This window comes from Cherax quadricarinatus, chromosome 86, assembly GCF_038502225.1.
Source record: "Cherax quadricarinatus isolate ZL_2023a chromosome 86, ASM3850222v1, whole genome shotgun sequence".
NCBI lineage: Eukaryota > Metazoa > Arthropoda > Malacostraca > Decapoda > Parastacidae > Cherax > Cherax quadricarinatus.
This window is the reverse complement of record NC_091377.1, coordinates 12914804-12986892: the sequence shown is the minus strand read 5'-3', so window position 1 is coordinate 12986892 and position 72089 is coordinate 12914804. Positions and strand designations below refer to the sequence as shown.

At 47.7% G+C, this 72089-nt stretch overlaps 2 protein-coding genes across 3 annotated transcripts in view; one reads left to right on the top strand and one right to left on the bottom strand.

The window, feature by feature from the left end:
- The window catches only part of LOC128702953 (KICSTOR complex protein kaptin), a 112450-nt gene extending 104544 nt beyond the window's left edge, over nucleotides 1–7906 (bottom strand). The window contains exon 1 of one of the 2 annotated variants that reach the window (XM_053797433.2): nucleotides 7789–7906. In XM_053797433.2, coding sequence (XP_053653408.1) covers nucleotides 7789–7848 — 60 coding nt within the window. In that variant the 5' untranslated portion in view covers nucleotides 7849–7906. The remainder of the gene's footprint in view (nucleotides 1–7788) is intronic. The other variant, XM_053797434.2, reaches the window with a different exon arrangement.
- A 4803-nt stretch (nucleotides 7907–12709) lies between these two features.
- LOC128702951 (astakine) lies at nucleotides 12710–39442 on the top strand. The gene is made up of 4 exons (XM_053797431.2): nucleotides 12710–12801; nucleotides 26320–26435; nucleotides 26990–27105; nucleotides 38879–39442. The coding sequence occupies exons 2-4, from the start codon at nucleotides 26321–26323 to the stop codon at nucleotides 38966–38968; spliced, it is 321 nt and encodes a 106-aa protein (XP_053653406.1). The 5' UTR covers nucleotides 12710–12801; nucleotide 26320; the 3' UTR covers nucleotides 38969–39442.
- The last annotated feature ends 32647 nt before the right edge of the window (nucleotides 39443–72089 follow it).

Genomic DNA, 72089 nt, shown 5'->3' with positions numbered 1-72089 from the left:
GGTCCCTGGGTTACAGTCACTGTGAGGCCCCTGGGTTACAGGCACTGTGAGGCCCCTGGGTTACAGGCACTGTGAGGCCCCTGGGTTACAGGCACTGTGAGGCCCCTGGGTTACAGGCACTGTGAGGCCCCTGGGTTACAGGCACTGTGAGGCCCCTGGGTTACAGGTACTGTGAGGCCCCTGGGCTACAGGTACTGTGAGGTCCCTGGGCTACAGGTGCTGTGAGGTCCCTGGGCTACAGGTACTGTGAGGCCCCTGGGCTACAGGTGCTGTGAGGTCCCTGGACTACAGGTGCTGTGAGGCCCCTGGGCTACAGGTACTGTGAGGCCCCTGGGCTACAGGTGCTGTGAGATCCCTGGGCTACAGGTACTGTGAGGCCCCTGGGTTACAGGTGCTGTGAGGCCCCTGGGCTACAGGTACTGTGAGGCCCCTGGGCTACAGGTGCTGTGAGATCCCTGGGCTGCAGGTACTGTGAGGCCCCTGGGTTACAGGTGCTGTGAGGTCCCTGGGCTACAGGCACTGTGAGGCCCCTGGGTTACAGGTGCTGTGAGGTTCCTGGGCTACAGGTACTGTGAGGCTCCTTGGCTACAGGTGCTATGAGGTCCCTGGGCTACAGGTACTGTGAGGTCCCTGGGCTACAGGTGCTGTGAGGTCCCTGGGCTACAGGTACTGTGAGGCCCCTGGGCTACAGGTACTGTGAGGCTCCTTGGCTACAGGTGCTGTGAGGTCCCTGGGCTACAGGTACTGTGAGGCCCCTGGGCTACAGGTGCTGTGAGGTCCCTGGGCTACAGGTACTGTGATCCCCCTGGGTTACAGGTGCTGTGAGGTCCCTGGGCTACAGGTACTTTGAGGTCCCTGGGCTACAGGTACTGTGAGGTCCCTGGGCTACAGGTGCTGTGAGGTCCCTGGGCTACAAGTACTGTGAGGCCCCTGGGTTACAGGTGCTGTGAGGTCCCTGGGCTACAGGCACTGTGAGGTTCCTGGGTTACAGGTGCTGTGAGGTCCCTGGGCTACAGGTACTGTGAGGCCCCTGGGCTACAGGTACTGTGAGGCCCCTGGGTTACAGGTGCTATGAGGTCCCTGGGCTACAGGCACTGTGAGGCCCCTGGGTTACAGGTGCTGTGATGCCCATGGGTTACAGGTGCTGTGAGGTCCCTGGGCTACAGACACTGTGAGGCCCCTGGGTTACAGGTGCTGTGAGGTCCCTGGGCTACAGGTACTGTGAGGCCCCTGGGTTACTGGTGCTGTGAGGTCCCTGGGCTACAGGCACTGTGAGGCCCCTGGGTTACAGGTACTGTGAGGTCCCTGGGCTACAGGCACTGTGAGGCCCCTTGGCTACAGGTACTGTGAGGTCCCTGGGCTACAGGCACTGAGGCTCCAGGGTTACAGGTACTGTGAGGCCCCTGGACTACAGGTACTGTGAGGTCCCTGGGCTACAGGCACTGAGGCCCCTGGGCTACAGGTACTGTGAGGCCCCTGGGCTACAGGTACTGTGAGGTCCCTGGGCTACATGCACTGTGAGGCCCCTGGGTTACAGGCACTGTGAGGCCTTTGGGCTACAGGCACTGTGAGGCCCCTGGGCTACAGGCACTGTGAGGCCCCTGGGCTACAGGCACTGTGAGGCCCCTGGGCTACAGGCACTGTGAGGTCCCTGGGCTACAGGTACTGTGAGGTCCCTGGACTACAGGTACTGTGAGGTCCCTGGGTTACAGGTACTGTGAGGTCCCTGGGTTACAGGTACTGTGAGGTCCCTGGGTTACAGGTACTGTGAGGTCCCTGGGCTACAGGCACTGTGAGGCTCCTGGACTACAGGTACTGTGAGGTCCCTGGGTTACAGGTACTGTGAGGTCTCTGGGCTACAGGTACTGTGAGGTCCCTGGACTACAGGTGCTGTGAGGTCCCTGGACTACAGGTACTGTGAGGTCCCTGGGTTACAGGCACTGTGAGGTCCCTGGGTTACAGGTACTGTGATGTCCCTGGGCTACAGGTACTGTGAGGTCCCTGGTCTACAGGTACTGTGAGGTCCCTGGGTTACAGGTACTGTGAGGTCCCTTGGTTACAGGTACTGTGAGGTCCCTGGGCTACAGGTACTGTGAGGTCCCTGGACTACAGGTACTGTGAGGTCCCTGGGTTACAGGTACTGTGAGGTCCCTGGGTTACAGGTACTGTGAGGTCCCTGGGTTACAGGTACTGTGAGGTCCCTGGGTTACAGGCACTGTGAGGTCCCAGTCACATTTTCAAAAGGAAAAATGTAATGACAAAGAGTCAACAGTTCATCATATACGTGACGTAATAACAAAGTGTAATTATGAACTTACGGCAGAACTGTCAACACTTTTTTCACTTAATCTCTGGAGGCTCTCCAGCTGGCGGAGGATCCTGGGCTGTAGCCCCTGGAGGCCCTGCAGCTGGCGGAGGATCCTGAGCTGGAGGCCCTCCAGCTGGCAGAGGATCCTGGGCTGTAGCCCCTGGAGGCCCTCTAGCTGCCGGAGGATTCTGGGCTGTAGCCCCTGGAGGCCCTCCAGCTGGCGGAGGATCCTGGGCTGTAGCCCCTGGAGGCCCTCCAGCTGGCGGAGGATCCTGAGCTGGAGGCCCTCCAGCTGGCAGAGGATCCTGGGCTGTAGCCCCTGGAGGCCCTCCAGCTGGCGGAGGATCCTGGGATGTAGCCCCTGGAGGCCCTCCAGCTGGCGGAGGACCCTGGGCCGTAGCCCCTGGAGGCCCTCCAGCTACCGGAAGATCCTGGGCTGTAGCTCCTGGAGGCCCTCCAGCTGGCAGAGGATCCTGGGCTGTAGCCCCTGGAGGCCCTCCAGCTGGCGGAGGATCCTAGGCTGTAGCCCCTTAAGGTCCTCCAGCTGGCGGAAGATCCTGGGCTGTAGCCCCTGGAGGCCCTCTAGCTGCCGGAGGATCCTGGGCTGTAGCCCCTGGAGGCCCTCCAGCTGGCGGAGGATCCTGGGCTGTAGCCCCTGGAGGCCCTCCAGCTGGCGGAGGACCCTGGGCTGCAGCCCCTGGAGACCCTCCAGCTAGCGGAGGACTCTTAGTCCTTCCCTGACCCCATACGTGTTTTTTGTCTGGTAGTCAGAAAATATTTCAGTGGTACATACTGGGTCAACAGAAGCGCACTAGGAAACATTTATAACCAGATCGGAAAAAGTAGGAAAATAATGAGTCTCAGTAAAACCTGTTTCCTCCAGGAAGCAAATATTGAACTTCAAATTATTTTTGTAATTCTCTTATGCAGTACACATACAATATACTTGACATTTAATGCAATATTGTTAGGCTCAAAAGAAAGCCACTGGTATGGAATGCATTTCTGGCAAACTAATCTTAATACTTACAGATTACTTAATAATAATAACAACAACAACAATAATAATAATAATAATAATAATAATAATAATAATAATAATAATAATAATAATAATAATAATAATGGCAATAATAATAATAATAATTAGCCTACGGACCCCAATGGAAATAAGTCATTGTGTCTGATTTTTTTTGGGTTATCCCAGGTTCTCTACACATATGCTGTTATGTATGATAATCTATGTAACTGTACTTGTGTATACCTGAATAAACTTACAAATTGATCTGAAGACTGAAAGATTGATTAGATAAGTAGCAAGTTGAATTCAACCCCAGTCATTGCAAGGTTATGGAAATTTGAACAGAGGCATGAAGATTGGAAACTCAGAGGAAAGAGGCTGCAAACTTCACTCAAGGGGAAGGGCTAGGGAGTGAGCATAGTGTAGAGCATATCGACAGACACACACGTCAGCCTAATAACCTCTACAGCGAATTTTCACTGGGCTTCAGGAATCTCAATGAAGTCATTCATGGCCATATATACGACATACGTCAGGCTCATGTTGGAGTATGCAGCACCAGTGTGGAACCCACACCTAATAAAGCATCTTAAGAAACTAGAGATGGTGAAGATGTAAGTAACGTGACTAGCCCCTGAATTAATTGTAATAACCTATGATGAGAGATTAGAGTGCACGCACGAGAGCACTCACACACACACACAAACACACCTGGTCAAACACGTCAGAAAATTAGAGAAAAGACAAAGGTTTGCAACAAGACTAGTCCGGGAGCTAATGGGTATGTCCTACGAGGAGAGTTTAACGGAAATCAACCTGATGACACTGGAGGACAGGAGGGACTGGGGACATGGCAACCTATAAAATACTAAGAGGAATTGACAAAGTGGATAGGGACAGAATGTCTCAGAGATGTGACAAAGCAACAAGGAGTCACAACTGGAAGTTGGAAACTCCAATGAGTCATAGGGTAGTTAGGGAGTATTTCTTCAGTCATAGAATTGTTAGGAAGTGGGACAATCTGAAGAGAGGCATAATCCATAGAGCCTTAAGAAGAGGTGCGATGAAGCTCACGCGCCGGGTCACCATCTGGAGAAGACCCGGGCCGGAAGTACCGGCAAATCCCTAATGAATGAATGAATGAAGCTCACGGAGCAGGGAGAGAGTGGACCTAGTAGCGACCAGCAAAGAGGCGGAGAAGGAGCTGTGAATCGACCCTTGCAACCACAAATAAGTAAGTACAAATAGATGCCTAAAAACACAAACGAGAATTCACTTCCACATTAGATTAGATTCTGTCACTGAAGTTGCTAGTTTATTGTGCACCTCATATCCATGCTGTGGAGGGTAGCTAGTTTATTGTGCACCTCATATCCATGCTGTGGAGGGTAGCTAGTTTATTGTGCACCTCATATCCATGCTGTGGAGGGTAGCTAGTTTATTGTGCACCTCATATCCATGCTGTGGAGGGTAGCTAGTTTATGGTGCACCTCATATCCATGCTGTGGAGGGTAGCTAGTTTATGGTGCACCTCATATCCATGCTGTGGAGGGTAGCTAGTTTATGGTGCACCTCATATCCATGCTGTGGAGGGTAGCTAGTTTATTGTGCACCTCATATCCATGCTGTGGAGGGTAGCTAGTTTATTGTGCACCTCATATCCATGCTGTGGAGGGTAGCTAGTTTATGGTGCACCTAATGCTGTGGAGGGTAGCTAGTTTATGGTGCACCTAATGCTGTGGAGGGTAGCGTAAAAGCATATAGATACACAAAAGGCCTAGAATAATTGCTCAAAATGTCTAGTATCTTATTTTCATTACATATGTTGACATATCACGTAAGTTATTATACAGTATTTACTTAGTCCTCAAAGAGTGAACAATTAAGTACATAGTGTTCAAGATAGTGACCTTAGGGCTGGCCACATACTTTACATTTAGTCTGATCATCATCAGTGTGTCTGCTGAGCTGCCAGAAGTACTTGTAACCAAGCCTAAGCCTGGCCACTACAACATCAGTCAGTACTTGTAACCAAGCCTAAGCCTGGCCACTACAACATCAGTCAGTACTTGTAACCAAGCCTAAGCCTGGCCACTACAACATCAGTCAGTACTTGTAACCAAGCCTAAGCCTGGCCACTACAACATCAGTCAGTACTTGTAACCAAGCCTAAGCCTGGCCACTACAACATGAGTCAGTACTTGTAACCAAGCCTAAGCCTGGCCACTACAATACCAGTCAGTACTTGTAACCAAGCCTAAGTCTGGCCACTACAACATCAGTCAGTACTTGTAACCAAGCCTAAGCCTGGCCACTACAACATCAGTCAGTACTTGTAACCAAGCCTAAGCCTGGCCACTACAACATCAGTCAGTACTTGTAACCAAGCCTAAGCCTGGCCACTACAACATCAGTCAGTACTTGTAACCAAGCCTAAGCCTGGCCACTACAACATCAGTCAGTACTTGTAACCAAGCCTAAGCCTGACCACTACAACATCAGTCAGTACTTGTAACCAAGCCTAAGTCTGGCCACTACAACATCAGTCAGTACTTGTAACCAAGCCTAAGCCTGGCCACTACAACATCAGTCAGTACTTATAACCAAGCCTAAGCCTGGCCACTACAACATCAGTCAGTACTTGTAACCAAGCCTAAGCCTGGCCACTACAACATCAGTCAGTACTTGTAACCAAGCCTAAGCCTGGCCACTACAACATGAGTCAGTACTTGTAACCATGCCTAAGCCTGGCCACTACAATACCAGTCAGTACTTGTAACCAAGCCTAAGTCTGGCCACTACAACATCAGTCAGTACTTGTAACCAAGCCTAAGCCTGGCCACTACAACATCAGTCAGTACTTGTAACCAAGCCTAAGCCTGGCCACTACAACATCAGTCAGTACTTGTAACCAAGCCTAAGCCTGGCCACTACAACATCAGTCAGTACTTGTAACCAAGCCTAAGCCTGGCCACTACAACATGAGTCAGTACTTGTAACCAAGCCTAAGCCTGGCCACTACAATACCAGTCAGTACTTGTAACCAAGCCTAAGTCTGGCCACTACAACATCAGTCAGTACTTGTAACCAAGCCTAAGCCTGGCCACTACAACATCAGTCAGTACTTGTAACCAAGCCTAAGCCTGGCCACTACAACATCAGTCAGTACTTGTAACCAAGCCTAAGCCTGGCCACTACAACATCAGTCAGTACTTGTAACCAAGCCTAAGCCTGGCCACTACAACATCAGTCAGTACTTGTAACCAAGCCTAAGCCTGGCCACTACAACATCAGTCAGTACTTGTAACCAAGCCTAAGCCTGGCCACTACAACATCAGTCAGTACTTGTAACCAAGCCTAAGCCTGGCCACTACAACATCAGTCAGTACTTGTAACCAAGCCTAAGCCTGGCCACTACAACATCAGTCAGTACTTGTAACCAAGCCTAAGCCTGGCCACTACAACATCAGTCAGTACTTGTAACCAAGCCTAAGCCTGGCCACTACAACATCAGTCAGTACTTGTAACCAAGCCTAAGCCTGGCCACTACAACATCAGTCAGTACTTGTAACCAAGCCTAAGCCTGGCCACTACAACATCAGTCAGTACTTGTAACCAAGCCTAAGCCTGGCCACTACAACATCAGTCAGTACTTGTAACCAAGCCTAAGCCTGACCACTACAACATCAGTCAGTACTTGTAACCAAGCCTAAGCCTGGCCACTACAACATCAGTCAGTACTTGTAACCAAGCCTAAGCCTGGCCACTACAACATCAGTCAGTACTTATAACCAAGCCTAAGCCTGGCCACTACAACATCAGTCAGTACTTGTAACCAAGCCTAAGCCTGGCCACTACAACATCAGTCAGTACTTGTAACCAAGCCTAAGCCTGACCACTACAACATCAGTCAGTACTTGTAACCAAGCCTAAGCCTGGCCACTACAACATCAGTCAGTCTGTTAGTATTGCAAGTCGCTTACGGCGTGTGCTGTCATTGGCCCTGAAACCCAACAGAAGAAGATTGCAAGTCGCTCCATAAATATGCCTTGAGTCAGGCTTCTAATTGTATTCTTACAACATTCAGATTCATTATTTTCTACTCTTCTAATATTATTTATAATGCTTAACACAGATAAACACAAGTTATATTCAACGTTTTCCTCTAATTTCCCAGCTATATCTTTGAGAAATTTAACGTGTGATGGAATATATAATAAATTTTCATTACGTCCCCTTTCTCTGATTTTGTTAAATATCTATATCTGGCTTATGGACTGTGCATGTTAGTCATTATGTGAATCAAGTTTCTTCAGCAGTAACATAAAATCAGTAATGATTAAAGAATAAAGTTCATTGTCATAAGTTAATTTTAGCTCCATAATGATGGCAAACAATTCGGTTTGCAGTGTAGACGCCCAGTTGTTAATTCTTATGTCTAGCTCAACATGGTTCTTACCTGTAGAGGCAGCAACAAGAGTCGATGCAGCCCTGCCAGTAGACTCCTGCTTAGATCCATTAGTGTATATAACTTGTGTTATCCTCACACCATTGTTAACAAGAGAGCCAAACATTAACAAATTACTTGTCTTTGTAAGGCCAATAGAGTCACCAGAAAGTTTCCTAGTTCATGCAAGCGGAGAGGCTTTTCCTGCAAAACTGGTTCCTGTAGTAAGGAACGTCACCCTCTACCTCCCCCTCACCATGCATGATTCTCACCACCATCTCCCTCACCCCTTGTTAGATCCTCGCCACCCTCACCCTGTTAGACTCCCACCACCCTCACCCTGTTAGACCCTCACCCTGTTAGATCCTCGCCACCCTCACCCTGTTAGACTCCCACCACCCTCACCCTGTTAGACCCTCACCACCCTCACCCTGTTAGACCCTCACCACCCTCACCCTGTTAGACTCCCACCACCCTCACCCTGTTAGACCCTCACCACCCTCACCCTGTTAGACCCTCACCACCCTCACCCTGTTAGACCCTCACCACCCTCACCCTGTTAGACTCCCACCACCCTCACCCTGTTAGACTCCCACCACCCTCACCCTGTTAGATCCTCGCCACCCTCACCCTGTTAGACTCCCACCACCCTCACCCTGTTAGACCCTCACCACCCTCACCCTGTTAGACCCTCACCACCCTCACCCTGTTAGACCCTCACCACCCTCACCCTGTTAGACCCTCACCACCCTCACCTTCACCATCCGTGTTCTTGTCATAAGGCTTCCCCCACCATAGTTCTCTAAAAGGATAAAGCTACAATTTAAAGTATCTGTCACAGATCATGCAGTACCCCACCACACCATCAACTAGCATTTCAGTGCTGTCAAAAAGCAAAATAAAATCCGGAATAAAGTATACACAATAGACTAGTTTTGTGTTAAAATATATTCCCAACACTAGTACGTACGTTTAGTCTATCATTAAGTACTGAGTTTATGGAATTTTGGAGAACACTCGACTGCAACAGCGATAACACGGGTGAACAAATCTGATATAGTGTAAACCAGCTAGAGGCATGAAAGGGTCTGGAGATGTGAGGTGTTCTTAAAGGTGAGGTAACCTTACCGAGGCTTCCAACCCTCCCTCTGAAGCAACAAAAGGCCGCTACACCTATTAAACCACATAAGTACGAGGGTGGTTGACCTTGATGACTATGGATAACTGTTCATCTAGCTGGCTGACATGCAGGAGAGTGGTTCTATGTTACAAGAGAATATCGGTTCCTTGCAACCAGTGCACGCCACCCTCCTGGTCTTTGTTTTCTATAGCTCGGTTGGTAGCACACTCAACTCACACATTGAGTGTCCGTGGTTTGATTCTCGCAAGGGATGGAAACATTGGGGAGTGTTTCCTTAAAACATCTACTGTGCCTGTTCACCTAGCAGTAAGTAGGTACCTGAGTGTTAGTCGACTCGTTTGGGTCGCATCCTGGGGATAAAATTAACCTAAGTTGCGGGGCTTTCTATATAGTATGTTACTGATGTCAGCTATAGTCTGTATAAGTTATGTACTTGTAGAAATAAAGATTATTATTATTATTATTGTGTCAGCTCTCGTGTGGCATTCTTGGCCCAGGGGTCAGTCTTCTGGCCCTGATAATGGGCCTCTTATCCGTGGTGTCAGCCTCCTGGCCCTGATACTAGGACTCTTATCCGTGGTGTCAGCCTCATGGCCCTGATACAAGGCTTCTTATCCGTGGTGTCAACTTCCTGGCCCTGATACTAGGCCTGTTATCCGTGGTGTCAGCCTCCTGGCCCTGATACTAGGCCTCTTATCCGTGGTGTCAGCCTCCTGGCCCTGATACAAGGCCTCTTATCCGTGGTGTCAACATCCTGGCCCTGATACAATGTCTCTTATCCGTGGTGTCAACATCCTGGCCCTGATACTAGGCCTCTTATCCGTGGTGTCAGCATCCTGGCCCTGATACTAGGCCTCTTATCCGTGGTGTCAACATCCTGGCCCTGATACAAGGTCTCTTATCCATGGTGTTAACATCCTGGCCCTGATACTAGGCCTCTTATCCGTGGTGTCAACATCCTGGCCCTGATACAAGGTCTCTTATCCGTGGTGTCAACATCCTGGCCCTGATACTAGATCTCTTATCCGTGGTGTCAACATCTGACCCTGATACTAGGCCTCTTATCCGTGGTGTCAACATCCTGGCCCTGATACTAAGCCTCTTATTCGTGGTGTCAACATCCTGGCCCTGATACTAGGCCTCTTATCCGTGGTGTCAACATCCTGGCCCTGAAACTAGGCCTCTTATCCGTGGTGTCAACATCCTGGCCCTGATACTAGGCCTCCTATCCGTGGTGTCAACATCCTGGCCCTGATACTAGGCCTCTTATCCGTGGTGTCAACATCCTGGCCCTGATACTAGGCCTCTTATCCGTGGTGTCAACATCCTGGCCCTGATACAAGGCCTCTTATCCGTGGTGTCAACATCCTGGCCCTGATACTAGGCCTCCTATCCGTGGTGTCAACATCCTGGCCCTGATACTAGGCCTCCTATCCGTGGTGTCAACATCCTGGCCCTGATACTAGGCCTCTTATCCGTGGTGTCAACATCCTGGCCCTGATACTAGGCCTCCTATCCGTGGTGTCAACATCCTGGCCCTGATACTAGGCCTCTTATCCGTGGTGTCAACATCCTGGCCCTGATACTAGGCCTCTTATCCGTGGTGTCAACATCCTGGCCCTGATACTAGGCCTCTTATCCGTGGTGTCAACATCCTGGCCCTGATACTAGGCCTCCTATCCGTGGTGTCAACATCCTGGCCCTGATACTAGGCCTCTTATCCGTGGTGTCAACATCCTGGCCCTGATACTAGGCCTCCTATCCGTGGTGTCAACATCCTGGCCCTGATACTAGGCCTCTTATCCGTGGTGTCAACATCCTGGCCCTGATACTAGGCCTCCTATCCGTGGTGTCAACATCCTGGCCCTGATACTAGGCCTCCTATCCGTGGTGTCAACATCCTGGCCCTGATACTAGGCCTCCTATCCGTGGTGTCAACATCCTGGCCCTGATACTAGGCCTCTTATCCGTGGTGTCAACATCCTGGCCCTGATACTAGGCCTCCTATCCGTGGTGTCAACATCCTGGCCCTGATACTAGGCCTCTTATCCGTGGTGTCAACATCCTGGCCCTGATACTAGGCCTCCTATCCGTGGTGTCAACATCCTGGCCCTGATACTAGGCCTCCTATCCGTGGTGTCAACATCCTGGCCCTGATACTAGGCCTCCTATCCGTGGTGTCAACATCCTGGCCCTGATACTAGGCCTCCTATCCGTGGTGTCAACATCCTGGCCCTGATACTAGGCCTCCTATCCGTGGTGTAAACATCCTGGCCCTGATACTAGGCCTCTTATCCGTGGTGTCAACATCCTGGCCCTGATACAAGGCCTCTTATCCGTGGTGTCAACATCCTGGCCCTGATACTAGGCCTCTTATCCGTGGTGTCAACATCCTGGCCCTGATACTAGGCCTCTTATCCGTGGTGTCAACATCCTGGCCCTGATACAAGGCCTCTTATCCGTGGTGTCAACATCCTGGCCCTGATACTAGGCCTCTTATCCGTGGTGTCAACATCCTGGCCCTGATACTAGGCCTCTTATCCGTGGTGTCAACATCCTGGCCCTGATACTAGTATATCAGTAAATTATTTATATTCTGGGTACAATGTAGTTCATATGTGGATTTAAATTATTGATATTGCCTTATAGTTTAGCATGGTATGGATGAATTTAAATAAGTTTAAGAGGTTATGAGTTATTTACAGTGGGCAAAGTCAGGGTATTTTACCAGAGTGGTTGTTAACATACCACTGTGGATAAAATATTTTGAGTGAGTTGTCTCTTTAATTCATCATTTTTTTCTTAATCCAGCACGTAATGACGCAAGTTGCGACAACTGTATTATATTTGGGTTTAAAAAGCTGAATTATTTTATCTACAGTGGTATATTACCCATTAGTCTGGAAATTTTTTTTTGACTTCACCCACTGTATATAACTCATTATCACTTGTGTGTCAACATGTGTGAACTAGTTATAAACATGTAAGTAGTTCATTACCAATGTAATTTTTTAGTTATCAAAACTTTGGGGCCCAGTTCTTGGACCATTATGTACCTATGTAATGTTGAGGTACAGACCCTGAACCCATTATGTACCTCTGTAATGTTGTGGTACAATCCCTGGACCCATTATGTACCTCTGTAATGTTGAATTACAGACCCTGGACCCATTATGTACCTCTGTAATGTTGAATTACAGACCCTGGACCCATTATGTACCTCTGTAATGTTGAATTACAGACCCTAGACCCATCATGTACCTCTGTAATGTTGAGTTACAGACCCTGGACCCATTATGTACCTCTGTAATGTTGAGTTACAGACCCTGGACCCATTATGTACCTCTGTAATGTTGAATTACAGACCCTGGACCCATTATGTACCTCTGTAATGTTGAATTACAGACCCTAGACCCATCATGTACCTCTGTAATGTTGAGTTACAGACCCTGGACCCATTATGTACCTCTGTAATGTTGAGTTACAGACCCTGGACCCATTATGTACCTCTGTAATGTTGAGTTACAGACCCTGGACCCATTATGTACCTCTGTAATGTTGAGTTACAGACCCTGGACCCATTATGTACCTCTGTAATGTTGAGTTACAGACCCTGGACCCATTATGTACCTCTGGATGGGTATGGGGGTGTACAATAAACATATTAAACTATTAAGTCTAAGACAGTAATTAGGATGCATTACACACAGTAAAAATATATTAGATGGTTTATGTGCGTTATGGCAGTTGATCAGAGCAGTATATATATAAGTGGAGCAGAGTGGGGCAAGTCAGTGTTGCAGGGGACTCTGAGTTGGTTTGTGTCACTCCAGCTTCCAGATCACTCTCAACTATCCAGTGTTTCATTCCAGGTTTGTGTTCAGGTAAGTTTATTGGATGTTTTTCTCTGTGTATAAGATGTATAACTGGTCTGAAAGTGTATCAGCTACACGAGGGTCATTAAGGATGAATGTCACCAGTCAAGAATACTTTAAATATGGATTAAAATAAATTCACACGGTATATATGAGACACCTCTCGGTGCATATATTATAAATATATAATTGCTTTTAATGTATAGTTTGGTGCTAATTGACGTAGACAAAGAATTTTATCTTTCCTCTGTGTGTACTCACCTATTTGTGGCTGCAGGGGTCGAGTCATAGCTCCTGGCCCCGCCTCTTCACTGATTGCTACTACGTCCTCTCTCTCTCTCTCCCTGCTCCATGAGCTTTATCAAACCTCGTCTTAAAACTGTGTATGGTTCCCGCCTCCACTACGTCACTTTCTAGGCTATTCCACGGCCTGACGACTCTATGACTAAATAAATACTTCTTAACATCCCTGTGACTCATCTGAGCCTTCAACTTCCAATTGTGCCCCCTTGTTGCTGTGTTGCATCTCTGGAACATCCTGTCTTTGTCCACCCTGTCAATTCCTCGTAATATTTTATATGTCGTTATCATGTCTCTCCTAATCCACTTGTCCTCTAGTGTTGTCAGGTGGATTTCCCTTAACCTAACCTTTCTTCGTAGGACATTTTCCCTTAGCTCCGGGACTAGGCTTGTTGCAAACTTTTGCACTTTGTCTAATTTCTTGACGTGCATGAACAGGTGTGGTCATGCATGTGGTCCAAACTGGTGCTACATACTCCAGTACGAGCCTGACGTGCCTGAAGGTGCCCTGTGGCCTGGTGGCTAAAGCTCTCGCTTCACACGATGAGGGCCTGGGTTCGATTCCCAGCGATGGTAGAAACATTGGGCGTGTTTCATTACACCGGTTGTCTATATTCCCCATCAGTAAAATGGGTACCTGGGTGTTAGTCCGAAATGCTCTGCATAACAAGCTGCTTTCTATATAGTAGTATGTCATTGATGTCATCTATGTCTGTATACCTTGTACATGTACTTGTAGAAGTAAAGTTATCATATTGTTATTGACCTACGTCTACGGTGGGGATGTGTATGTGTCATATCCTGTCGGTTGTACTACTACTACTACTACTACTACCACTACTACTACCACTACTACTACCTCCACCTCTTCCTGATTATAGCCGTTGCTCCTCCTCTGTTAGTGACTGTGTCGGGACCGAAACGTCTATTCTGTCATGTGCGGGTTATTTGCGTTCCAGTCACGCCCCTACACAGTGTACATAGTCTTGAACGATTCCTTAGTGATGTGTCGGAACGCTATTCTCAGGTTTGCCAGACGCCCGTATGCTGCAGCAGTTATTTGATTGATGTGCGCCTCAGGAGATATGCTCAGTATTATACTCACTCTGAGATCATTTTCTTTGAGTGAAATTTGCGGTCTTTGGTCCCCTAACCTGTACTCTGTCTGTGGTCTTCTTTTACCGTCCCCAATATTAATGACTTCGCACTTGGTGGGGTTAAACTCCAGGAGAATGTTACTGGACCAGGCTTGCAGCTCCTGTCCAGATGACTTTAGGGGGACAGGCACCTAAAGTCAGTACCTGAACAGCCGGGCTATGGTTCGTACGTCGGGTTGCGTGCGGTCTACAGTAATAGCCTGGTTGATCAGGCCCTGATCCACTATGAGGCCTGGTCACAGACCGGGCCGCGGGGGCGTTGACCCCCGAAACCCTCTCCAGGTATACTTCAGTCCTATTTGATCCTCTTCCGATTGAATTCTTCGCATTAGCTTCACGTCGTCTGCAAACAGGGACACTTCTGAATCTATCTTTTCTGTCATGTCATTCACATATACCAGAAACAGCACTGGCCCTAGGAAGAGAAGATTTCGTTCGGATTTTTAACCCCGGAGGGTTAGCCACCCAGGATAACCCAAAAAAGTCAGTGCGTCATCGAGGACTGTCTAACTTATTTCCATTGTGGTCCTCAATCTTGTCCCCCAGGATGCCACCCACACCAGTCGACTAACACCCAGGTACCTATGTACCTATTTGCTGCTAGGTGAAAAGGACAACAGGTGTAAGGAAACGTGTCGAAATGTTTCCACCTGCCGGCAATCGAACCCGGGCCCTCCGTGTGTGAAGCGGAAGCTTTAGCCACCAGGCCACCACCATCCGGGCCACCCCTGTGGAACCCCGCTCTTCCCAGACGCCCACTGACACCTCATCACGTACCATGACTCGTTGTTGCCTTCCTGTCAGGTATTCTCTGATCCACTGCAGTGCCTTTCTGTTATATCTGCCTGCTCCTGTGGCTTTTGCATTATCGCTTGTGTGGAACTGGAGATACTTGGAGAGGGTTTTGGGGGTCAACGCCCCCGCGGCTTGGTCTGTGACCAGGCCTCGTGGTGGATCAGGGTCTGATCAACAAGGCTGTTACTGCTGGCAGCACGCAAACTGATGTACGAACCACAGCCCGGTTGGTCAGGTGCTGACTTTAGGTGCTTGTCCAGTGCCTTCTTGAAGACAGCCAGGGGTCTATTGGTAATCCCCCTTATGTATGCTGGGAGGCAACTGAATAGTCTTGGGCCCCTGACACTTATTGTTTTGTCTCTCAGTGTACTCGTGGCGCCCCTGCTTTTCACTGGGATAATGTTGCATCTCCTGCCAAGTCTTTTGCTTTCATAGGGAGTGATTTTCGTGTGCAGGTTTGGTATCAATCCCTCCAGGACCTTCCAAGTGTATATTATCATGTATCTCTCTCGCCTGCATTCCAGGGAATACAAATCAAGGACTTTCAACCGTTCCCAGGAATTTAGGCGCCTTATCGTGCTTATATGTGCCGTGAAAGTTATTTGCACACTCTTCAGGTCTGCAGTGTCGCCAGCCTTGAAGGGGGCCGTTAATGTACAGCAGTATTCCAGCCTCGAGAGCACAAGCGATTTGAAGAGAATCATCATGGTCTTGGCATCCCTAGTTTAGAAGCTTCTCATTGTCCATCCTATCATTTACCTAGGATGGATAATGGTGTCAAAAAATTTCTTACAATCCAAGAAAATGCAATATACCCACTCCTCTCTCTCTCTCTTATCTTACTTCCGTCACTTTGTCTTAAAACTCCAGTAGGTTTGTGACATAGGGTTTCCCTTGCCTGAAACTGTGCTGATTGTTGTGAATCAGCTCATTCCTTTCTAGGTGCTCCACCACTGTTCTTCTGATAATCTTCTTCATGACTTTGCATATTATACATTTCAGTGACACTGGTCTGTAGTTTAATGCTGTCTATCTCTCTCCTTTCTTAAAAATTAGGACTACATTTGCTGTCTTCCACACCTTAGTGGCACACTCAGCGCCTCTACTCCCTCTCTCAGTACTCACGGAGATATGTCCAGTCCCACTGCCATTGAGGTATCTAGTTCACTTAGCAGCCTCTTCACCTCCTCCTCGGTTGTGTGTGGCGTGTCCAGCACTTGTTGGTGTACCCCACCATTCCAGCTTCCTGGAGTCCGTTCTGTCTCCTCTGAAAAATACTTCCTTAAATCTCATGTTGATCTCTAAACATACTTGTTGGTCGTGTCTTGTGATTTCTCCTCGTTCCTTCCACAGCCTAATTACCTGGTCCTTGACTGTTGTTTTTCCTCTTTCTTGCCCCTTTCGTATATAAATCCTCTGTTTCTATCATTCTGTCTGTCGTGATCTAGGTACTCTCTCTGATATTTTTCTGTTTCCTTTAGCTGTGGTTTCTGCTGCAGGATCCTGTTTCACACCATTTCTGTCTTAAAAATAAATTTGACTAGCCGGTTTCTTCCCCTCGAGTATCCTGGAGTATACCTGGAGAGGGTTTCAGGGGCCAACGCCCCCCGTGGCCCGATCTGTGACCAGTCCTCATGGTGGATCACGGCCTGATCAACCAGGCTGTTACTGTTGGCCGCACGCAAGCCAGTGTACAAACCACAGCCCGGCTGGTCAGGTACTGACTTTAGGTGCCTGTCCAGCGCATCCTTGAAGACAGCCAGGGGTCTATTGGTAATCCCCCTTATGTATACTGGGAGGCAGTTGAACAGTCTTGGTCCCCGGACACTTACTGTGTTGTCTCCTATCGTGCCAGTGGCGCCCCTGCTTTTCTTCGAGGGAATATTGCATCGTCTGCCGAGTCTTTTGCTTTCATAGGGAGTGATTTTCGTGTGCAAACTTGGTACTAGTCCCTCTAGGATTTTCCAAGTGTATATACAAATACAAATTTTTATTTCCTTGCGAATTTACATTTTTGACTACCGCCCACAGGATGGGTATGGGGTGACTACCGCCCACAGAATGGGTATGGGGTGCATAATAAACATATTAAACTAACTTGCTAATTTATATTGTGATTGTGTAATTACAATAATAAGCTGCAGTACAAGAACCACTCTCATGTCATGGCATTATGGCCAGACTAACTTTAATATCTTACAGACTACTTAATATTACACAAATAGATCATAGTTGTTAACGTTGTACATCTGTTTTTCTGTACAGCAGTCATTAAGTTTACTCAAATTAGAATATGGGGATATTACAATGGGACAAGTTGAAAGTATTTTTATAGATTGTATATATCATAGTAATTATTTAAATTATATTATGGGAATATTACAATGTGCATTGTTGAATCATGTATCTCTCCCGCCTGCATTCCAGGGAGTACAGGTTGAGGAACTTCAAGCGTTCCTAGTAAATGAGGCGATTTATCTCCGTTATGCGCGCCATGAAGGTTCTCTGTACATTTTCTAGGTCAGCAATTTCACCTGCCTTAAAAGGTGCTGTTAGTGTGCAGCAATATTCCAGCCTAGATAGATTAGATTTAGATTTTTGCTACCGAATTGGCTAGTTTATTGTGCACCCCATATCCATCCTGTGTACGGTAGCGCGAGAGCATGTGGATACACAAAAGGCCTAGGAACTAGGCCCCAAAAGGATTAATATATATATATATATATATATATATATATATATATATATATATATATATATATATATATATATATATATATATATATATATATATATATGTATATATATATATATATATATATATATATATATATATATATATATATATATATATATATATATATATATATATATACATATATATATATATATATATATATATATATATATATATATATATATATATATATATATATATATATACATATATATATTATATTTGGATTTATATCTACATATCTTCAGTTCACTTATCTGTTACAAGCAAATTTAGGAAATTTGCTTAGTATATCTGGTATCTTATTTTCAGTAATATCTTGACATGTCACATAGGTTATTATACTGCCTGTCTCTGTATTCCTCAATAAGTGGACAATTAAGCACATAGTGTTCAAGACAGTGGCCATATGGCTGGTCACATAATTTGCATTTAGTTTGATCATCATCTGCGTGTCTCCCAAACTGCCAGAAGTACTTGTAACCAAGCCTAAGTCTGGCCACTACAACAACAGTCAGTACTTGTAACCAAGCCTAAGTCTGGCCACTACAACAACAGTCAGTACTTGTAACCAAGCCTAAGTCTGGCCACTACAACAACAGTCAGTACTTGCAACCAAGCCTAAGTCTGGCCACTACAACAACAGTCAGTACTTGCAACCAAGCCTAAGTCTGGCCACTACAACAACAGTCAGTACTTGCAACCAAGCCTAAGTCTGGCCACTACAACAACAGTCAGTACTTGCAACCAAGCCTAAGTCTGGCCACTACAACAACAGTCAGTACTTGTAACCAAGCCTAAGTCTGGCCACTACAACAACAGTCAGTACTTGTAACCAAGCCTAAGCCTGGCCACTACAACATCAGTCAGTACTTGTAACCAAGCCTAAGCCTGGCCACTACAACATCAGTCAGTACTTGTAACCAAGCCTAAGCCTGACCACTACAACATCAGTCAGTACTTGTAACCAAGCCTAAGTCTGGCCACTACAACATCAGTCAGTACTTGTAACCAAGCCTAAGCCTGGCCACTACAACATCAGTCAGTACTTGTAACCAAGCCTAAGTCTGGCCACTACAACATCAGTCAGTACTTGTAACCAAGCCTAAGTCTGGCCACTACAACATCAGTCAGTACTTGTAACCAAGCCTAAGTCTGGCCACTACAACATCAGTCAGGGTTACCGAGACTGTTCAACTGCCTCCCAGCACACATAAGGGGGATTACCAACAGACCCCTGGCAGTCTTCAAGCTGGCACTGGACAAGCACCTAAAGTCAGTTCCTGATCAGCCGGGCTGTGGCTCGTACGTTGGTTTGCGTGCAGCCAGCAGCAACAGCCTGGTTGATCAGGCTCTGATCCACCAGGAAGCCTGGTCACAGACCGGGCCGCGGGGGCGTTGACCCCGGGAACTCTCTCCAGGTAAACTCCAGGTAAACTTGTAACCAAGCCTAAGCCTGACCACTACAACATCAGTCAGTACTTGTAACCAAGCCTAAGTCTGACCACTACAACATCAGTCAGTACTTGTAACCAAGCCCAAGCCTGGCCACTACAACATCAGTCAGTATTTGTAACCAAGCCTAAGTCTGGCCACTACAACATCAGTCAGTACTTGTAACCAAGTCTAAGTCTGGCCACTACATCATCAGTCAGTACTTGTAACCAAGCCTAAGCCTGGCCACTACAACATCAGTCAGTACTTGTAACCAAGCCTAAGCCTGGCCACTACAACATCAGTCAGTACTTGTACCCAAGCCTAAGCCTGACCACTACAACACCAGTCAGTACTTGTAACCAAGCCTAAGCCTGACCACTACAACATCAGTCAGTACTTGTAACTAAGCCTAAGTCTGACCACTACAACATCAGTCAGTACTTGTAACCAAGCCCAAGCCTGGCCACTACAACATCAGTCAGTACTTGTAACCAAGCCTAAGTCTGGCCACTACAACATCAGTCAGTACTTGTAACCAAGTCTAAGTCTGGCCACTACAACATCAGTCAGTACTTGTAGCCAAGCCTAAGCCTGGCCACTACAACATCAGTCAGTACTTGTAACCAAGCCTAAGCCTGGCCACTACAACATCAGTCAGTACTTGTAACCAAGCCCAAGCCTGGCCACTACAACATCAGTCAGTACTTGTAACCAAGCCTAAGCCTGGCCACTACAACATCAGTCAGTACTTGTAACCAAGCCTAAGCCTGGCCACTACAACATCAGTCAGTACTTGTAACCAAGCCTAAGTCTGGGCACTACAACATCAGTCAGTACTTGTAACCAAGCCTAAGTCTGGCCACTACAACATCAGTCAGTACTTGTAACCAAGCCTAAGCCTGGCCACTACAACATCAGTCAGTACTTGTAACCAAGCCTAAGCCTGACCACTACAACATTGGTCAGTACTTGTAACCAAGCCTAAACCTGACCACTACAACATCAGTCAGTACTTGTAACCAAGCCTAAGCCTGGCCACTACAACATCAGTCAGTACTTGTAACCAAGCCTAAGCCTGACCACTACAACATTGGTCAGTACTTGTAACCAAGCCTAAACCTGACCACTACAACATCAGTCAGTACTTGTAACCAAGCCTAAGCCTGGCCACTACAACATCAGTCAGTACTTGTAACCAAGCCTAAGCCTGGCCACTACAACATCAGTCAGTACTTGTAACCAAGCCTAAGCCTGGCCACTACAACATCAGTCAGTACTTGTAACCAAGCCTAAGCCTGGCCACTACAACATCAGTCAGTACTTGTAACCAAGCCTAAGTCTGACCACTACAACATCAGTCAGTACTTGTAACCAAGCCTAAGTCTGACCACTACAACATCAGTCAGTACTTGTAACCAAGCCTAAGCCTGCCCACTACAACATTGGTCAGTACTTGTAACCAAGCCTAAGTCTGGCCACTACAACATCAGTCAGTACTTGTAACCAAGCCTAAGCCTGCCCACTACAACATTGGTCAGTACTTGTAACCAAGCCTAAGTCTGGCCACTACAACATCAGTCAGTACTTGTAACCAAGCCTAAGCCTGCCCACTACAACATTGGTCAGTACTTGTAACCAAGCCTAAGCCTGGCCACTACAACATCAGTCAGTACTTGTAACCAAGCCTAAGCCTGACCACTACATCATCAGTCAGTACTTGTACCCAAGCCTAAGCCTGACCACTACAACATCAGTCAGTACTTGTAACCAAGCCTAAGCCTGACCACTACAACATCAGTCAGTACTTGTAACCAAGCCCAAGCCTGGCCACTACAACATCAGTCAGTACTTGTAACCAAGCCTAAGCCTGGCCACTACAACATCAGTCAGTACTTGTAACCAAGCCTAAGCCTGGCCACTACAACATCAGTCAGTACTTGTAACCAAGCCTAAGTCTGGGCACTACAACATCAGTCAGTACTTGTAACCAAGCCTAAGTCTGGCCACTACAACATCAGTCAGTACTTGTAACCAAGCCTAAGCCTGGCCACTACAACATCAGTCAGTACTTGTAACCAAGCCTAAGCCTGACCACTACAACATTGGTCAGTACTTGTAACCAAGCCTAAACCTGACCACTACAACATCAGTCAGTACTTGTAACCAAGCCTAAGCCTGGCCACTACAACATCAGTCAGTACTTGTAACCAAGCCTAAGCCTGACCACTACAACATTGGTCAGTACTTGTAACCAAGCCTAAACCTGACCACTACAACATCAGTCAGTACTTGTAACCAAGCCTAAGCCTGGCCACTACAACATCAGTCAGTACTTGTAACCAAACCTAAGCCTGGCCACTACAACATCAGTCAGTACTTGTAACCAAGCCTAAGCCTGGCCACTACAACATCAGTCAGTACTTGTAACCAAGCCTAAGCCTGGCCACTACAACATCAGTCAGTACTTGTAACCAAGCCTAAGTCTGACCACTACAACATCAGTCAGTACTTGTAACCAAGCCTAAGTCTGACCACTACAACATCAGTCAGTACTTGTAACCAAGCCTAAGCCTGCCCACTACAACATTGGTCAGTACTTGTAACCAAGCCTAAGTCTGGCCACTACAACATCAGTCAGTACTTGTAACCAAGCCTAAGCCTGCCCACTACAACATTGGTCAGTACTTGTAACCAAGCCTAAGTCTGGCCACTACAACATCAGTCAGTACTTGTAACCAAGCCTAAGCCTGCCCACTACAACATTGGTCAGTACTTGTAACCAAGCCTAAGCCTGGCCACTACAACATCAGTCAGTACTTGTAACCAAGCCTAAGCCTGGCCACTACAACATCAGTCAGTCTGTTCACATTGCAATTTGCTCCATAAACATACTTATTATATTATCATGGTGGGTTATAGGTATATTCCCTAGATTTGAAGGTTCTCATTATGCGTTCTATCATTTATCTAGCAGATGCGATTAATACAATGTTATGGTCTTTGAAATTGAGATCCTTTGACATTGTCACTCCCAGGTCTTTTACATGAGCTTTTCGCTCTATTGTGTGGTTGGAATTTGTTTTGTACTCCGATATAGTTTTAATTTCTTCACGTTTTCCATAGTGGAGTTTACCTGGAGTTACCTGGAGAGAGTTTCGGGGGTCAACGCCCCCGCGGCCCGGTCTGTGACCAGGCCTCCTGGTGGATCAGCGCCTGATCAACCAGGCTGTAATTGGAGTAATTGAAATTTCTTATCATTGAACTTCACATTGTTTTCTGCGGCCCATTTAAAGATTTGGTTGATGTACTCACCTAATTGTGGTTGCAGGGGTCTATGCTCAGCTCCTGGCCCCGCCTCTTCACTGACCGCTACTGGGTCCTTGCTCTCGATGCTCCATGAGCTTTATCATACCTCGTCTTAAAACTATGTATGGTTCCTGCCTCCACTACATCGCCTGGAGTCTTGCGGTATCTTCAATGGAGGACACTGTCATGCAGATTCGGGTGTCATCTGTAAAGGAAGACACGGTGCTGTGGCTGACATGTGTGTCTATGTCAGATATGAGGATGAGGAACAGGATGGGAGCGAGTACTGTGCCTTGCGGAACAGAGCTTTTCACAGTGGCCGCCTCAGACTTTACTCTGTTTACAACTACTCTTTGTGTTCTATTTGTTAGGAAATTATAGATCCATCTACCAACTTTTCATGTTATTCCTTTATTACCCATTTTGTGTACCATGGTCACACTTGTCAAAGGCTTTTGCCAAGTCTGCGTATACTTCATCTGCGTTTTGTTTGTCTTCCAGAACATCCAGGACCTTGTCATAGTGGTCCAGTAGTTGGGACAGGCAGGAGAGACCTGCTCTAAACTAATGTTGCCCTGGGTTGTGTAACTGATGGGTATCTAGATGAGTGGCGATCTTGCTCAGAACCCTTTCAAAGATTTTTGTGATATGGGATGTTTGCGCTGTCAGTCTGTAGTTCTTTGCTATCGCTTAATTGCCCTATTTGTGGAGTGAGACAACCCCTGTGTCCATGCTCCCTCTTTATAGGATGTTAAAAACACATGATTGGGGTTTCTTGCAGTTCCTGTTGAACACGGAGTTCCATGAGTCTGGGCCTGGGGCAGAATGCATGGCCATGTAATTTATTGCATTTTCGAAGTCATTTGGCATCAGGATAGTATCAGACAGGTTTGAGTCTGACAAATTCTGTCTCGCTCATAAAAATCATTTAAGTCTGACTTTCAGTCTGGTTAACGACTCACGAAAAACCGCGTCATATTGGGACTTGAGTAACTCACTCATTTCCTTGCTGTCATCTGTGTAGGACCCATCTTGTTTAAGTAGTGGCCCAATACTGGATGTTGTTCTCGACTTAGATTTGGCATAAGAAAAGAATTATTTTGGGCTTCTTTCAATTTCATTTATGGCTTTTAGTTCTTCCCGCGTTTCTTGACTCCTGTAAGATTCCTTTAGCTAAAGTTCTATGTCTGCTGTTTCTCTGACCAGTGACTCCCTTTGTATTGCAGATATATTGGCCTCTTTTAGCCGCTCTGTTATTCTTCGCCTTCGCCTGTACAGGGAGCTCCTTCCTCTTTCTAGTTTACATCTTCTCTTCCTTTTCCTTAAAGGAATACGCATTAAGTATACCTCGAGTGCCAGTGTTATTTTATTCTAGACATACATTTTGATCCGTGTTGCTTAGAATATCTTCCCAGTTTGTATTATTTAGGACTTGGTTTACTTGGTCCCACTTTATGTTCTTGTTATTGAAGTTGAATTTGGTGAATGCTCCCTCGTGACTGATCACATTTTGTCGGTCTGGGGCTCCACGCATATATGTCTGAATCTCTATTATGTTGTGATCTGAGTAGTATATTGTTTTTGATATGGTAATATTTCGTATCAGATCATCATTGTTAGTGAAGATGAGGTCCAGTGTATTCTCCAATCTTGTAGGCTCTATTGTTTGCTGGTTTATGATGAATTCGATGCAGAGATTTAAAAGCTTGTGTGTGTGCGAGTTTTCATCTGAGCTGCCTCCTGGGATTATCTCTGCTGCAACATTATTTGCTACATTCCTCCATTTTAGGTGTCTTAGGTTGAAATCCCCCAGGAGCAAGATATTTGGGGCAAGAGCTGGAAGCTTTTCCAGACACTGGTCTATTTTCAAAAGCTGTTCCTGGAATTGTTGGGAAGTTGCATCTGGAGGCTTGTATACAAGTACAATGACCAGGTTTTGGTTCTAAGTCTTTACTGCCAAAACATCAACAACATCATTTGAGGCTCTGGTGGCCTGGTGGCTAAAGCTCTCGCTTCACATGGTAAGGGCTTGCGTTCGATTCCCAGCCAGAGTATAAACATTGGGCGTGTTTCTTTACACCTGTTGTCTATGTTCTCCATCAGTAAAATAGGTACCTGGGTGTTAGTGGACGGGTGTGGGTCGCATCCTGGGACACTGACCTAATTTGCCCGAAATGCTGAGTATAACAAGCGGCTTTCTATATAGTAGTATGTCATTGATGTCAGCTATGGTCTGTATAACATGTACATGTACTTGTAGTAAAATAAAGATATTATTATTATTATTATTATTATTATTATTATTATTATTATTATTATTATTATATTTAGTAGTTCTGAACACATCAGTGACTCTGTAACGTACAGGCCAACCCCCCGTTCCCTTTTGCCTATTCACTCTGTCACATCTGTATAGGTTATAACCCGAGATCCGTATTTCATTGTTAAAGTGATCCTTTATGTGGGTCTCTGTGAAAACCGTGAATAGTGTTTGACTCTGTGCGCGCGCTTGTGTGAGTGTATGACCCACTTAATATTTGTATTTATAACTCATTACAATTGTGACCAGGTGTGGACGTATCAGTGGCTCATTACTTTGTAATTTGTTTATGACTGTAACCATGTATAGGAGTGAGGCTGATTCATTACCTCTGTAACTTGCCATGATTGTGACCAGATCTACCTGGAGTTCATTACCTTTGTAACTAGCTCAGTTATCATAACTTTGGGGTCCAGTCCCTGGACCCATTATGTACCTTTGTAATCTTTTGACTACCGCCCACAGGATGGGTATGGTGTGCATAATAAAGATATTAAACTAACTCTGTAAGCAGTCCACTGATGAAAGGAATTTTGTTGTTCGTTGCTGGCTATAGATCCTGTATATTTGCAAAGATCCCCCTATTCTCTGAAAATATATCAGCTCGGTCGTGTCCTCCTCTCCTGTTTGATAATATTTTCAATCTCTTTTTTCTTTCCCTGTTGTCTTCCTTCACATGTCTTCCCTTCAGTCTCCTGAAGCTCTTGAATAAAAACTGACCTCTCTCTCCCCTGTCCCCACTGCTTTTCCTTCCGCATCTCTGGGTCCCATTTAAACAGGTGTGTGTGTGTGTGTGTGTGTGTGTGTGTGTGTGTGTGTGTGCTTTGCTTACCAATTTGTGGTTGCAAGGGTTGAGTTATAGCTCCTAGCCCCGCATCTTCGCTGGTTGCTACTAGGTCCACTCTCTTCCTGCTCCATGAGCTTTATCGTACCTCGTGTGTGTGTATTATTATTATCATGGAGGAGCGCTGAACCCGTAGGGAATATACATTGCCTGTGGGGCGGGGGATGGAAGGTATTAAGGCTCAGTTCAGGGAACTGAAGCACAGATCCAATTCCCTAGATCAAGAGCCCCTTACCAGCTTCAAGGAGCCTCCCTTGAGGTGTGTGTGTACACACCTACATGTATACTCACTTATTTCTGGGTGCAGGGGTCGAGTCATAGCTCCTGTCCCCGCCTCTTCATTGATTGCTATTAGGTCCTCTCTCTCCCTGCTATATGAGCTTTATCATACCTCGTCTTAAAACTATGTATGGTTTCCGCCTCCACTAAGTCACTTTCTAGGTTATTCCACTGCCTGACAACTCTATGACTGAAGAAATACTTCCTAACATCCCTCTGACTCATCTGAGTCTTCAACTTCCAATTGTGACCCCTTGTTGCTGTGTCCCATCTGTGTGTGTGTGTGTGTGTGTGTGTGTGTGTGTATCGTATGATCTCCAACCCAACCAAGTAACACACATGTGCTCGCCAGGATGGTTGTGATGGTTCGTGTTGTGCTGTTAATAGTGTGTGTGGCCTGTGTCCAGTTGGCTGCCTCACAGAAGTGCGGCTCAGAAATCTGTGGTCCCACTGAATGCTGCAAAGTCGGTACGTCACTCTTCTTTCAACTCCTAAGAAATCGATTTTTCACCATGATTTAAGACACTAAACCAGAACTTTGGATTTACGGTGTATGGATATAACTGCTCACATCGTTCCAAGTTTTCTGCAACAACATCGGAACATGCTTTTTCAATATAGTAATATGTTATATGTGTCATAATTAATTCACTTTGGTTTACTTACGTTCATTTAACGTAACCTAATCTACAGTAGTGAATATAAAGAAATGAATTAAAACTGTTTTCACAAAGGCTCACGAAAATATCAAGATTTAACAGCCGTCTCCTACAAGAAGCAGTACATGTGGTAGTTAATGTTATTGCTCAGTAATAACCCACATAGAGAGAGACACTTAGGAGGTTGATTAATCAGTATATTACGACCTCCTCCTGGGATCCTCTTCAGCAGAGGCGCTCTGCAGGGGGTCGAAATATATAGATCAATCAACCTCCTGAGTTTCTGGCCCCAAGTGGGTTATTATTGAACAGTGACACGTGTTCATTACACTTCAGTTAATTCATTAATGTCATTGTTTACAGGTCGTGGTCGGTTCCCTATCCCAGGATGCCATCCGTTGGGTGAAGTGGATAAATTCTGCTACCTTCACAACCCAAGTCCTGGGGACTTCACCCTCCAATACCCAGACGGTTCAAAGGTCAGTCTACCCCACCTTGCTCTGCTCTGAGTCACCCCCTTCCCTCATTTTCCTCTCCTCACGTTCCTCTCCCCTCCCATTCCCTCACGTCCTCCTTCCCATATATACTCCATGCTACAGAATGCTCAGCAACACAGTAAATGACCATATAACCTGTCTTTGAAATACTCATTTGTGCTTAATTGTTATTTGTTTGCAATAATGTTTACCACTGAATATATCATTGCTGAGTTTTGAGTTTTGAGACTCTATGACCGCGGGTTCAATCCCGGCCGGGGGTATGGTTTAATATATCATTGCTTAGTTAATCTTAAGTTAATTTTAAGCCTGCCCATAATGCTCTGCATACAGGGGCTTCGGCATGTTACACTTAACCACTGTATTTCTTTGTACTTTTATGTATAATGTTCAAATAAATAAATCAATAAATATAATACCCCACCCCACCACAAACCTACCTACATGTACCCATTCTCTATTATCACACTCATCTCAATTCCCATTCTTCCACTATCCGTAAACCTTGTTCCATGTTGAATAAATCAATACAAGAACATAATGATGCTCTAATATCGTTATAATGCGATAAAATTAATGAATTCAGAGATAATTCGCTCGGAAATGTTCAAGAAATGTCAAAGTATTTTATCCACAGTGTTATATTACAGACCATTCTGGAGAAATACCCTGACTTTGATCACTGTTAATAAAGTTAATATTTGCATTAATAAATTATTGCAGTTGTGATCAGGTGTAGACGTGTGAATGGTTCATTACCTTTGTAACTTGTTAGGTTATCACAACTTTGTGACATAGTCACTGGACCCATTATGTACCTCTGTAATGTTGAGGCACAGTCCCTGGACCCATTATGTACCTCTGTACTCCATTCCCACGGGATGGGAATGGAGTGCATAATAAAGATATCAAACTATTATGTACCTCATACCCATGGTGCGGGTGGTAGATAAAACATTACAGAGGCGCATAATGGGTCCAAAGACTGTACCTCAACATTACAGAGGCACATAATGTTTACCTGGAGTTTACCTGGAGAGAGTTTCGGGGGTCAACGCCCCTGCGGCCCGGTCTGTGACCAGGCCTCCTGGTGGATCAGCGCCTGATCAACCAGGCTGTTGCTGCTGGCTGCACGCAAACCAACGTACGAGCCACAGCCCGGCTGATCAGGAACTGACTTTAGGTGCTTGTCCAGTGCCAGCTTGAAGACTGCCAGGGGTCTGTTGGTAATCCCCCTTATGTGTGCTGGGAGGCAGTTGAACAGTCTCGGGCCCCTGACACTTATTGTATGGTCTCTTAACGTGCTAGTGACACCCCTGCTTTTCATTGGGGGGATGGTGCATCGTCTGCCAAGTCTTTTGCTTTCGTAGTGAGTGATTTTCGTGTGCAAGTTCGGTACTAGTCCCTCTAGGATTTTCCAGGTGTATATAATCATGTATCTCTCCCTCCTGCGTTCCAGGGAATACAGGTTTAGGAACCTCAAGCGCTCCCAGTAATTGAGGTGTTTTATCTCCGTTATGCGCGCCGTGAAAGTTCTCTGTACATTTTCTAGGTCGGCAATTTCACCTGCCTTGAAAGGTGCTGTTAGAGTGCAGCAATATTCCAGCCTAGATAGAACAAGTGACCTGAAGAGTGTCATCATGGGCTTGGCCTCCCTAGTTTTGAAGGTTCTCATCATCCATCCTGTCATTTTTCTAGCAGATGCGATTGATACAATGTTATGGTCCTTGAAGGTGAGATCCTCCGACATAATCACTCCCAGGTCTTTGACGTTGGTGTTTCGCTCTATTTCGTGGCCAGAATTTGTTTTGTACTCTGATGAAGATTTAATTTCCTCATGTTTACCATATCTGAGTAATTGAAATTTCTCATCGTTGAACTTCATATTGTTTTCTGCAGCCCACTGAAAGATTTGGTTGATGTCCGCCTGGAGCCTTGCAGTGTCTGCAATGGAAGACACTGTCATGCAGATTCGGGTGTCATCTGCAAAGGAAGACACGGTGCTGTGGCTGACATCCTTGTCTATGTCGGATATAAGGATGAGGAACAAGATGGGAGCTAGTACTGTGCCTTGTGGAACAGAGCTTTTCACCGTAGCTGCCTCGGACTTTACTCTGTTGACGACTACTCTCTGTGTTCTGTTAGTGAGGAAATTATAGATCCATCGACCGACTTTTCCTGTTATTCCTTTAGCGCGCATTTTGTGCGCTATTACGCCATGGTCACACTTGTCGAAGGCTTTTGCAAAGTCTGTATATATTACATCTGCATTCTTTTTGTCTTCTAGTGCATTTAGGACCTTGTCGTAGTGATCCAGTAGTTGAGACAGACAGGAGCGACCTGTTCTAAACCCATGTTGCCCTGGGTTGTGTAACTGATGGGTTTCTAGATGGGTGGTGATCTTGCTTCTTAGGACCCTTTCAAAGATTTTTATGATATGGGATGTTAGTGCTATTGGTCTGTAGTTCTTTGCTGTTGCTTTACTGCCCCCTTTGTGGAGTGGGGCTATGTCTGTTGTTTTTAGTAACTGAGGGACGACCCCTGTGTCCATGCTCCCTCTCCATAGGATGGAAAAGGCTCGTGATAGGGGCTTCTTGCAGTTCTTGATGAACACAGAGTTCCATGAGTCTGGCCCTGGGGCAGAGTGCATGGGCATGTCATTTATCGCCTGTTCGAAGTCATTTGGCGTCAGGATAACATCGGATAGGCTTGTGTTAATCAAATTTTGTGGCTCTCTCATAAAAAATTCATTTTGATCTTCGACTCTCAGTCTGGTTAGCGGCTTGCTAAAAACTGAGTCATATTGGGACTTGAGTAGCTCACTCATTTCCTTGCTGTCATCTGTGTAGGACCCATCTTGTTTAAGTAGGGGCCCAATACTGGGCGTTGTTCTCGATTTTGATTTGGCATAGGAGAAGAAATACTTTGGGTTTCTTTCGATTTCATTTATAGCTTTTAGTTCTTCCCGCGATTCCTGACTCCTAAAGGATTCTTTTAGCTTAAGTTCGATGCTTGCTATTTCTCTGACCAGTGTCTCCCTGCGCATTTCAGATATATTGACCTCTTTTAGCCGCTCTGTTATTCTTTTCCGTCGCCTGTAAAGGGAGCGCCTGTCTCTTTCTATTTTACATCTACTCCTCCTTTTTCTTAGAGGAATAAGCCTTGTGCATACATCGAGTGCCACCGAGTTAATCTGTTCTAGGCATAAGTTTGGGTCTGTGTTGCTTAGTATATCTTCCCAGCTTATATCGGTTAGGACTTGGTTTACTTGGTCCCACTTTATGTTTTTGTTATTGAAGTTGAATTTGGTGAATGCTCCCTCGTGACTAGTCTCATTTTGTCGGTCTGGGGCTCCTCGCATACATGTCTGAACCTCAATTATGTTGTGATCTGAGTATATTGTTTTTGATATGGTGACATTTCTTATCAGATCATCATTGTTAGTGAATATGAGGTCTAGTGTATTCTCCAGTCTAGTAGGCTCTATTATTTGCTGGTTTAAATTGTATTTTGTGCAGAGATTTAAAAGCTCGTGTGAGTGTGAGTTTTCATCAGAGCTGCCTCCTGGTGTTATTACTGCAACAATATTATTTGCTATATTCCTCCATTTTAGGTGCCTTAAGTTGAAATCCCCCAGGAGCAAGATGTTGGGTGCAGGAGCTGGAAGATTTTCCAGACAGTGGTCAATTTTTAACAGCTGTTCCTGGAATTGCTGGGATGTTGCATCCGGAGGCTTGTAGACTACCACAATGACTAGGTTTTGGTTCTCGACCTTTACTGCTAAAACTTCCACTACGTCATTTGAGGCATTAAGCAGTTCTGTGCAAACAAGTGACTCTGCAATGTACAGGCCAACCCCCCCCTTTTGCCTGTTCACTCTGTCACATCTGTATAGGTTGTAACCTGGGATCAATATTTCATTGTCCAAGTGATCCTTTATGTGGGTCTCAGTGAAAGCCGCGAACATTGCCTTTGCCTCTGCAAGCAGTCCACGGATGAAAGGTATTTTGTTGTTTGTTGCTGGCTTTAGACCCTGTATATTTGCAAAGAAGAATGTTATCGGACTGGTGGTATTGTTGGTACTGGGGGGGTCCAAAGACTGTACCTCAACATTACAGAGGCACATAATGGGTCCAAAGACTGTACCTCAACATTACAGAGGCACATAATGGGTCCAAAGACTGTACCTCAACATTACAGAGGCACATAATGGGTCCAAAGACTGTACCTCAACATTACAGAGGCACATAATGGGTCCAAAGACTGTACCTCAACATTACAGAGGCACATAATGGGTCCAAAGACTGTACCTCAACATTACAGAGGCACATAATGGGTCCAAAGACTGTACCTCAACATTACAGAGGCACATAATGGGTCCAGGAACTGTACCTCAACATTACAGAGGCACATAATGGGTCCAGGGACTGTACCTCAACATTACAGAGGCACATAATGGGTCCAGGGACTGTACCTCAACATTACAGAGGCACATAATGGGTCCAGGGACTGTACCTCAACATTAGAGGCACATAAAGGGTCCAGGGACTGTACCTCAACATTACAGAGGCACATAATGGGTCCAGAGACTGTACCTCAACATTACAGAGGCACATAATGGGTCCAGGGACTGTACCTCAACATTACAGAGGCACATAATGGGTCCAGGGACTGTACCTCAACATTACAGAGGCACATAATGGGTCCAGGGACTGTACCTCAACATTACAGAGGGACATAATGGGTCCAGGGACTGTACCTCAACATTACAGAGGCACATAATGGGTCCAGGGACTGTACCTCAACATTACAGAGGAACATAATGGGTCCAGGGACTGTACCTCAACATTACAGAGGAACATAATGGGTTCAAATACTGTACCTCAACATTACAGAGGAACATAATGGGTTCAGGGACTGTACCTCAACACTACAGAGGCACTTACTGGGCCACAAAGTGATCATGAACAATTTACATATTTATATCTGGTTACAATCGTCATGAGTAATTTAAGCAGACAATAATTAAGGATACCTGGAGAGGGTTTCGGGGGTCAACGCCCCCGCGGTCCGGTCTGAGACCAGGCTTCATGGTGGATCAGGGTCTGATCAACCAGGCTGTTACTGTTGGCCGCATGCAACCCGACGTATGAACCACAGCCCGGCTGGTCAGGTGCTGACTTTCGGTGCCTGTCCAGTGCCTGCTTGAAGAGAGCCAGAGGTCTATTTATAATCCCCTTTATGTATGCTGGGAGGCAGTTGAACAGTCTTGGGCCGCCTCAGACTTTACTCTGTTTACTACTCAACTTTACCTGTTATTCTTTTATCACACATTTTGTGTGCTATTACACCATGGTCACATTTGTCAAAGGCTTTTGCAAAGTCTGTGTATATTACATCTGCATTTTGTCTTCTAGAGCATCCAGGACCTTGTCATAGTGGTCCAGTAGCTGGGACTGACAGGAGCGACCTGCTCTAAACTCATGCTCCTCTGGGTTGTGTAACTGATGGGTATCTAGATGGGTGGCGACCTTGCTTCTCAGAACTCTTTCAGATTTTTATATGGGACGTTAACGCTATTCGTCTGTAGTTCTTTGATTTTGCTTTACTGCCACCTTTGTGGAGTGGGGCTATGTCTGTTTTTAGAAGCTGTGTGACGACCCCTGTCTCCATGCTCCCTCTCCATAGGTTGTTAAAAGCACATGATAGGGGCTTCTTGCATTTCTTAATGAACACGAAGTTCCACGAGTCTGGGTCTGGGGCAGAGTGCACGGGCATGTAATTTATCGCCTTTTCGAAGTCATTTGGCGTCAGGATAATATTAGATAGGTTTGTGTCTACCAAATGTAGTAGGTTCAGTAGAACAGATATTATATCAGAAATATTTATTTGTTGTATTATGTCTATGTGTTTTGTTGCAGCTCTTCAGAAAGAGTCGGAGTGCTGGACTGAGGTTTGCTCCAAGTTTTCTGTATATGTAAAATGCACAGTAATGTGTGTAGATATGATGGATGTTGCGTAAATTAGGACACATTACCTTTGTAATTTGTGAGTTCATTACCTTTGTAAATTGTGAATTCATTACCTCTGTAACTTGCTCAGCTATCAAAACTTTGGAGTCCAGTCCCTGGACCAATTATGTACCTCTGTAATCTTTTGACTACCGCCCACAGGATGGGTATGTGGTGCATAATAAACATATTAAACTAAAACTAATTAGGACATTTGAGGGTATGGCTGACAAGGTTAGTTCCTATAGATGTGTAAAAGTCATTAAGGTTATTTACGGTACCAGTAATATGAATGGGGATTCATTAGGTCTGATCAGTATAATTTCTACTTAAAATTTTCACATGAACCTAGTACTGAAGAGTGTTTTCTAGGTCCTTTTGACATCACTCTTTATTTTCTGAAATATATTGACATAATATACTTGTTTAGATTTATTTATCAACAGAATAAGTGTTGATGTACATTATTTTAGCTAGTTCTTTGGGAATTAAGCCATTTTGTATTGTTTTCCATAGGCTCTGAAGCTGCTGTTTTTTAGCCAAGGCTGTTTATTATTTGTGTTGTGACTTGTCTGGTTTTTAAGACACAATATTTTTTATATGAACATTGAATTTTGTGAAGGAAAACTTGGACATGACTGAATATCTTGATCATTAATAAATTCTCACTGCCAGTCAATGGTACTTATTGACTGGTAATATGCCACTAGGAATAAAATTCTTTGACATTTCATAAACATTTGGAAGTTAGTTGTCTGTGAATGCATTAATTTGATCGTGTTGGGTGAAGGGTGTGACAATAATCCATCTTTTATGGTTTGTATTTATTATGTTAGCATCAAAAGTGACTGATAAACCTCCCAGGGATATTTGGATGTCACTCCTGCCCGGAGCCGAGCGGTAGTGAAGGGACTTGAGCTAGAATTCGTCACGGCCACGCTAGCTGGAGATTCGTCTGTAAAAACTTGCATTTGTGGTCACTGAGGTGCCTGTGCTAACCTTCCTATGGTGTAGAAATATACCTAGTTGGACGAATCTTATTGTGGCTAGCTGGTCTAGTGGCTAACGCGACGGGCTGGAGTTTTGAGACTATGACAGCGGGTTCAATCCCGGCCGGGGGTATGGTTTATGGAACTAAACTAATATAAACTTGAGACTGAGGAAGACTGACACCAGTCAGTCCATCTATCATCATTCTATCATGCAGGAGGAGCCACATGTGTATGATGCATCCAACAACATAAGCAGACTCTTGGATGTCACTACCGTGTCATTACGATTTCTCGAGTCAGTTTAGTTCCATTATAGAGGTCCTGGGATAGTGCTTTGTTTCTCACCATAATGAAAAAAATTGCTAGTAAAAAACGATATTATTAATTTCATCTGCATGTTCCTTATGCATTACTGATTGTTATGTTCCTTGTGAATGTTTGGTAGATGGTATCAAGATTTATCATTCTCCCCATAATTATTATATTCATCAATATGAGGGTAGTGGTGGTGTCGATCATGGTAGTGGTCATCATTATGACTATCATCATTTTGATCATCACTACTACACTCATCATGATGATAATAATGATAGTGACTGTGTTGGAGGCGTAATATCAGTCAGGAAATACCACAGTGTTCTTTAGAAAAACAATAACAGTGTTTCCTGACATCTGTCAGGAAACTGTCACCTGCCTCGAGTCAACCAGTTTCAAACTTTATCCTCTATAAGGATTACAATGCTGAGTTTACAGAATTTGGTTATTGTGTGTTTACATGTAGTAAAATAATAATTACAGAGTGTACCACTAGAACACCTAGCATGGCTAGGCATTACAGTGTGTACCACTAGAACACCTAGCATGGCTAGGCATTACAGTGTACCACTAGAACACCTAGCATGGCTAGGCATTACAGTGTACCACTAGAACACCTAGCATGGCTAGGCATTACAGAGTGTACCATTAGAACACCTAGCATGGCTAGGCATTACAGAGTGTACCACTAGAACACCTAGCATGGCTAGGCATTACAGAGTGTACCACTAGAACACCTAGCATGGCTAGGCATTACAGAGTGTACCACTAGAACACCTAGCATGGCTAGGCATTACAGAGTGTACCACTAGAACACCTAGCATGGCTAGGCATTACAGAGTGTACCACTAGAACACCTAGCATGGCTAGGCATTTCGGGCAGACTTAAATTAAATCTTAAGTTTAAAATATTACAAAATTATGAGGTAAGTTGGTATTATGGCTAAGTGACTAAATACTAGTTTGTGAGTTTAGCAATGATGATGACCCGTTCAGAGTCCAGCATCCGCTGGTCCCTCCCGGCGACTGCCTCCCACATGACTAGGATAGGGTTACCTGTAGAAGGTTTCGGGGGTCAGCGCCCCCGCGGCCCGGTCTGATCAAGCAGGCTGTTACTGCTGGCCGCACGCAAGCTGACGTACGAACCACAGCCCGGTTGATCAGGTACTGAGTTTAGGTCCCACACACACTCTTACCTCTACTTCGATGCGTAATAAACTAAAACTTCCACCAGGCAGCGTTCCACTCCATTTAAAACACAAAGCATCACTATAGAGTAGTGTATCCTAATATAAAATAAAACCTTCAAGGATTTCCTGACTAAATTTTCAATAGACATCTCTTTTTATTTGTATCCAGTTTCAACATTTTACTGCAACTTTCTCTAAGTCATATAATACAGTTAGTTCACTTATCATTAGTCTTCCAGATTTTTCAACATATAAATGTTATTATCACCGATATTTGAGTTAATTAGCTTCTAATAATAATAATCCTTTAATATATGTATATATATATATATATATATATATATATATATATATATATATATATATATATATATATATATATATATATATGTCGTGCCGAATATGTAAAACTGGTCAATTAGCAAGAACTCATTTAAAATTAAGTCCTTTCTAAAATTTTCTCTTATAAGTTTAAAGATATATTTTTTTCATTAATGTTAATGTAAAAATTTTTAATTTTGCACCAGAAGAATCTTAGAAAACTTACCTAACCTTATTATAACAAGAACAATTTATTTTAGCCTAACCCAACTAATATATTTTAAATACGTTTACAATAATTTAATACTAAACAAACACAATGAAATATATTTTTTTTCGTTAGGTTCAGAACGATTTCTGCGAAATTATTGCATACACAAATTTTCACTTGTCCTATATGGCAAGATGAACGTTGCTATTTAAGCCAAGATCGCAAGTTCTGCCTATTCGGCACGACATATATGTGTTCAATTATCCTAACTTTGGGGTCCTGTCCCTGGACCCATTATGTACCTCTGTAATGTTGAGTTACAGTCCCTGGACCCATTATGTACCTCTGTAATGTTGAGGTACAGTCCCTGGACCCATTATGTACCTCTGTAATGTTGAGTTACAGTCCCTGGATCCATTATGTACCTCTGTAATGTTGAGTTACAGTCCCTGGATCCATTATGTACCTCTGTAATGTTGAGTTACAGTCCCTGGATCCATTATGTACCTCTGTAATGTTGAGTTACAGTCCCTGGATCCATTATGTACCTCTGTAATGTTGAGTTACAGTCCCTGGATCCATTATGTACCTCTGTAATGTTGAGTTACAGTCCCTGGACCCATTATGTACCTCTGTAATGTTGAGGTACAGTCCCTGGATCCATTATGTGCCTCTGTAATGTTAAGGTACAGTCCCTGGACCCATTATGTACCTCTGTAATGTTGAGTTACAGTCCCTGGACCCATTATGTACCTCTGCAATGTTGAGTTACAGTCCCTGGACCCATTATGTGCCTCTGTAATGTTAAGGTACAGTCCCTGGACCCATTATGAACCTCTGTAATGTTGAGGTACAGTTCCTGGACCCATTATGTACCTCTGTAATCTTTTGACTACCGCCCACAGGATGGGTATGAGGTGCATAATAAGCATATTAAACTATTTTTAAACTATACTTTTCGTTGTGTGAATGATCATTCTAGGTAGCATCCCAGACACTCCCATTAAACAACACACTCCCATTAAACACATCACTTATAAGTTTCCCATCATTTAAATACTCATTTACATTACTTTCAGTTTTTTTTTATTTTGGTAATAGAGCCTGGTCTACTGGGCAGCGGCAGTCATCCTGAGAGTGGAAATACTGCCACAAACATTCCAGCTGACATGCCAATACATGTATTCAGATATCACCACCTTTACTCTTACAATTATAGTTGTGGGAAATTATGGGGATGAGGTTCACAGCTACATTCCTGAATTATTTCATCCACTTAATTTAGGGGGTTAGAGCTAAGCACAAAATATATTAAACTCACCAAGATTAATTGTACCTCAGAGCTAGATGGGATTTTTGAGGTACTACTAGGCTGCACCTTACCTCTACTTCGATGATCCACACACACTCTTACCTCTACTTCGATGATCCACACACACTCTTACCTCTACTTCGATGATCCACACACACTCTTACCTCTACTTCGATGATCCACACACACTCTTACCTCTACTTCGATGACCCACACACACTCTTACCTCTACTTCGATGATCCACACAAACTCTTACCTCTACTTCGATGACCCACACACACTCTTACCTCTACCTCGATGATCCACACACACTCTTACCTCTACTTCGATGATCCATACACACTCTTACCTCTGCTTCGATGACCCTCCCACACACACTCTTACCCACTCACAAACTAAGTCGGGCATATAATTATTTGAACATATAAAAAGTTAATACCAGGAACTCTTGATAAATATAATACAGTGGACTGTATATTAGATTTGTGATTTATAAATGGTTTGATGGGTCCACAACATCTAACTACCGATACATGCATATTATACCAATAGAAAGGAAGGAAAATTTATCATGAACACTCACCATTTAATTACTGGAAGACAGTTATTGCTGATGGAACACAACCTAACACATACCTAACAAACAGAATCTAACTGGTGGTTTCGCAAATTTCCTGTCGCTATCCGCCGGCAGGGAACGTCAGTAAACTTCCCCGTTACAAATTCATGCCGATCCACTCAGTTTTGGCCTCGATGACGCCGATTAAAATTAAAATTCCCCAATGGAAATAAGTCACTCTGTCTGACTTTTTTGGGTTATCCTAGGTTCTCTACACATATACTGCTATGTATGATAATTCTATGTAACTGTATTTGTGTATACCTGAATAAACTTACTTATTTATTAGCTCAAACGTCCGTGTACCGCTCAGTGGCCGCTCCACACCCTCCTTCATACAAAATTTCTCGAAGGGTCAAATCAGCGTCACATTTTAATGCACAATTATTAAATCAGTAAAATAAAAATAAAATATTTATTTCTTTGCTAAGGTTACAATGTGTGTTTACATATCATTATTAGAGCAAAGAAAACCACTATCATGCCGAGGCATTTTATATTTTTCATTGATACATTCTGAATTTAGGAAGATTATAGAAATTTTCCACATCAGTAATGCCAAAGATAATATACTAGTGTTTGAAACATCTATAGTTGTGAGGACGTGATGATGGTAGTGGCTGTCTGAAGACAGTTGACGTGACTGTTGTGACTGTTGAATGGGATGGCAATTATACCTTGTAGCTGTGATGGTGTGACTGAGGCTGTGTTACTAACTGTAGTGGTGGTGTTAGCTGTTATTGTGGTGTTAAAAATATTAAAATACTTCCTTCTTATTGCCAGGCCATTGTTAAGGGAGGATACCTTGAGATGTGTCCATGTAAACCTGGACTGGTGTGCAAGAGGCCTACCTCCACCTGTCAGCTGCCTTAACCACCATGAATGGCACTCAGCTCCTGCACAGCACACAGCTGTGCATCCACACATCATGGACTGCAAACAAACACATCGCATTTACAAAGAATAATAACAGGACTTTAACGAAGGTGTCTTGAAGCTGCCAATGGAAATAAGTCACTTTGTCTGAATTGTTTGGGTGATTCTAGGTAATTTCCACTATATATGATAATTGTACCTGTGTGTACCTGTACCTATATAAACTCACAACATCCAAGAACAAAACAGTGAGATGTACAGTTTGTCTGGACCCACTGCACAGATATTTTTGTATCAACATATTAAACGCAAGATACCAGGAGCTGACCTTCGATCTCACCTGTAATAACATGTGACCTGGCAGGCCCTGACCTCCCTATATACTCTATGTACCACTGTCTATATATTCCATGTACTTCATAAAGCTCTCAGTGGGAGAAACATATTAGTAATAAAAAATCTTTGCTAAAAGTGTTGTTTTAATTATATTGTCCACACCGAACTTGCACACGAAAATCACTCACTACGAAAGCAAAAGACTTGGCAGACGATGCACCATCCCCCCAATGAAAAGCAGGGGTGTCACTAGCACGTTAAGAGACCATACAATAAGTGTCAGGGGCCCGAGACTGTTCAACTGCCTCCCAGCACACATAAGGGGGATTACCAATAGACCCCTGGCAGTCTTCAAGCTGGCACTGGACAAGCACCTAAAGTCAGTTCCTGATCAGCCGGGCTGTGGCTCGTACGTTGGTTTGCGTGCAGCCAGCAGCAACAGCCTGGTTGATCAGGCTCTGATCCACCAGGAGGCCTGGTCACAGACCGGGCCGCGGGGGCGTTGACCCCCGAAACTCTCTCCAGGTAAACTCCAGGTACATACACCATTAATGTATTATACACTAATTTATACAACCTCACTGTATTAGACGCTTTTAAACGACCGTAATAGACTATAAACCCATAAAGCATGATCTAATACACACATCGACACCATGCCCAACCCTTCTAGGGTAGGGTAGGTGCCTGAGCCCGAGCCTTTAGCTCATAAGACTGTCATTCCCATTTGCCCCCTTGGGGCGGGGATGGCAGACCAGAGAGGCCTAGCTTGTGGCTAGGCCTGGGGACAGTTGGTCCCAAAGATGAGGAGGTACTTGTGCCTCCTCCCATGGGAGACTTAGGTCTCAGACACTCCCTAAAGAGGGAGCCAAGGCCGGGCCACCACTTGGAAAAGGCCGGGGCCAGGAGAAAAAAAAAAAAACTAATACAATATTCAATACTCTTATATTCATTATAAATTTACAATTACACTCACCTAAATAACTATGTACAAAATTATTCATATTGTTATTACCTTATTAATCTGAAGTTAGTTTTAAGTTTGCCAGAAATACTTTGCATATTAAACATTGTATCATGATGAAATATAATTATTATTATCATGAAGGGAAATGGTACGTTTTATCTAGAGTTATAATGACACAAAAAAGGATTATATAAACTGTCCTAGCAGCCTACTGATAAGTATTACTTACCAATGTGTATTTAATTTTTATTAGACCAAATGAAGGAGTAAATGAAACAAATTTCTGCGAAATTAAACTATAATTGGGAAAAAGAACAATATATCAGTTCTTCTCTTAACATGATAAGGGAAAAAAAAGTAGATAATCCTCTCAAAAATTATAGTCCAAGAGATTCCAACCACATAATAGACCTGGGAGTGATCATGTCGGAGGATCTCACCTTCAAGGACCATAACATTGTATCAATCGCATCTGCTAGAAAAATGACAGGATGGATAATGAGAACCTTCAAAACTAGGGAGGCCAAGCCCATGATGACACTCTTCAGGTCACTTGTTCTATCTAGGCTGGAATATTGCTGCACACTAACAGCACCTTTCAAGGCAGGTGAAATTGCCGACCTAGAAAATGTACAGAGAACTTTCACGGCGCGCATAACGGAGATAAAACACCTCAATTACTGGGAGCGCTTGAGGTTCCTAAACCTGTACTTCCTGGAATGCAGGCGAGAGAGATACATGATTATATACACCTGGAAAATCCTAGAGGGACTAGTACCGAACTTGCACACGAAAATCACTCACAACAAAAGCAAAAGACTCGGCATGAGATGCAACATTACCCCAGTGAAAACCAGGGGCGCCACGAGTACACTGAGAGACAACACAGTAAGTGTCTGGGGGCCAAGACTGTTCAACTGCTTCCCAGCATACAGAAGGGGGATTACCAATAGTCCTCTGACTGTCTTCAAGAAGGCACTGGACAGGCACCTAAAGTCAGTACCTGACCAGCCGGGCTGTGGTTCGTACGTCATGTTGCGTGCAGCCAACAGTAACTACCTGGTTCATCAGGCCCTGATCCACCATGAGGCCTGGTCACAGACCGGGCCGTGGGGGCCGGTGACCCAAGAAACCCTCTCGAGTTATACCTGAGCTGTTCAAGAAATAAAATACCGACATTTTCACACAAAATATTAAACCATGGACGCTGCCATGACTAAGAAATATGCAGTAGTGCAAAAATTTGATCATAGAGATTAAAATTTTTATTATGTCCCTCATGTGAGAAATTACGTGAGCGAAATTCACAAGTACAAAGTCTTGAATTCACATTCCACCAACATAACTGTGCAGAACACTGTCACATCTATAACACCGATGTAACTTGTGGTCCCGTCCCTGGACCCATTATGTACCTTAGTAATGTTGAGGTATGGTCCCTGGACCCATTATGTACCTCTGCAATGTTGAGGTACAGTCCCTGGACCCATTATGTACATTAGTAATGTTGAGGTATGGTCCCTGGACCCATTATGTACCTTAGTAATGTTGAGGTATGGTCCCTGGACCCATTATGTACCTTAGTAATGTTGAGGTATGGTCCCTGGACCCATTATGTACCTTAGTAATGTTGAGGTATGGTCCCTGGACCCATTATGTACCTTAGTAATGTTGAGGTATGGTCCCTGGACCCATTATGTACCTTAGTAATGTTGAGGTATGGTCCCTGGACCCATTGTGTACCTCTGTAATGTTGAGGTACAGTCCCTAGACCCATTATGTACATTAGTAATGTTGAGGTATGGTCCCTGGACCCATTATGTACCTTAGTAATGTTGAGGTATGGTCCCTGGACCCATTATGTACCTTAGTAATGTTGAGGTATGGTCCCTGGACCCATTATGTACCTTAGTAATGTTGAGGTATGGTCCCTGGACCCATTGTGTACCTCTGTAATGTTGAGGTACAGTCCCTAGACCCATTATGTACATTAGTAATGTTGAGGTATGGTCCCTGGACCCATTATGTACCTTAGTAATGTTGAGGTATGGTCCCTGGACCCATTATGTACCTTAGTAATGTTGAGGTATGGTCCCTGGACCCATTATGTACCTTAGTAATGTTGAGGTATGGTCCCTGGACCCATTGTGTACCTCTGTAATGTTGAGGTACAGTCCCTAGACCCATTATGTACATTAGTAATGTTGAGGTATGGTCCCTGGACCCATTGTGTACCTCTGTAATGTTGAGGTACAGTCCCTGGACCCATTATGTACCTCTGTAATGTTGAGGTACAGTCCCTAGACCCATTATGTACCTTAGTAATGTTGAGGTATGGTCCCTGGACTCATTACGTACCTCTGTAATGTTGAGGTACAGTCCCTGGACCCATTACGTACCTCTGTAATGTTGAGGTACAGTCCCTAGACCCATTATGTACCTCTGTAATGTTGAGGTACAGTCCCTGGACCCATTATGTACCTCTGTAATATTGAGGTACAGTCCCTGGACCCATTATGTACCTCTGTAATGTTGAGTTACAGTCCCTGGAACCATTATGTACCTCTGTAATGTTGAGTTACAGTACCTGGAACCATTATGTACCTCTGTAATGTTGAGGTACAGTCCCTAGACCCATTATGTACCTCTGTAATGTTGAGGTACACTCCCTGGACCCATTATATACCTCTATAATCTTTTGACTATCGCCCACAGGATGGGTATGGGTGTCAGCATAGTTGCTGATCCCCTGTATATGTATATGTTATCTGAGTATCATAGTACCATCCATATGCTTTACATAGTTGACTCCTTGCTAGGCTCAATGACTAGCTTGTGTGATGTCATGTGATGCCGTATGAGAGCGCTGCGCTCCTGGCCTCGTCCTAAGTTCTCCACGCATAGGTCTACAGGCAACACAGGCAACACAGGAGGGTTGGGCTTCTCCCTCTCACACTCTGCTAATATATGTTACCATTCAACGACTGTGTTTAACTCCAACCATCACATCTCCACAAACCCTCTCAACATGGGGTGACTACTGCTCGCAGGATGGGTATGGGGTGACTACTGCCCACAGGATGGGTATGGGGTGACTACCACCAACAGGATGGGTATGGGGTGACTACTGCCCACAGGATGGGTATGGGGTGACTACCACCAACAGGATGGGTATGGGGTGACTACCACCCACAGGATGGGTATGGGGTGACTACCATCCACAGGATGGGTATGGGGTGACTACCACCCACATGATGGGTATGGGGTGACTACTGCCCACAGGATGGTATGGGGTGACTAGGACCCATAGGATGGCATGGGGTTACTACCACCCACAGGATGGTATGGGGTGACTACCACCCACAGGATGGTATGGGGTGACTACCACCCACAGGATGGTATGGGGTTACTACCACCCACAGAATGGTATGGGGTGACTACCACCCACAGGATGGTATGGAGTGACTACCACCCACAGGATGGTATGGGGTGACTACCACCCACAGGATGGTATGGGATGACTACAACCCACAGGATGGTATGGGGTGACTACCACCCACAGGATGGTATGGGGTGACTACCACCCACAGGATGGTATGGGGTGACTACCACCCACAGGATGAGTATTGGGTGACTAGCACCCACAGGATGGGTGTGGGGTGACTACCACCCACAGGGTGGTATGGGGTGACTACCACCCACAGGATGGTATGGGGTGACTACCACCCACAGGATGGGTATGGGGTGACTACCATCCACAGGATGGGTATTGGGTGACTACCACCCACAGGATGGGTGTGGGGTGACTACCACCCACAGGGTGGGTATTGGGTGACTACCATCCACAGGATGGGTATGGGGTGACTACCACCCACAGGACGGTATGGGGTGACTAGCACCCACAGGATGGGTATGGGGTGACTACCACCCACAGGATGGGTATTGGGTGACTACCACCCATAGGATGGGTATTGGGTGACTACCACCCCAGGATGGGTATTGGGTGACTACCACCCACAGGATGGGTGTGGGGTGACTACCACCCACAGGGTGGGTATTGGGTGACTACCACCCACAGGATGGGTATGGGGTGACTACCATCCACAGGATGGGTATGGGGTGACTACCATCCACAGGATGGGTATGGGGTGACTACCACCCACAGGATGGGTATGGGGTGACTACCATCCACAGGATGGGTATGGGGTGACTACCACCAACTGGATGGGTATGGGGTGACTACCACCCATATGATGGGTATGGGGTGACTACCATCCACAGGATGGGTATGGGGTGACTACCACCTACAGGATGGGTATGGGGTAATTACCACCCATAGGATGGGTATGGGATGCATAATAAACATATTAAACTAAGACAAACTAGTTAAGTGTTGATGGTGTCAGCTGCCAAACTCTGGGATCCTCCAGTACGTACATATAATGCCTACATATTTATTATTAAAATTTAAGCCAGTAACACTGGCAATATTATGGATTATATATGTAATACTGTGGATTTTTTTTACATAATTTACTTAAATATAGAACATATAAATGAATAATATAATAATTGCATATTAAAATGTGATGTTATTTAGATAACTCGAGAAATTTTAAGTGAAGTTGTGGAACAGCCGGGGGACTGACGCAGTCGAGAGACGCCATAATGAATTTAATGTGCGAACACTGGAATGAATGGTGTAATGTAATCAGGCGTTCTCGAAGGTCAGTTGGTGTATATCGGCCTCAATCCGTAATTTAAAAATTGCTGACATATTCCTGCTGAAGACTTGGGATACTGTGGAAAACCCTTACAATTCGGCAACCAGTACAGGAAAATAGAGGACACCAATTCTCCCAGAAGCACACATGAAGTTAAGAGACGCTTACCCATAACGAATAGTAGTTTTTGGTTTGGCCATTGTAAATTCTAGCTGCTATCACGAGCCCCTATCACGAGCCTTTTCCATCCTATGGAGAGGGAGCATGGACACGGGGGTCGTCCCACAGTTACTAAAAACAAGACATAGCCCCACTCCACAAAGGGGGCAGTAAAGCAACAGCAAAGAACTACAGACCAATAGCACTAACATCCCATATCATAAAAATCTTTGAAAGGGTCCTAAGAAGCAAGATCACCACCCATCTAGAAACCCATCAGTTACACAACCCAGGGCAACATGGGTTTAGAACAGGTCGCTCCTGTCTGTCTCAACTATTGGATCACTACGACAAGGTCCTAAATGCACTATAAGATAAAAAGAATGCAGATGTAATATATACAGACTTTGCAAAAGCCTTCGACAAGTGTGACCATGGCGTAATAGCGCACAAAATGCGTGCTAAAGGAATAACAGGAAAAGTCAGTCGATGGATCTATAATTTCCTCACTAACAGAACACAGAGAGTAGTCGTCAACAGAGTAAAGTCTGAGGCAGCTACGGTGAAAAGCTCTGTTCCACAAGGCACAGTACTCGCACCCATCTTGTTCCTCATCCTCATATCTGACATAGACAAGGATGTCAGCCACAGCACCGTGTCTTCCTTTGCAGATGACACCCGAATCTGCATGACAGTGTCTTCCATTGCAGACACTGCAAGGCTCCAGGCGGACATCAACCAAATCTTTCAGTGGGCTGCAGAAAACAATATGAAGTTCAACGATGAGAAATTTCAATTACTCAGATATGGTAAACATGAGGAAATTAAATCTTCATCAGAGTACAAAACAAATTCTGGCCACAAAATAGAGCGAAACACCAACGTCAAAGACGTGGGAGTGATCATGCCAGAGGATCTCACCTTCAAGGACCATAACATTGTATCAATCGCATCTGCTAGAAAAATGACAGGATGGATAATGAGAACCTTCAAAACTAGGGAGGCCAAGCCCATGATGACACTCTTCAGGTCACTTGTTCTATTTAGGCTGGAGTATTGCTGCACACTAACAGCACCTTTCAAGGCAGGTGAAATTGCCGACCTAGAGAATGTACAGAGAACTTTCACAGCGCGCATAACGGAGATAAAACACCTCAATTACTGGGAGCGCTTGAGGTTCCTAAACCTGTATTCCCTGGAACGCAGGAGGGAGAGATACATGATTATATACACCTGGAAAATCCTAGAGGGACTAGTACCGAACTTGCACACGAAAATCACTCACTACGAAAGCAAAAGACTTGGCAGACGATGCACCATCCCCCCAATGAAAAGCAGGGGTGTCACTAGCACGTTAAGAGACCATACAATAAGTGTCAGGGGCCCGAGACTGTTCAACTGCCTCCCAGCACACATAAGGGGGATAACCAACAGACCCCTGGCAGTCTTCAAGCTGGCACTGGACAAGCACCTAAAGTCAGTTCCTGATCAGCCGGGCTGTGGCTCGTACGTTGGTTTGCGTGCAGCCAGCAGCAACAGCCTGGTTGATCAGGCTCTGATCCACCAGGAGGCCTGGTCACAGACCGGGCCTCGGGGGCGTTGACCGCCGGAACTCTCTCCAGGTAAACTCCAGGGTAAGGTTAGGATGTGTTCCATCAGCAACACTAAAAACAACAGCGATAACTACAACACTACAAGGAACAACAACATTAAAAACAAGAGCAACAACAACAACACTACAAGCGACAACAACACTACAAACAACAGCGACAACTACGACACTACAAGAAATAAAATAACAACAATATCCTCAGGAAATCGTTCAGGAAATATTTACATCCTTCAGCAGGACCCCAGGTGCATCCGTAGCTCCCTCTAGTGTGTTACTGTGTACTGGGTGGTGCATCCGTCCCTCCCTCTAGTGTGTTACTGTGTACTGGGTGGTGCATCCGTAGCTCCCTCTAGTGTGTTACTGTGTACTGGGTAGTGCATCCGTAGCTCCCTCTAGTGTGTTACTGTGTACTGGGTGGTGCATCCGTCCCTCCCTCTAGTGTGTTACTGTGTACTGGGTGGTGCATCCGTCCCTCCCTCTAGTGTGTTACTGTGTACTGGGTGGTGCATCCGTAGCTCCCTCTAGTGTGTTACTGTGTACTGGGTGGTGCATCCGTAGCTCCCTCTAGTGTGTTACTGTGTACTGGGTGGTGCATCCGTAGCTCCCTCTAGTGTGTTACTGTGTACTGGGTGGTGCATCCGTAGCTCCCTCTAGTGTGTTACTGTGTACTGGGTGGTGCATCCGTAGCTCCCTCTAGTGTGTTACTGTGTACTGGGTGGTGCATCCGTAGCTCCCTCTAGTGTGTTACTGTGTACTGGGTGGTGCATCCGTAGCTCCCTCTAGTGTGTTACTGTGTACTGGGTGGTGCATCCGTAGCTCCCTCTAGTGTGTTACTGTGTACTGGGTGGTGCATCCGTCCCTCCCTCTAGTGTGTTACTGTGTACTGGGTGGTGCATCCGTAGCTCCCTCTAGTGTGTTACTGTGTACTGGGTGGTGCATCCGTAGCTCCCTCTAGTGTGTTACTGTGTACTGGGTGGTGCATCCGTAGCTCCCTCTAGTGTGTTACTGTGTACTGGGTGGTGCATCCGTAGCTCCCTCTAGTGTGTTACTGTGTACTGGGTGGTGCATCCGTCCCTCCCTCTAGTGTGTTACTGTGTACTGGGTGGTGCATCCGTCCCTCCCTCTAGTGTGTTACTGTGTACTGGGTGGTGCATTCATAGCTCCCTCTAGTGTGTTACTGTGTACTGGGTGGTGCATCCGTCCCTCCCTCTAGTGTGTTACTGTGTACTGGGTGGTGCATCCGTCCCTCCCTCTAGTGTGTTACTGTGTACTGGGTGGTGCATCCGTAGCTCCCTCTAGTGTGTTACTGTGTACTGGGTGGTGCATCTGTAGCTCCCTCTAGTGTGTTACTGTGTACTGGGTGGTGCATCCGTAGCTCCCTCTAGTGTGTTACTGTGTACTGGGTGGTGCATCCGTCCCTCCCTCTAGTGTGTTACTGTGTACTGGGTGGTGCATCCGTAGCTCCCTCTAGTGTGTTACTGTGTACTGGGTGGTGCATCCGTCCCTCCCTCTAGTGTGTTACTGTGTACTGGGTGGTGCATCCGTAGCTCCCTCTAGTGTGTTACTGTGTACTGGGTGGTGCATCCGTAGCTCCCTCTAGTGTGTTACTGTGTACTGGGTGGTGCATCCGTAGCTCCCTCTAGTGTGTTACTGTGTACTGGGTGGTGCATCCGTAGCTCCCTCTAGTGTGTTACTGTGTACTGGGTGGTGCATCCGTCCCTCCCTCTAGTGTGTTACTGTGTACTGGGTGGTGCATCCGTCCCTCCCTCTAGTGTGTTACTGTGTACTGGGTGGTGCATCCGTCCCTCCCTCTAGTGTGTTACTGTGTACTGGGTGGTGCATCCGTAGCTCCCTCTAGTGTGTTACTGTGTACTGGGTGGTGCATTCGTCCCTCCCTCTAGTGTGTTACTGTGTACTGGGTGGTGCATCCGTAGTGTGTTACTCCCTCTAGTGTGTTACTGTGTACTGGGTGGTGCATCCGTAGCTCCCTCTAGTGTGTTACTGTGTACTGGGTGGTGCATCCGTAGCTCCCTCTAGTGTGTTACTGTGTACTGGGTGGTGCATCCGTCCCTCCCTCTAGTGTGTTACTGTGTACTGGGTGGTGCATCCGTAGCTCCCTCTAGTGTGTTACTGTGTACTGGGTGGTGCATCCGTAGCTCCCTCTAGTGTGTTACTGTGTACTGGGTGGTGCATCCGTAGCTCCCTCTAGTGTGTTACTGTGTACTGGGTGGTGCATCCGTAGCTCCCTCTAGTGTGTTACTGTGTACTGGGTGGTGCATCCGTAGCTCCCTCTAGTGTGTTACTGTGTACTGGGTGGTGCATCCGTAGCTCCCTCTAGTGTGTTACTGTGTACTGGGTGGTGCATCCGTGTTACTGTGTACTGGGTGGTGCATCCATAGCTCCCTCTAGTGTGTTACTGTGTACTGGGTGGTGCATCCGTAGCTCCCTCTAGTGTGTTACTGTGTACTGGGTGGTGCATCCGTAGCTCCCTCTAGTGTGTTACTGTGTACTGGGTGGTGCATCCGTAGCTCCCTCTAGTGTGTTACTGTGTACTGGGTGGTGCATCCGTAGCTCCCTCTAGTGTGTTACTGTGTACTGGGTGGTGCATCCGTCCCTCCCTCTAGTGTGTTACTGTGTACTGGGTGGTGCATCCGTAGCTCCCTCTAGTGTGTTACTGTGTACTGGGTGGTGCATCCGTAGCTCCCTCTAGTGTGTTACTGTGTACTGGGTGGTGCATCCGTCCCTCCCTCTAGTGTGTTACTGTGTACTGGGTGGTGCATCCGTAGCTCCCTCTAGTGTGTTACTGTGTACTGGGTGGTGCATCCGTAGCTCCCTCTAGTGTGTTACTGTGTACTGGGTGGTGCATCCGTCCCTCCCTCTAGTGTGTTACTGTGTACTGGGTGGTGCATCCGTCCCTCCCTCTAGTGTGTTACTGTGTACTGGGTGGTGCATCCGTCCCTCCCTCTAGTGTGTTACTGTGTACTGGGTGGTGCATCCGTAGCTCCCTCTAGTGTGTTACTGTGTACTGGGTGGTGCATCCGTAGCTCCCTCTAGTGTGTTACTGTGTACTGGGTGGTGCATCCGTAGCTCCCTCTAGTGTGTTACTGTGTACTGGGTGGTGCATCCGTAGCTCCCTCTAGTGTGTTACTGTGTACTGGGTGGTGCATCCGTAGCTCCCTCTAGTGTGTTACTGTGTACTGGGTGGTGCTAGTGTGTTACTGTGTACTGGGTGGTGCATCCGTCCCTCCCTCTAGTGTGTTACTGTGTACTGGGTGGTGCATCCGTAGCTCCCTCTAGTGTGTTACTGTGTACTGGGTGGTGCATCCGTAGCTCCCTCTAGTGTGTTACTGTGTACTGGGTGGTGCATCCGTAGCTCCCTCTAGTGTGTTACTGTGTACTGGGTGGTGCATCCGTAGCTCCCTCTAGTGTGTTACTGTGTACTGGGTGGTGCATCCGTAGCTCCCTCTAGTGTGTTACTGTGTACTGGGTGGTGCATCCGTAGCTCCCTCTAGTGTGTTACTGTGTACTGGGTGGTGCATCCGTCCCTCCCTCTAGTGTGTTACTGTGTACTGGGTGGTGCATCCGTCCCTCCCTCTAGTGTGTTACTGTGTACTGGGTGGTGCATCCGTCCCTCCCTCTAGTGTGTTACTGTGTACTGGGTGGTGCATCCGTAGCTCCCTCTAGTGTGTTACTGTGTACTGGGTGGTGCATCCGTAGCCCTCTAGTGTGTTACCTCATCCGTAGTCCCTCTAGTGTGTTACTGTGTACTGGGTGGTGCATCCGTAGCTCCCTCTAGTGTGTTACTGTGTACTGGGTGGTGCATCCGTAGCTCCCTCTAGTGTGTTACTGTGTACTGGGTGGTGCATCCGTAGCTCCCTCTAGTGTGTTACTGTGTACTGGGTGGTGCATCCGTCCCTCCCTCTAGTGTGTTACTGTGTACTGGGTGGTGCATCCGTAGCTCCCTCTAGTGTGTTACTGTGTACTGGGTGGTGCATCCGTAGCTCCCTCTAGTGTGTTACTGTGTACTGGGTGGTGCATCCGTAGCTCCCTCTAGTGTGTTACTGTGTACTGGGTGGTGCATCCGTAGCTCCCTCTAGTGTGTTACTGTGTACTGGGTGGTGCATCCGTAGCTCCCTCTAGTGTGTTACTGTGTACTGGGTGGTGCATCCGTAGCTCCCTCTAGTGTGTTACTGTGTACTGGGTGGTGCATCCATCATTCCCTCTAGTGTGTTACTGTGTACTGGGTGGTGCATCCGTCCCTCCCTCTAGTGTGTTACTGTGTACTGGGTGGTGCATCCGTCCCTCCCTCTAGTGTGTTACTGTGTACTGGGTGGTGCATCCGTCCCTCCCTCTAGTGTGTTACTGTGTACTGGGTGGTGCATCCGTAGCTCCCTCTAGTGTGTTACTGTGTACTGGGTGGTGCATCCGTAGCTCCCTCTAGTGTGTTACTGTGTACTGGGTGGTGCATCCGTAGCTCCCTCTAGTGTGTTACTGTGTACTGGGTGGTGCATCCGTAGCTCCCTCTAGTGTGTTACTGTGTACTGGGTGGTGCATCCGTAGCTCCCTCTAGTGTGTTACTGTGTACTGGGTGGTGCATCCGTAGCTCCCTCTAGTGTGTTACTGTGTACTGGGTGGTGCATCCGTAGCTCCCTCTAGTGTGTTACTGTGTACTGGGTGGTGCATCCGTAGCTCCCTCTAGTGTGTTACTGTGTACTGGGTGGTGCATCCGTCCCTCCCTCTAGTGTGTTACTGTGTACTGGGTGGTGCATCCGTAGCTCCCTCTAGTGTGTTACTGTGTACTGGGTGGTGCATCCGTAGCTCCCTCTAGTGTGTTACTGTGTACTGGGTGGTGCATCCGTAGCTCCCTCTAGTGTGTTACTGTGTACTGGGTGGTGCATCCGTAGCTCCCTCTAGTGTGTTACTGTGTACTGGGTGGTGCATCCGTAGCTCCCTCTAGTGTGTTACTGTGTACTGGGTGGTGCATCCGTAGCTCCCTCTAGTGTGTTACTGTGTACTGGGTGGTGCATCCGTAGCTCCCTCTAGTGTGTTACTGTGTACTGGGTGGTGCATCCGTAGCTCCCTCTAGTGTGTTACTGTGTACTGGGTGGTGCATCCGTAGCTCCCTCTAGTGTGTTACTGTGTACTGGGTGGTGCATCCGTAGCTCCCTCTAGTGTGTTACTGTGTACTGGGTGGTGCATCCGTAGCTCCCTCTAGTGTGTTACTGTGTACTGGGTGGTGCATCCGTAGCTCCCTCTAGTGTGTTACTGTGTACTGGGTGGTGCATCCGTAGCTCCCTCTAGTGTGTTACTGTGTACTGGGTGGTGCATCCGTAGCTCCCTCTAGTGTGTTACTGTGTACTGGGTGGTGCATCCGTAGCTCCCTCTAGTGTGTTACTGTGTACTGGGTGGTGCATCCGTAGCTCCCTCTAGTGTGTTACTGTGTACTGGGTGGTGCATCCGTAGCTCCCTCTAGTGTGTTACTGTGTACTGGGTGGTGCATCCGTAGCTCCCTCTAGTGTGTTACTGTGTACTGGGTGGTGCATCCGTAGCTCCCTCTAGTGTGTTACTGTGTACTGGGTGGTGCATCCGTAGCTCCCTCTAGTGTGTTACTGTGTACTGGGTGGTGCATCCGTAGCTCCCTCTAGTGTGTTACTGTGTACTGGGTGGTGCATCCGTAGCTCCCTCTAGTGTGTTACTGTGTACTGGGTGGTGCATCCGTAGCTCCCTCTAGTGTGTTACTGTGTACTGGGTGGTGCATCCGTAGCTCCCTCTAGTGTGTTACTGTGTACTGGGTGGTGCATCCGTAGCTCCCTCTAGTGTGTTACTGTGTACTGGGTGGTGCATCCGTAGCTCCCTCTAGTGTGTTACTGTGTACTGGGTGGTGCATCCGTAGCTCCCTCTAGTGTGTTACTGTGTACTGGGTGGTGCATCCGTAGCTCCCTCTAGTGTGTTACTGTGTACTGGGTGGTGCATCCGTAGCTCCCTCTAGTGTGTTACTGTGTACTGGGTGGTGCATCCGTAGCTCCCTCTAGTGTGTTACTGTGTACTGGGTGGTGCATCCGTAGCTCCCTCTAGTGTGTTACTGTGTACTGGGTGGTGCATCCGTAGCTCCCTCTAGTGTGTTACTGTGTACTGGGTGGTGCATCCGTAGCTCCCTCTAGTGTGTTACTGTGTACTGGGTGGTGCATCCGTCCCTCCCTCTAGTGTGTTACTGTGTACTGGGTGGTGCATCCGTAGCTCCCTCTAGTGTGTTACTGTGTACTGGGTGGTGCATCCGTAGCTCCCTCTAGTGTGTTACTGTGTACTGGGTGGTGCATCCGTAGCTCCCTCTAGTGTGTTACTGTGTACTGGGTGGTGCATCCGTAGCTCCCTCTAGTGTGTTACTGTGTACTGGGTGGTGCATCCGTAGCTCCCTCTAGTGTGTTACTGTGTACTGGGTGGTGCATCCGTAGCTCCCTCTAGTGTGTTACTGTGTACTGGGTGGTGCATCCGTAGCTCCCTCTAGTGTGTTACTGTGTACTGGGTGGTGCATCCGTAGCTCCCTCTAGTGTGTTACTGTGTACTGGGTGGTGCATCCGTAGCTCCCTCTAGTGTGTTACTGTGTACTGGGTGGTGCATCCGTAGCTCCCTCTAGTGTGTTACTGTGTACTGGGTGGTGCATCCGTAGCTCCCTCTAGTGTGTTACTGTGTACTGGGTGGTGCATCCGTCCCTCCCTCTAGTGTGTTACTGTGTACTGGGTGGTGCATCCGTAGCTCCCTCTAGTGTGTTACTGTGTACTGGGTGGTGCATCCGTAGCTCCCTCTAGTGTGTTACTGTGTACTGGGTGGTGCATCCGTAGCTCCCTCTAGTGTGTTACTGTGTACTGGGTGGTGCATCCGTCCCTCCCTCTAGTGTGTTACTGTGTACTGGGTGGTGCATCCGTAGCTCCCTCTAGTGTGTTACTGTGTACTGGGTGGTGCATCCGTCGCAACCTCTAGTGTGTTACTGTGTACTGGGTGGTGCATCCGTAGCTCCCTCTAGTGTGTTACTGTGTACTGGGTGGTGCATCCGTAGCTCCCTCTAGTGTGTTACTGTGTACTGGGTGGTGCATCCGTAGCTCCCTCTAGTGTGTTACTGTGTACTGGGTGGTGCATCCGTAGCTCCCTCTAGTGTGTTACTGTGTACTGGGTGGTGCATCCGTAGCTCCCTCTAGTGTGTTACTGTGTACTGGGTGGTGCATCCGTAGCTCCCTCTAGTGTGTTACTGTGTACTGGGTGGTGCATCCGTAGCTCCCTCCCTCTAGTGTGTTACTGTGTACTGGGTGGTGCATCCGTAGCTCCCTCTAGTGTGTTACTGTGTACTGGGTGGTGCATCCGTAGCTCCCTCTAGTGTGTTACTGTGTACTGGGTGGTGCATCCGTAGCTCCCTCTAGTGTGTTACTGTGTACTGGGTGGTGCATCCGTAGCTCCCTCTAGTGTGTTACTGTGTACTGGGTGGTGCATCCGTAGCTCCCTCTAGTGTGTTACTGTGTACTGGGTGGTGCATCCGTAGCTCCCTCTAGTGTGTTACTGTGTACTGGGTGGTGCATCCGTAGCTCCCTCTAGTGTGTTACTGTGTACTGGGTGGTGCATCCGTAGCTCCCTCTAGTGTGTTACTGTGTACTGGGTGGTGCATCCGTAGCTCCCTCTAGTGTGTTACTGTGTACTGGGTGGTGCATCCGTAGCTCCCTCTAGTGTGTTACTGTGTACTGGGTGGTGCATCCGTAGCTACCTCTAGTGTGTTACTGTGTACTGGGTGGTGCATCTGTAGCTACCTCCCTCTAGTGTGTACTGGGTGGTGCATCAGTCCCTCCCTCTAGTGTGTTACTGTGTACTGGGTGGTGCATCCGTCCCTCCCTCTAGTGTGTTACTGTGTACTGGGTGGTGCATCCGTCCCTCCCTCTAGTGTGTTACTGTGTACTGGGTGGTGCATCCGTAGCTCCCTCTAGTGTGTTACTGTGTACTGGGTGGTGCATCCGTAGCTCCCTCTAGTGTGTTACTGTGTACTGGGTGGTGCATCCGTAGCTCCCTCTAGTGTGTTACTGTGTACTGGGTGGTGCATCCGTAGCTCCCTCTAGTGTGTTACTGTGTACTGGGTGGTGCATCCGTAGCTCCCTCTAGTGTGTTACTGTGTACTGGGTGGTGCATCCGTAGCTCCCTCTAGTGTGTTACTGTGTACTGGGTGGTGCATCCGTCCCTCCCTCTAGTGTGTTACTGTGTACTGGGTGGTGCATCCGTAGCTCCCTCTAGTGTGTTACTGTGTACTGGGTGGTGCATCCGTAGCTCCCTCTAGTGTGTTACTGTGTACTGGGTGGTGCATCCGTAGCTCCCTCTAGTGTGTTACTGTGTACTGGGTGGTGCATCCGTAGCTCCCTCTAGTGTGTTACTGTGTACTGGGTGGTGCATCCGTAGCTCCCTCTAGTGTGTTACTGTGTACTGGGTGGTGCATCCGTAGCTCCCTCTAGTGTGTTACTGTGTACTGGGTGGTGCATCCGTAGCTCCCTCTAGTGTGTTACTGTGTACTGGGTGGTGCATCCGTAGCTCCCTCTAGTGTGTTACTGTGTACTGGGTGGTGCATCCGTAGCTCCCTCTAGTGTGTTACTGTGTACTGGGTGGTGCATCCGTAGCTCCCTCTAGTGTGTTACTGTGTACTGGGTGGTGCATCCGTAGCTCCCTCTAGTGTGTTACTGTGTACTGGGTGGTGCATCCGTAGCTCCCTCTAGTGTGTTACTGTGTACTGGGTGGTGCATCCGTAGCTCCCTCTAGTGTGTTACTGTGTACTGGGTGGTGCATCCGTCGCTCCCTCTAGTGTGTTACTGTGTACTGGGTGGTGCATCCGTGTGTTACTGTGTACTCCCTCTGGGTGGTGCATCCGTCCCTCCCTCTAGTGTGTTACTGTGTACTGGGTGCTGCATCCGTAGCTCCCTCTAGTGTGTTACTGTGTACTGGGTGGTGCATCCGTAGCTCCTGGGTGGTGCATCTAGTGTGTTACTGTGTACTGGGTGGTGCATCCGTAGCTCCCTCTAGTGTGTTACTGTGTACTGGGTGGTGCATCCGTAGCTCCCTCTAGTGTGTTACTGTGTACTGGGTGGTGCATCCGTAGCTCCCTCTAGTGTGTTACTGTGTACTGGGTGGTGCATCCGTAGCTCCCTCTAGTGTGTTACTGTGTACTGGGTGGTGCATCCGTAGCTCCCTCTAGTGTGTTACTGTGTACTGGGTGGTGCATCCGTAGCTCCCTCTAGTGTGTTACTGTGTACTGGGTGGTGCATCCGTAGCTCCCTCTAGTGTGTTACTGTGTACTGGGTGGTGCATCCGTAGCTCCCTCTAGTGTGTTACTGTGTACTGGGTGGTGCATCCGTAGCTCCCTCTAGTGTGTTACTGTGTACTGGGTGGTGCATCCGTAGCTCCCTCTAGTGTGTTACTGTGTACTGGGTGGTGCATCCGTAGCTCCCTCTAGTGTGTTACTGTGTACTGGGTGGTGCATCCGTCCCTCTCTCTAGCACACACTAGTGTGTTACTGTGTACTGGGTTGTGCATCCGTCCCTCCCTCTAGTGTTACTGTGTACTGGGTAGTGCATCCGTAGCTCCCTCTAGTGTGTTACTGTGTACTGGGTGGTGCATCCATAGCTCCCTCTAGTGTGTTACTGTGTACTGGGTGGTGCATCCGTAGCTCCCTCTAGTGTGTTACTGTGTACTGGGTGGTGCATCCGTAGCTCCCTCTAGTGTGTTACTGTGTACTGGGTGGTGCATCCGTAGCTCCCTCTAGTGTGTTACTGTGTACTGGGTGGTGCATCCGTAGCTCCCTCTAGTGTGTTACTGTGTACTGGGTGGTGCATCCGTAGCTCCCTCTAGTGTGTTACTGTGTACTGGGTGGTGCATCCGTAGCTCCCTCTAGTGTGTTACTGTGTACTGGGTGGTGCATCCGTAGCTCCCTCTAGTGTGTTACTGTGTACTGGGTGGTGCATCCGTAGCTCCCTCTAGTGTGTTACTGTGTACTGGGTGGTGCATCCGTAGCTCCCTCTAGTGTGTTACTGTGTACTGGGTGGTGCATCCGTAGCTCCCTCTAGTGTGTTACTGTGTACTGGGTGGTGCATCCGTAGCTCCCTCTAGTGTGTTACTGTGTACTGGGTGGTGCATCCGTAGCTCCCTCTAGTGTGTTACTGTGTACTGGGTGGTGCATCCGTAGCTCCCTCTAGTGTGTTACTGTGTACTGGGTGGTGCATCCGTAGCTCCCTCTAGTGTGTTACTGTGTACTGGGTGGTGCATCCGTAGCTCCCTCTAGTGTGTTACTGTGTACTGGGTGGTGCATCCGTAGCTCCCTCTAGTGTGTTACTGTGTACTGGGTGGTGCATCCGTAGCTCCCTCTAGTGTGTTACTGTGTACTGGGTGGTGCATCCGTAGCTCCCTCTAGTGTGTTACTGTGTACTGGGTGGTGCATCCGTAGCTCCCTCTAGTGTGTTACTGTGTACTGGGTGGTGCATCTGTAGCTCCCTCTAGTGTGTTACTGTGTACTGGGTGGTGCATCCGTAGCTCCCTCTAGTGTGTTACTGTGTACTGGGTGGTGCATCCGTAGCTCCCTCTAGTGTGTTACTGTGTACTGGGTGGTGCATCCGTAGCTCCCTCTAGTGTGTTACTGTGTACTGGGTGGTGCATCCGTAGCTCCCTCTAGTGTGTTACTGTGTACTGGGTGGTGCATCCGTAGCTCCCTCTAGTGTGTTACTGTGTACTGGGTGGTGCATCCGTAGCTCCCTCTAGTGTGTTACTGTGTACTGGGTGGTGCATCCGTAGCTCCCTCTAGTGTGTTACTGTGTACTGGGTGGTGCATCCGTAGCTCCCTCTAGTGTGTTACTGTGTACTGGGTGGTGCATCCGTAGCTCCCTCTAGTGTGTTACTGTGTACTGGGTGGTGCATCCGTAGCTCCCTCTAGTGTGTTACTGTGTACTGGGTGGTGCATCCGTAGCTCCCTCTAGTGTGTTACTGTGTACTGGGTGGTGCATCCGTAGCTCCCTCTAGTGTGTTACTGTGTACTGGGTGGTGCATCCGTAGCTCCCTCTAGTGTGTTACTGTGTACTGGGTGGTGCATCCGTAGCTCCCTCTAGTGTGTTACTGTGTACTGGGTGGTGCATCCGTAGCTCCCTCTAGTGTGTTACTGTGTACTGGGTGGTGCATCCGTAGCTCCCTCTAGTGTGTTACTGTGTACTGGGTGGTGCATCCGTAGCTCCCTCTAGTGTGTTACTGTGTACTGGGTGGTGCATCCGTAGCTCCCTCTAGTGTGTTACTGTGTACTGGGTGGTGCATCCGTAGCTCCCTCTAGTGTGTTACTGTGTACTGGGTGGTGCATCCGTAGCTCCCTCTAGTGTGTTACTGTGTACTGGGTGGTGCATCCGTAGCTCCCTCTAGTGTGTTACTGTGTACTGGGTGGTGCATCCGTAGCTCCCTCTAGTGTGTTACTGTGTACTGGGTGGTGCATCCGTCCCTCCCTCTAGTGTGTTACTGTGTACTGGGTGGTGCATCCGTAGCTCCCTCTAGTGTGTTACTGTGTACTGGGTGGTGCATCCGTAGCTCCCTCTAGTGTGTTACTGTGTACTGGGTGGTGCATCCGTCCCTCCCTCTAGTGTGTTACTGTGTACTGGGTGGTGCATCCGTCCCTCCCTCTAGTGTGTTACTGTGTACTGGGTGGTGCATCCGTCCCTCCCTCTAGTGTGTTACTGTGTACTGGGTGGTGCATCCGTAGCTCCCTCTAGTGTGTTACTGTGTACTGGGTGGTGCATCCGTCTCCCTCTAGTGTGTTACTGTGTACTGGGTGGTGCATCCGTAGCTCCCTCTAGTGTGTTACTGTGTACTGGGTGGTGCATCCGTAGCTCCCTCTAGTGTGTTACTGTGTACTGGGTGGTGCATCCGTAGCTCCCTCTAGTGTGTTACTGTGTACTGGGTGGTGCATCCGTAGCTCCCTCTAGTGTGTTACTGTGTACTGGGTGGTGCATCCGTAGCTCTTTCTAGTGTGTTACTGTGTATTGGGTGGTGCATCCGTAGCTCCCTCTAGTGTGTTACTGTGTACTGGGTGGTGCATCCGTAGCTCCCTCTAGTGTGTTACTGTGTACTGGGTGGTGCATCCGTAGCTCCCTCTAGTGTGTTACTGTGTACTGGGTGGTGCATCCGTCCCTCTGTCTAGCACACACTAGTGTGTTACTGTGTACTGGGTGGTGCATCCGTCCCTCCCTCTAGCACACACTAGTGTGTTACTGTGTACTGGATGGTGCATCGGTCCCTCCCTCAAGTGTTACTGTGTACTGGGTTGTGCATCCGTCCTTCCCTCTAGTGTGTTACTGTGTACTGGGTGGTGCATCCGTCCTTCCCTCTCTAGTGTGTTACTGTGTACTGGGTGGTGCATCCGTCCCTCCCTCTAGTGTGTTACTGTGTATTGGGTGGTGCATCCGTCCTTCCCTCTCTAGTGTGTTACTGTGTACTGGGTGGTGCATCTGTCCCTCCCTCTAGTGTGTTACTGTGTACTGGGTGGTGCATCCGTCCCTCTGTCTAGCACACACTAGTGTGTTACTGTGTATTGGGTGGTGCATCCGTCCTTCCCTCTCTAGTGTGTTACTGTGTACTGGGTGGTGCATCCGTCCCTCCCTCTAGTTTTACTGTGTACTGGGTGGTGCATCCGTCCCTCCCTCTAGGGTGTTACTGTGTACTGGGTGGTGCATCCGTCCCTCCCTCTAGTGTGTTACTGTGTACTGGGTGGTGCATCCGTCCCTCCCTCTAGTGTGTTACTCTGTACTGGGTTGTGCATCCGTCCTTCCCTCTAGTGTGTTACTTTGTACTGGGTGGTGCATCCGTCCCTCCCTCTAGTGTGTTACTGTGTACTGGGTGGTGCATCCGTCCCTCCCTCTAGTGTGTTACTCTGTACTGGGTTGTGCATCCGTCCTTCCCTCTAGTGTGTTACTTTGTACTGGGTGGTGCATCCGTCCCTCCCTCTAGTGTGTTACTGTGTACTGGGTGGTGCATCCGTCCCTCCCTCTAGTGTGTTACTCTGTACTGGGTTGTGCATCCGTCCTTCCCTCTAGTGTGTTACTTTGTACTGGGTGGTGCATCCGTCCCTCCCTCTAGTGTGTTACTGTGTACTGGGTGGTGCATCCGTCCCTCCCTCTAGTGTGTTAGTCTGTACTGGGTTGTGCATCCGTCCTTCCCTCTAGTGTGTTACTTTGTACTGGGTGGTGCATCCGTCCCTCCCTCTAGTGTGTTACTGTGTACTGGGTGGTGCATCCGTCCCTCCCTCTAGTGTGTTACTGTGTACTGGGTGGTGCATCCGTCCCTCCCTCTAGTGTGTTACTGTGTACTGGGTGGTGCATCCGTCCCTCCCTCTAGTGTGTTACTGTGTACTGGGTGGTGCATCCGTCCCTCCCTCTAGTGTGTTACTCTGTACTGGGTGGTGCATCCGTCCCTCCCTCTAGTGTGTTACTGTGTACTGGGTGGTGCATCCGTCCCTCCATCTAGCGTGTTACTGTGTACTGGGTGGTGCTTCCGTCCCTCCCTCTATTGTGTTACTGTGTACTGGGTGGTGCATCCGTCCCTCCCTCTAGTGTGTTACTCTGTACTGGGTTGTGCATCCGTCCTTCCCTCTAGTGTGTTACTGTGTACTGGGTGGTGCATCCGTCCCTCCCTCTAGTGTGTTACTGTGTACTGGGTGGTGCATCCGTCCCTCCCTCTAGTGTGTTACTGTGTACTGGGTGGTGCATCCGTCCCTCCCTCTAGTGTGTTAATGTGTACTGGGTGGTGCATCCGTCCCTCCCTCTAGTGTGTTACTCTGTACTGGGTGGTGCTTCCGTCCCTCCCTCTAGTGTGTTACTCTGTACTGGGTGGTGCATCCGTTCCTCCCTCTAGTGTGTTACTCTGTACTGGGTGGTGCATCCGTCCCTCCCTCTAGTGTGTTACTCTGTACTGGGTGGTGCATCCGTCCCTCCCTCTAGTGTGTTACTGTGTACTGGGTGGTGCATCCGTAGCTCCCTCTAGTGTGTTACTGTGTACTGGGTGGTGCATCCGTAGCTCCCTCTAGTGTGTTACTGTGTACTGGGTGGTGCATCCGTAGCTCCCTCTAGTATGTTACTGTGTACTGGGTGGTGCATCCGTCCCTCCCTCTAGTGTGTTACTCTGTACTGGGTTGTGCATCCGTCCCTCCCTCTAGTGTGTTACTATGTACTGGGTGATGAATCCGTCCCTCCCTCTAGTGTGTTACTGTGTTCTGGGTTGTGCATCCGTCCCTCGCTCTAGTGTGTTACTGTGTACTGGGTGGTGCATCCGTCCCTCCCTCTAGTGTGTTACTGTGTACTAGGTGGTGCATCCGTCCCTCCCTCTAGTGTGTTACTCTGTACTGGGTGGTGCATCCGTCCCTCCCTCTAGTGTGTTACTCTGTACTGGGTGGTGCATCCGTCCCTCCCTCTAGTGTGTTACTCTGTACTGGGTGGTGCATCCGTCCTTCCCTCTAGTGTGTTACTGTGTACTGGGTGGTGAATCCGTCCCTCATTCTAGTGTGTTACTGTGTACTGGGTGGTGAATCCGTCCCTTCCTCTAGTGTGTTATAGTGTACTGGGTGGTGCATCCATCCCTCCCTCTAGGTGTTACTGTGTACTGGGTGGTGCATCTGTCCCTCCCTCTAGTGTGTTACTGTGTACTGGGTGGTGCATTCGTCCCTCCCTCTAGTGTGTTACTGTGTACTGGGAGGTGCATTCGTCCCTCCCTCTAGTGTGTTACTGTGTACTGGGTGGTGCATCCGTCCCTCCCTATAGTGTGTTACTGCGTACTGGGTGGTGCATCCGTGCCTCCCTCTAGTGTGTTACTGTGTACTGGGTGGTGCATCTGTCCCTCTCTCTAGTGTGTTACTGTGTACTGGGTGGTGCATCCGTCCCTCCCTCTAGTGTGTTACTGTGTACTGGGTGGTGCATCCGTCCCTCCCTCTAGTGTATTACTGTGTACTGGGTGGTGCATCCGTCCCTCCCTCTAGTGTGTTACTGTGTACTGGGTGGTGCATCCGTCCCTCCCTCTAGTGTGTTACTGTGTACTGGGTGGTGCATCCGTCCCTCCCTCTAGGGTGTTACTGTGTACTGGGTGGTGCATCCGTCCCTCCCTCTAGTGTGTTACTGTGTACTGGGTGGTGCATCCGTCCCTCCCTCTAGTGTGTTACTGTGTACTGGGTGGTGCATCCGTCTCTCCCTCTAGTGTGTTACTGTGTATTGGGTGGTGCATCCGTCCTTCCCTCTAGTGTGTTACTGTGTATTGGGTGGTGCATCCGTCCCTCCCTCTAGTGTGTTACTGTGTATTGGGTGGTGCATCCATCCTTCCCTCTAGTGTGTTACTGTGTATTGGGTGGTGCATCCGTCCTTCTTTCTAGTGTGTTACTGTGTATTGGGTGGTGCATCCGTCCCTCCCTCTAGTGTGTTACTGTGTACTGGGTGGTGCATCTGTTCCTCCCTCTAGTGTGTTACTGTGTACTGGGTGGTGCATCCGTCCCTCTGTCTAGCACACACTAGTGTGTTACTGTGCACTGGGTGGTGCATCCGCCCCTCCCTCTAGCACACTAGTGTGTTACTGTGTACTGGGTTGTGCATCCATCCTCCCTCTAGTGTGTTACTGTGTACTGGGTGGTGCATCCGTCCCTCCCTCTAGTGTGTTACTGTGTACTGGGTGGTGCATCCGTCCCTCCCTCTAGTGTGTTACTGTGTACTGGGTGGTGCATCCGTCCCTCCCTCTAGTGTGTTACTGTGTACTGGGTGGTGCATCCGTCCCTCCCTCTAGTGTGTTACTGTGTACTGGGTGGTGCATCCGTCCCTCCCTCTAGCACACACTAGTGTGTTACTTTCTACTGGGTGGTGCATCCGTCCCTCCCTCTAGTGTGTTACTGTGTACTGGGTGGTGCATCCGTCCCTCCCTCTAGTGTGTTACTGTGTACTGGGTGGTGCATCCGTCCCTCCCTCTAGCACACACTAGTGTGTTACTGTGTACTGGATGGTGCATCCGTCCCTCCCTCTAGTGTGTTACTGTGTACTGGGTGGTGCATCCGTCCCTCCCTCTAGCGTGTTACTGTGTACTGGGTGGTGCTTCCGTCCCTCCCTCTAGTGTGTTACTGTGTACTGGGTGGTGCAGCCGTCCCTCCCTCTAGTGTGTTACTGTGTACTGGGTGGTGCTTCCGTCCCTCCCTCTAGTGTGTTACTGTGTACTGGGTGGTGCATCCGTCCCTCCCTCTAGTGTGTTACTGTGTACTGGGTGGTGAATCCGTCCCTCCCTCTAGTGTGTTACTGTGTACTGGGTGGTGCACCCGTCCCTCCCTCTAGTGTGTTACTGTGTACTGGGTTGTGCATCCGTCCCTCCCTCTAGTGTGTTACTGTGTACCGGGTGGTGCATCCGTGCCTCCCTCTAGTGTGTTACTGTGTACTGGGTGGTGAATCCGGCCCTTCCTCTACCACACACTAGTGTGTTACTGTGCATTGGGGGTGTACTGGGTTACTCTGTACTAGATATGTATTTGGGGTGTACTGTATTACTCTGTACTGAGGATGTACTGGGTGTGTAAAAGGTGTATACTGGGTGCGTTAGTGTGTGTGTACTGGGTGTGTTAGTGTGTGTCTTCTGGGTGTGTATTCATGGAGAGAGCTTCAGGGGTCAATGCCTGTGACCAGGTCTCGTCGTGGATCAGAGCTTGATTAACCAGGCTGTTACTGCTGGCTGCACACAAACCAACGTACGGACTACAGCTATGGACTGGGAGTGTACTGTGTACCAGGTGTATACCGGGTGTGTACTGGGTGTACCCCTGGCAGTCTTCAAGCTGGCACTGGACAAGCACCTAAAGTCGGTACCTGACCAGCCGGACTGTGGCTCGTACGTTGTTTTGCGTGCAGCCAGCAGTAACAGCCTGGTTGATCAGGCTCTGATCCATCAGGAGGCCTGGTCACAGACCGGGCCGCGGGGGCGTTGACCCCCGGAACTCTGTCCAAGTAAACTCCAGGTGTGTACTAGGTGTATACCGGGTGTGTACTGGGTGTGTACCGGTTGTGTTCTGGGTGTGTAGTGGGTATGTACTGGGTGTGTACCTGGTGTGTACTGGATGTGTACCGGGTGTGTACTGGATGTGTACCGGTTGTGTACTGGGTGTGTAGTGGGTATGTACTGGGTGTGTACCTGGTGTGTACTGGGTGTGTACCGGGTGTGTACTGGGTGTGTACCGGGTGTGTACTGGGTGCGTACCGGTTGTGTACTGGGTGTGTAGTGGGTATGTACTGGGTGTGTACCTGGTGTGTACTGGGTGTGTACCGGGTGTGTACTGGGTGTGTACCGGGTGTGTACTGGGTGTGTACCGGTTGTGTACTGGGTGTGTAGTGGGTATGTACTGGGTGTGTACCTGGTGTGTACTGGGTGTGTACCGGGTGTGTACTGGGTGTGTACCGGGTGTGTACTGGGTGTGTATCTGGTGTGTACTGGGTGTATACCGGGTGTGTACTGGGTGTGTACCGGGTGTATACTGGGTGTGTACCAGGCATACCATCTAAAGGGGACAAAAAGATACAAAACATCCAGGCCATGGGAAAACCTGGGTAGCCACAGCCACTCAAGAGGGAGAGGTTTTTTAGTGCCAGGAAGGAAAAAAAACTGGCAGGAAATGGCAGAAATCGTACACCAAATCCAGTCATTCCTGGAGTGGAACCACAGTCGATGGCCTCCACTCCAAACCAACAGATACAGATACTAATGCCGGAAAAAAAATCCCCCCCCAGTACCAACAATACCACCAGTCCGATAACATTCTTCTTTGCAAATATACAGGGTCTAAAGCCAGCAATAAACAACAAAATACCTTTCATCCGTGGACTGCTTGCAGAGGCAAAGGCAATGTTCGCGGCTTTCACTGAGACCCACATAAAGGATCACTTGGACAACGAAATATGGATCCCAGGTTACAACCTATACAGATGTGACAGAGTGAACAGGCAAAAGGGGGGGGTTGGCCTGTACATTGCAGAGTCACTTGTTTGCACAGAACTGCTTAATGCCTCAAATGACGTAGTGGAAGTTTTAGCAGTAAAGGTCGAGAACCAAAACCTAGTCATTGTGGTAGTCTACAAGCCTCCGGATGCAACATCCCAGCAATTCCAGGAACAGCTGTTAAAAATTGACCACTGTCTGGAAAATCTTCCAGCTCCTGCACCCAACATCTTGCTCCTGGGGGATTTCAACTTAAGGCACCTAAAATGGAGGAATATAGCAAATAATATTGTTGCAGTAATAACACCAGGAGGCAGCTCTGATGAAAACTCACACTCACACGAGCTTTTAAATCTCTGCACAAAATTCAATTTAAACCAGCAAATAATAGAGCCTACTAGACTGGAGAATACACTAGACCTCATCTTCACTAACAATGATGATCTGATAAGAAATGTCACCATATCAAAAACAATATACTCAGATCACAACATAATTGAGGTTCAGACATGTATGCGTGGAGCCCCAGACCGACAAAATGAGACTAGTCACGAGGGAGCATTCACCAAATTCAACTTCAATAACAAAAACATAAAGTGGGACCAAGTAAACCAAGTCCTAACCGATATAAGCTGGGAAGATATACTAAGCAACACAGACCCAAACTTATGCCTAGAACAGATTAACTCGGTGGCACTCGATGTATGCACAAGGCTTATTCCTCTAAGAAAAAGGAGGAGTAGATGTAAAATAGAAAGAGACAGGCGCTCCCTTTACAGGCGACGGAAAAGAATAACAGAGCGGCTAAAAGAGGTCAATATATCAGAAATGCGCAGGGAGACACTGGTCAGAGAAATAGCAAGCATCGAACTTAAGCTAAAAGAATCCTTTAGGAGTCAGGAATCGCGGGAAGAACTAAAAGCCATAAATGAAATCGAAAGAAACCCAAAGTATTTCTTCTCCTATGCCAAATCAAAATCGAGAACAACGTCCAGTATTGGGCCCCTACTTAAACAAGATGGGTCCTACACAGATGACAGCAAGGAAATGAGTGAGCTACTCAAGTCCCAATATGACTCAGTTTTTAGCAAGCCGCTAACCAGACTGAGAGTCGAAGATCAAAATGAATTTTTTATGAGAGAGCCACAAAATTTGATTAACACAAGCCTATCCGATGTTATCCTGACGCCAAATGACTTCGAACAGGCGATAAATGACATGCCCATGCACTCTGCCCCAGGGCCAGACTCATGGAACTCTGTGTTCATCAAGAACTGCAAGAAGCCCCTATCACGAGCCTTTTCCATCCTATGGAGAGGGAGCATGGACACGGGGGTCGTCCCTCAGTTACTAAAAACAACAGACATAGCCCCACTCCACAAAGGGGGCAGTAAAGCAACAGCAAAGAACTACAGACCAATAGCACTAACATCCCATATAATAAAAATCTTTGAAAGGGTCCTAAGAAGCAAGATCACCACCCATCTAGAAACCCATCAGTTACACAACCCAGGGCAACATGGGTTTAGAACAGGTCGCTCCTGTCTGTCTCAACTACTGGATCACTACGACAAGGTCCTAAATGCACTAGAAGACAAAAAGAATGCAGATGTAATATATACAGACTTTGCAAAAGCCTTCGACAAGTGTGACCATGGCGTAATAGCGCACAAAATGCGCGCTAAAGGAATAACAGGAAAAGTTGGTCGATGGATCTATAATTTACTCACTAACAGAACACAGAGAGTAGTCGTCAACAGAGTAAAGTCCGAGGCAGCTACGGTGAAAAGCTCTGTTCCACAAGGCACAGTACTAGCTCCCATCTTGTTCCTCATCCTCATATCCGACATAGACAAGGATGTCAGCCACAGCACCGTGTCTTCCTTTGCAGATGACACCCGAATCTGCATGACAGTGTCTTCCATTGCAGACACTGCAAGGCTCCAGGCGGACATCAACCAAATCTTTCAGTGGGCTGCAGAAAACAATATGAAGTTCAACGATGAGAAATTTCAATTACTCAGATATGGTAAACATGAGGAAATTAAATCTTCATCAGAGTACAAAACAAATTCTGGCCACAAAATAGAGCGAAACACCAACGTCAAAGACCTGGGAGTGATTATGTCGGAGGATCTCACCTTCAAGGACCATAGCATTGTATCAATCGCATCTGCTAGAAAAATGACAGGATGGATAATGAGAACCTTCAAAACTAGGGAGGCCAAGCCCATGATGACACTCTTCAGGTCACTTATTCTATCTAGGCTGGAATATTGCTGCACTCTAACAGCACCTTTCAAGGCAGGTGAAATTGCCGACCTAGAAAATGTACAGAGAACTTTCACGGCGTGCATAACGGAGATAAAACACCTCAATTACTGGGAGCGCTTGAGGTTTCTAAACCTGTATTCCCTGGAACGCAGGAGGGAGAGATACATGATTATATACACCTGGAAAATCCTAGAGGGACTAGTACCGAACTTGCACACGAAAATCACTCACTACGAAAGCAAAAGACTTGGCAGACGATGCACCATCCCCCCAATGAAAAGCAGGGGTGTCACTAGCACGTTAAGAGACCATACAATAAGTGTCAGGGGACCGAGACTGTTCAACTGCCTCCCAGCACACATAAGGGGGATTACCAACAGACCCCTGGCAGTCTTCAAGCTGGCACTGGACAAGCACCTAAAGTCAGTTCCTGATCAGCCGGGCTGTGGCTCGTACGTTGGTTTGCGTGCAGCCAGCAGCAACAGCCTGGTTGATCAGGCGCTGATCCACCAGGAGGCCTGGTCACAGACCGGGCCGCGGGGGCGTTGACCCCCGAAACTCTCTCCAGGTAAACTCCAGGTACTCCAGGTGTGTACTGGGTGTGTACCGGGTGTATACTGGGTGTGTACCGGGTGTGTACTGGGTATGTACCGGGTGTGTACTGGGTGTGTACCTGGTGTGTATTGGGTGTGTACCTGGTGTGTACTGGGTGTGTACCGGGTGTGTACTGGGTGTGTACCTGGTGTGTACTGGGTGTGTACCTGGTGTGTACTGGGTGTGTACCGGGTGTGTACTGGGTGTTTACCGGGTGTGTACTGGGTGTGTACTGGGTGTATACTGGGTGTGTACTGGGTGTGTACTGGGTGTGTACCGGGTGTATACTGGGTGTGTACCGGGTGTGTACTGGGTGTGTACCGGGTGTATACTGGGTGTGTACCGGGTGTATACTGGGTGTGTACCGGGTGTGTACTGGGTGTGTACCGGGTGTGTACCGGGTGTATACTGGGTGTGCACCGGGTGTATACTGGGTGGGTACTGGGTGTGTACTGGGTGTGTACCGTGTGTGTACCGGGTGTATACTGGGTGGGTACTGGGTGTGTACTGGGTGTACACCGGGTGTATACTGGGTGAGTACTGGGTGTGTACTGGGTGTGTACCGGGTGTGTACCGGGTGTATACTGGGTGGGTACTGGGTGTGTACTGGGTGTGTTCCGGGTGTGTACCGGGTGTATACTGGGTGGGTACTGGGTGTGTACCGGGTGTGTACCGGGTGTGTACTGGGTGGGTACTGGGTGTGTACTGGGTGTGTACCGGGTGTATACTGGGTGGGTACTGGGTGTGTACTGGGTGTGTACCGGGTGTGTACCGGGTGTATACTGGGTGGGTACTGGGTGTGTACCTGGTGTGTACCGGGTGTATACTGGGTGGGTACTGGGTGGGTACTGGGTGTGTACTGGGTGTGTACCGGGTGTGTACCGGGTGTATACTGGGTGGGTACTGGGTGTGTACCTGGTGTGTATCGGGTGTGTACTTGGTGGGTACTGGGTGTATACTGGGTGGGTACTGGGTGTGTACCGGGTGTGTACCGGGTGTATACTGAGTGGGTACTGGGTGTGTACCGGGTGTGTACCGGGTGTATACTGGGTAGGTACTGGGTGTGTACCTGGTGTGTACCAGGTGTATACTGGGTGGGTACTGGGTGTATACTGGGTGGGTACTGGGTGTGTACCGGGTGTATACTGGGTGGGTACTTGGTGTGTACCTGGTGTGTACCGGGTGTGTACTGGGTGGGTACTGGGTGTATACTGGGTGGGTACTGGGTGTGTACCGGGTGTGTACCGGGTGTATACTGGGTGGGTAGTGGGTGTGTACCGGGTGTGTACCGGGTGTATACTGGGTGGGTACTGGGTGTGTACCGGGTGTGTACTGGGTGTGTACCGGGTGTGTAGTGGGTGTGTACCGGGTGTGTACCGGGTGTGTACCGGGTGTGTAGTGGGTGTGTACCGGGTGTGTAGTGGGTGTGTACCGGGTGTGTACTGGGTGTGTACCGGGTGTGTAGTGGGTGTGTACCGGGTGTGTACTGGGTGTGTACCGGGTGTGTACTGGGTGTGTACCGGGTGTGTAGTGGGTGTGTACCGGGTGTGTACCGGGTGTGTACCGGGTGTGTAGTGGGTGTGTACCGGGTGTGTACCGGGTGTGTAGTGGGTGTGTACCGGGTGTGTACCGGGTGTGTAGTGGGTGTGTACCGGGTGTGTACCGGGTGTGTACTGGGTGTGTACCGGGTGTGTACCGGGTGTGTAGGGGGTGTGTACCGGGTGTGTAGTGGGTGTGTACCGGGTGTGTAGTGGGTGTGTACCGGGTGTGTACCGGGTGTGTACTGGGTGTGTACCGGGTGTGTACTGGGTGTGTACCGGGTGTGTAGTGGGTGTGTACCGGGTGTGTACCGGGTGTGTACCGGGTGTGTAGTGGGTGTGTACCGGGTGTGTACCGGGTGTGTAGTGGGTGTGTACCGGGTGTGTACCGGGTGTGTAGTGGGTGTGTACCGGGTGTGTACCGGGTGTGTAGTGGGTGTGTACCGGGTGTGTAGTGGGTGTGTACCGGGTGTGTACCGGGTGTGTACTGGGTGTGTACCGGGTGTGTACCGGGTGTGTAGTGGGTGTGTACCGGGTGTGTAGTGGGTGTGTACCGGGTGTGTAGTGGGTGTGTACCGGGTGTGTACCGGGTGTGTACCGGGTGTGTAGCGGGTGTGTACCGGGTGTGTAGTGGGTGTGTACCGGGTGTGTACCGGGTGTGTACTGGGTGTGTACCGGGTGTGTACCGGGTGTGTAGTGGGTGTGTACCGGGTGTGTAGTGGGTGTGTACCGGTTGTGTACTGGGTGTGTAGTGGGTATGTACTGGGTGTGTACCTGGTGTGTACTGGGTGTGTACCGGGTGTGTACTGGGTGTGTACCGGGTTTGTACTGGGTGTGTATCTGGTGTGTACTGGGTGTATACCGGGTGTATACTGGGTGTGTACCGGGTGTATACTGGGTGTGTACCGGGTGTGTACTGGGTGTGTACCGGGTGTATACTGGGTGTGTACCGGGTGTGTACTGGGTGTGTACCGGGTGTGTACTGGGTGTGTACCTGGTGTGTACTGGGTGTGTACCTGGTGTGTACTGGGTGTGTACCGGGTGTGTACTGGGTGTGTACCTGGTGTGTACTGGGTGTGTACCTGGTGTGTACTGGGTGTGTACCGGGTGTGTACTGGGTGTTTACCGGGTGTGTACTGGGTGTGTACTGGGTGTATACTGGGTGTGTACCGGGTGTGTACTGGGTGTGTACCGGGTGTATACTGGGTGTGTACCGGGTGTGTACTGGGTGTGTACCGGGTGTATACTGGGTGTGTACCGGGTGTATACTGGGTGTGTACCGGGTGTGTAGTGGGTGTGTACCGGGTGTGTAGTGGGTGTGTACCGGGTGTGTAGTGGGTGTGTACCGGGTGTGTACCGGGTGTGTACTGGGTGTGTACCGGGTGTGTACCGGGTGTGTAGTGGGTGTGTACCGGGTGTGTAGTGGGTGTGTACCGGGTGTGTAGTGGGTGTGTACCGGGTGTGTACCGGGTGTGTACTGGGTGTGTACCGGGTGTGTACTGGGTGTGTACCGGGTGTGTACTGGGTGTGTACCGGGTGTGTACTGGGTGTGTACCGGGTGTGTACTGGGTGTGTACCGGGTGTGTACTGGGTGTGTACCGGGTGTGTAGTGGGTGGGTACCGTGTGTATACTGGGTGGGTACCGGGTGTGTACTGGGATGTGTACTGGGATGTGTACTGGGATGTGTACTGGGTGTGTACTGGGATGTGTACTGGGATGTGTACTGGGTGTGTACTGGGATGTGTACTGGGATGTGTACTGGGATGTGTACTGGGATGTGTACTGGGTGGGTACCGTGTGTATACTGGGTGGGTACCGGGTGTATACTGGGTGTGTACTGGGTGTGTACCGGGTGTGTACTGGGTGTGTACCGGGTGTGTACTGGGTGTGTACCGGGTGTATACTGGGTGGGTACCGGGTGTATACTGTGTGTACTGGGTGTGTACCGGGTGTATACTGGGTGTGTACCGGGTGTATACTGGGTGGGTACCGGGTGTATACTGTGTGTACCGGGTGTGTACCGGGTGTATACTGGGTGGGTACCGGGTGTATACTGTGTGTACTGGGTGTGTACCGGGTGTATACTGGGTGTGTACCGGGTGTATACTGGGTGGGTACCGGGTGTATACTGTGTGTACCGGGTGTGTACCGGGTGTATACTGGGTGGGTACCGGGTGTATACTGTGTGTACCGGGTGTGTACCGGGTGTGTACTGGGGACGAGATAAGTGTGTACTGTTGAGACAGTGATATTTACACTAGTTTCATTGCCATTACATAATGATATAATGCCATTGACTCGATGAATAAGAATTATGTCTGATGTAAATGGCTGAGAAAACCCACAAGTTGAATAATGTGCAACATTTTGGAATCTTTATTACAGAAACGTTTCGCCAACCAGTGGCTTCTCCAGTCCAATACAGAGAATAACTTTGGAAAAGGAGGAAGAGTTTGAGGTAATCATTCCCTCAGTCTGGAGTCGATGTGTTCAGTCCATCAGTCTTGAGAAAAGCACAACATATGCGAGGAGAAGTGACTTACATACTCTAGACAGGTGAACTGAAGCAGCGGGAGGCTGATTGACTGATTACCTCAAACTCCTCCTCCTCCTCCACTTGTCTGACTTTTTTGGGTTATCCTAGGTTCTCTACACATATGCTGCTATGTATGATAATTCTATGTAACTGTATTGTGTATACCTGAATAAATTTACTTACTTACTTACTTACTCTTGCACTGTTCTTCTGTGTAGTGGACCGAAGCCACTGATTGTCGAAACTTTTCTGTAATAAAGATTCCCAAATGTTGCACAAGTGTCTTATTCTTGAAGATGCATGTGCTACTAATAAGCGTCTTTATTGATAAATAAGAAATATGTGCAACACCTGGGTATATTTATTAATGATTTATCTTTGTAATA

What these genes read in the sequence shown, in the direction of transcription:
- LOC128702951 (XM_053797431.2), top strand. Translation starts at nt 26,321, where the DNA reads ATGGTTGTGATGGTTCGTGTTGTGCTGTTAATAGTGTGTGTGGCCTGT. An exon ending in CACTGAATGCTGCAAAGTCG is followed by an intron (nt 26,436 to 26,989) that starts GTACGTCACTCT and finishes CATTGTTTACAG; the next exon opens with GTCGTGGTCGGTTCCCTATC. An exon ending in AATACCCAGACGGTTCAAAG is followed by an intron (nt 27,106 to 38,878) that starts GTCAGTCTACCC and finishes TCTTATTGCCAG; the next exon opens with GCCATTGTTAAGGGAGGATA.